A 72,089-nucleotide genomic window follows, 5' to 3' on the forward strand; every position below is an offset into this window, starting at 1 on the left:
GTTTTCTATAAAGATGGACGCATAGAAAACGTTAGACGACTAGAATGCAAGATGACTAGTAGTTCTGTTTCTTGAACTATGTGGACATGGCAATGTCGTAATCATTTGCATAGATACTTACTTTGGGAAGACTAGTATCGGACAGACCTATGAAACTTTACTGTAAGAGATGAAAATCTGTCATAAGTAAATTTCATTAAAATTATTAGACACTAAATCCTCAATACCTGAGTGATTTGAGATTACTTGTTTGAGAACTGCTTACTTTGACGTTGACCAACCGTCGCACCGTAAAAGGAGGCTATAAAGGCAACGCTTAGGTAATCACCTATCAAACGAAGTCTAATCTCAAGATCGCAAGATAGGGATTTTCCTCCCATAAATCGGGATGAGATGCTTAAAAGTTGTACAAGGCCACTCGAAGAGCTAGAAACTGTAAAATGCATGGCCGTGCTCCGATGAATCTTAGGCTATGATTATCTGTATATTTGATCAGTTGAACTCTGAAATCGAGAAACACCTCTAGACATAATAAGGATGACAACTCTTACCTTATGTTCAAGAGCAAGCATCGAGCGACAAAGGAATTAGGAAATGCACACTTGTCCCTAAGGACAAGTGGGAGACTGAAGGAAATAATGTCCTTGGTCCAAGTATGCATTAAATGATAAGTCTAATAAATGCGGTTCAGTATTAATTAACAAGTTAATAATTCAGTGAGATCAAGTGAGCTGAATGCCTAGCTAGAGGCCGCTTCAGTTCAAGTGGAATTAATTATATTAATCCACAGCTTACTCTTGACTGAACCTGTAGGGTCACACAAATAGTACGTAAACGGATCAAGTATTTAATGGCATTAAATACTCCATCTATGGATATTCGGAATCGACGGATCTTGGTTCCAGTGGGAGCTGAGATCGTCAAAGGCAAGAAATGAATACTCCGGAAACGATGATATTGCCGGAAACGGAAATATGGATCGTATCGGAAATATAAATATTATCCAAGTCGTAGATGTTGCCGGAAACGGAAAACATGGTACGTATCGGAAAATATTATCGGAAATGGAAATATTGCCGGAATCGGAAATATTGTCGGAAATGGAAATATTGTCAGAATCGAAAATATTATCGGAATCGAAAAATAATTCCGGAAACGGAAATATTAAATATTTGTTCGAAACGGAAATTAATTCCGGAATCGGAAATATTAAATATTGTTCGTATCGAAAATGAATTTCGGATTCGGGAATTTAATCGGAAAGCGTATCGTACGAATTAGCATCGGACGAGGCTTGCTAGACGAAGGCCCAACACAAGGCCAGGCCAACGCCCAGCAAGCCACACGCCAAGTGCTCGACCTGGCCCAGCGTAAGGCCGGGCCCAGCCAAGCATTGGCGGGCGCGCACGAAGCTGATGGGCTGCGAGGCCGCATGCGTTGTGCGCTCGGCGTGGGCCGCATGGCCTGCATGCGGGCGTGCATGCGTGTGCGTGTGCTCGTGTTCGTAACGAATCCTAATCCTATCGGAATTCGTGCATTGATTAAATCCTAATCCTAAAAGATTAAATTTATTATTTAGAGTTCTAATAGGATTCTAATTAATAAATCCATATCCTAGTAGGATTATAATTCCTTTCCATAAACTCTATAAATAAGGGCCTAGGGTCACATATTTGAGTGATGATTTTGAAGTATTCAAAGGTAAGATTTTTAAGCAAAAATCAGCCAAACACTTGCAACCCAAATAACCGAAAATCCTAGTAACCTTAAGGGCGATTCTAGTTGGTCAAGCTTAAGGCGGATCCGGACGTGCTGTGGACTATCTACGGAGGGACGACACTTGGAGTCCTAAAGACTTGTTCTTGTTCGGTTCGGGCGCAGCTAGGGAGGGCACGCTACAAAGTGTATGCATCTGAATTATGCTAAATGATTATGTGTAAATAATATGTTTCCTGGCCTTATGGTTTTTCCGCATGATTTATGTTTATTCATATGTATCATAACCTAACACCCCAGATAGGGGAGTCGCTTAAGTCTCTGGTGGGGATTGGAATTCCTTGAACTTTTTGAACTAATTTTTGGGGTAGAAGAGTAAGTAGCTTGGGAATATCCCACTCTTTAGAATGTAGGATAAAATCAGATACAACAAGGTTCATATCCACACTATTAATATTTTTGTTTAGAAAAGACAAGAAATTAGTTTGGATTGCCCAATTATCAAGCCAGAAGTTGATAGAATTACCATTCCCAACTTTCCATCTGATTCCCTTTCTAAGGATTTCTCGTTGCTTTAAGATGTCATGCCAAATCTGGGAATGCTGATGACTTGGTTTACACTCAAAAAAAGAAGTGTTGGAAAGATATTTCCTTCGGATAATTAATACCCAAAGACTGTTGTTATTTTGGAGAATCTTCCAACCTAGCTTAGCCAGGAAAGCCCTATTCAGAGGCCTTGTTCTCCGAAGCCCTAGACCACCCAAACATTTAGGTGAGCAGATAGTGGCCCAAGAAATGAGAGGAGTAGAGTTTGACTGGAATGTTTGCTTCCAGAAGAAATTTCTATGAGCGGAGTCAAGTTGGTGGCACGTCTTTTGAGGTAACAAGAAAGACGAGCAAACATAAGCTGGGAGAGCTTCAAGATTGCTCTGGATTAAAATAGCTCACCCTGATTTGGAGAGGTAATTTGCATGCTAGGCGTTAATTCTACTTTCATTTTTCTGTAGAATAGTGGCAAAATCTAGTTTAGTCGGTTTGTAAGCTGAGAAATAGATTCCGAGATATCTCCCCAACGACATGGATTTTGTCATAGAGAAAATATTTGCTAAATTATCCTTTCTATGATTAGGAACTAGCTTTGAGCAAACAATAGCTGATTTGTGAAAATTAACGAGTTGGCCAGAAAGTGAGCAAAACTCGTTAATAGTATTCCTTAGAGTTTGGCAAGCTGAGTTTGTGGCTTTACAAAAAAGGAGACTATCATCAGCAAACATGAGGCAAGGGATTTTTGGCGTGCCAGGAGCAACTTTGATACCTACTGCATTTTCCGGATTCGAGGTTTTTAGGTTAAGCATAAAAATAAAGACTTCCATACACAAAATGAAGAGATAAGGTGAGAGAGGGTCTCCCTGACGTATTCCCTGTGATGGACAGAAATGGTCTGTAGTAGCACCATTAATTTTCAATGAGTAGGACACCGTTGTTACGCACGCTTTGACCCATTGACTCCATTGAGAGGGAAAACCGAAAGCCTCTAAGGTTGCCCAAAGAAAATCCCATTTGACCCTATCATAGGCTTTTTCCATATCAAGTTTAAGTGCACACCAACCTATTTTAGATTTGGATTTTTGGAACGTATTAAGAATTTCTTGCACAATGAGGAGATTATCATGAATAGATCTATCTGGAATAAAAGCATTCTGGAACGGGCTTATATGGTTTTGAAGAATCGGGCTTAGTCTAGTCACAAGAAGTTTTGCGATAGCTTTGTAAATAGTGTTGCACAGACTGATGGGCCTAAAATGATTAGGATTTTCCGGGTTATCATTTTTGAGGATAAGAGCAATAATTGTATGATTAAGAAATCTCGGAATTTTCCCATGAAAAAAAAACCCTCGTATAGCCGAAGTAACTTCTTTTCCCACAACTGGCCAGTAAGCTTGAAAAAATTTGGGGCCAAAGCCATCAGATCCTGGTGACTTATCAGGATTCATATCGAAAAAAACATCTTTTATCTCATCATCTGAGTAACACTAGTGGAAAAAACCCCTGTTGTAGCCCCCTTGTTGAGGGGGGCATATATAAGTGAGCCTCAATAACCCCTTAGTCAACGCGGGTCAAAAGTTTAAGCATGTGGTTGGGGCGGGCTTTTGTTAGGTTCGCTTCTACAGATCCTGTTGAAGGGGGCTTTAGTTTGCCCGCCTCAATAGGTAGTATTCAAAAAAGGCGGGCTTCTTGTTGTTCGCTTCAATAGATATTCAAAAAATTTAAATCAATTAAAACACACCTCTCTCACCGCCAAACACGCACTGGGCAATTTATTCGAACAAAGCAAGAACAGTCGCCGCTCCTCACCGCGCGGCTCCACCACCACCACCACCACCATCACCTTCCTCGCCTTCTCTTCCATAACGGTCGCCGCCGACCGTCGTCTTCCCTATCTCGGTTGACTCTGTTTCACACAGTGCCGCAATATATCAAGGTTAGGTTATAATTGATTCTTGTTTTGCTTGGTCTTAAAATTCAGTTTCTCTTCAATTAGTTGAGCATAATGAGTTGATTATGCAGAGAATTTAGGCTAATGTTTCAATATTGGATGAATTTACAAATTAGGGTTTGATATTTGTGGTTTTTCTAGTTCAGTTACAAAATAGATGTTAGGTTAAATTTTTCTAGTTCAGTTACAAAATAGAAGTTAGTGATATGGGTTTTGTGTCTAAATGATGAAGGTCTCTTTTATGGTGATGGTTTATGTAAGCTATGTGAGTAGCTCGATCCAAAGTATGCAGATGAAATGAAGTGTTTGAACTTTTAAGTGGAGCGAATCGATATGAATCTGTTGAAAATATGTCTGCATAAAATATACTCATGTGTTCATTGTAATATTGATAGTTTATTAATGATTTAAACTAATCGTTGATATTGGATTGTAGCTTTATAGGCTCTAAAATTACCATAGCTTGATGTATTCACTATAGTATATTGTGATGTTTTTTGTACACGCTTATCTACAATATTCTGATGTATGACAGTGGAGACTGTTGTTGCTGCTGCTTTGATTTTCAAGTTCTTTTAGTTCCATTTTTATTATGCTACAATATTGCTCTTGCTATTGTTGAGTTCCTATTCTGGGGTTTTGTGAGATCGGAAACTGTCCATAGACAGCTGCCTGTGGGGCTTTGACAGGTTCAACAAGGACTAAAATAGGTGCAACAATAAACTTTGTCACCTTCTACTTGGTTGCATTGCCTGTACTAGTTGTTATGGCATTTTCGGTCAAGGTTGGATTTATCGGTCTGTGGTTTGGGCTCGCAGCAGCTCAACCAGCTGGTGTACCTGATGCAACCAGCTGGTGTACCTGATATAGCCTGCTACAGTATCTGATAATAACGCAGATTGTAAACACTTCTTTATTGCAAGTATTATGTTAACGGTGTGAAAAAAACTAGTCTGCCCCCCTAGAGATTTTTTTAGTCTTTTTTTGTTTCTTGGTTAAAAATTTAATCAAGCCAGGTCGTCGAGCACCTGTCAAAATTTGAAAATGTATGCACAGTCCGCAGCAAACCTCCGTGCCTCTTCCTAGTTCTACTTACAAGGCTTTTGACTATGGCTGAGTATGAGTAGTGCCAGGTGCTTGTAGCTTAACTCTTGCATAGTTGCATGCATAGGGGCTCATTCAGTTATCCATCCTGTTGCATGGAAACAAACTGTGGTTTGATATTTAACTTAAGAAAGGACTTTAATAACCAAATTAGGAGATTCTATAGCTATGTTATTTTATGTGGAGCTTTTTCCTTTCTGTTACTTTTCAACTAAATCTAATAGCATTTGCTTACTTCTAATTTTCAAGGGAGATGAAGCATCATTGCAAAAAGCGCTGCATTTGGTGTACAACCTCAATCAGGACTGTGTAGATGTTCTGTTTTATGCTTCTTGGTGCCAGTTCTCGAGGAACTTCAGACCAAGCTATTCAACCCTGTCTTCCTTATATCCATCTATTCCTCATTTTGCAATAGAAGAATCAGCCATCAGACCAAGGTTTGGACTTAAAACCAAATCTTAGTTTTTTTTAACTCACCAGTTCTACGCACTGATCTGCACAGCTCAGATCAGAACTGTGCAGATCAATGCACAGAACTGATCAGAACTGACCAGTTCTGTGCACAGTTCTGATCAGTTTTGTCCACTGATCTGCACAGTTCTGATCTGGGCAGTGCAGATCAGTGCACAGAACAGAACTGATCAGTGCACTGAGAAGCTAAAACAGTACTTCATGCATGTAAATTACACCTTCAAACATGTAAATTACACCATACTGTAAGCAAAGTATCAAATTGTAAACAAAGTCATCTTCAAAACGGTTTTTATGTACTTATCCATCATCAACCACCAGAAAGCAAACATCAGAAACTAAGCTAGTATAGTTCTTGTGTCAAAATTAAGATTGCATCATTAGAGAACAAAGATCTTATGCCAAGCTAGTATAGTTCTTGTGTCAAAATTAAGAATTTGTGGCTTGATTTATCTAATTCTGTGTAAAACCTTGTGTTATTAGAAATGAGTCGTCGTTGGATGTACGGTGACCATACTACGGTGGAATACTTGAGTGGGGTTGAGGAGTTCCTTAGATGTGCTTTAGCACACCAACGGAATACGAAAGCCGCAAAGATCTATTGTCCTTGCCGTGATTGTAACAATGTAAGGCGGTTAGCTGATATTGATGAAATTGAGGATCAATGTATTTGAAAGTAGTTTTCAATGCTGAAATTGAAAAGGAGAAGAAGGGTGATCCTAACATTACCAAGTGGTTTTTGATCCCATACCATCAAGAGTAAGTGTTAGAGATTGATCGATATTTGGTAAATAGCTATGTTATTGTTATTTTCATGCATAAGGTTGCAATAACATTTATATATAATGCAGAAATCATTGGATTTTGTACGTGTTAGACCTACGTAGAGGTTGTGCGTATATTTTCGACTCTGCGATAGGTTCCAACCGAGAAAATAGTGCATGGGGAATCTTGTGTTTGTAAGTTACTTTCAATTCTTTTTAAGTTATTTCTTTTCGTGCCGAATCAGATTCATGAAGTTTTACTCAACTTCCAGGGCATACCAAGTGTACAAGTTTAATGATGGGATTTGTCCGAATAGAGCGACTATGCAGGGGTTGAAAGGCTTCCATGTAAAGGTATATCATGCTTACTAATTAGCTTTACTTTTTTTTTTTGGGTAACTACTTGGATATATAATTTATGATTTATCTCCAAATCAGTGTGCTCAACAAGTCGGCGCCCGCGAGTGTGGCTATTACGTTATGAAGTTCATGCATGAAATAGTCACGTTACACCATAACACTGATGAGCGGTTAGACAATGTTCGTTCTTTTACCATATGTTAGTTGAACTACTAATACTAGTACTTTTACGTAGTAGAATTCTTAATTTACAAGTAGCATTACTTATCATGTTACTTATTTCAGGCTTACACTCCAAGAAATGCGCCTTATACCGATGAGGAAATAGATGTGGTTCGTGAGCAATGGGCTAAGTTTTTTACAACCGAGTATTTATTTACTTAGGTTGTTTAGACACAAAGATGGAAGCGTTTATATCTTCATGGATTTGGTAAAGTTCTTTAATTTTTCCATAATTACAAGTCTGCTGGATTTGCTAATTTATTGCTTTGAATACTAATCTGCTGGTCTTGCTGCTGTTGCATGTGAATTCTGATCTGGTGGTCTTTAGAATTTCACTTCCATCTGTGTGTTTCTCCTCTGTTTGCTTCTGTTTAGAGCTAAAATGACATTTCCGCTCCCAACTTTGAACTAAAGAACCTAAGGACTCATTTGATTCTTATTACATGTCTAATATACATAGTTTTAACTTTCTAAAACTCATTCGAATCTATTTATGCACATTTAAGGCTCATTAGGTCGTTATAGGTCATGTTTAGAGCTAAAATGACATTTCCGCTCCCAACTTTGAACTAAAGAACCTAAGGACTCATTTGATTCTTATTACATGACTAATATACATAGTTTTAACTTTCTAAAACTCATTCGAATCTATTTATGCACATTTAAGGCTCATTAGGTCGTTATAGGTCATGTTTAGAGCTAAAATGACATTTCCGCTCCCAACTTTGAACTAAAAAACCTAAGGACTCATTTGATTCTTATTACATGATTAATATGCATAGTTTTAACTTTCTAAGACTCATTCGAATCTATTTATGCACATTTAAGGCTCATTAGGTCGTTATAGGTCATGTTTAGAGCTAAAATGACATTTCCGCTCCCAACTTTGAACTAAAAAACCTAAGGACTCATTTGATTCTTATTACATGTCTAATATGCATAGTTAGAACTTTCTAAAACTCATTCGAATCTATTTATGCACATTTAAGGCTCATTAGGTCGTTATAGGTCATGTTTAGAGCTAAAATGACATTTCCGCTCCCAACTTTGAACTAAAGAACCTAAGGACTCATTTGATTCTTATTACATGACTAATATACATAGTTTTAACTTTCTAAAACTCATTCGAATCTATTTATGCACATTTAAGGCTCATTAGGTCGTTATAGGTCATGTTTAGAGCTAAAATGACATTTCCGCTCCCAACTTTGAACTAAAAAACCTAAGGACTCATTTGATTCTTATTACATGATTAATATGCATAGTTTTAACTTTCTAAAACTCATTCGAATCTATTTATGCAAATTTAAGGCTCATTAGGTCGTTATAGGTCATGTTTAGAGCTAAAATGACATTTCCGCTCCCAACTTTGAACTAAAGAACCTAAGGACTCATTTGATTCTTATTACATTACTAATATACATAGCTTTAACTTTCTAAAACTCATTCGAATCTATTTATGCACATTTAAGGCTCATTAGGTCGTTATAGGTCATGTTTAGAGCTAAAATGACATTTCCGCTCCCAACTTTGAACTAAAGAACCTAAGGACTCATTTGATTCTTATTACATGACTAATATACATAGTTTTAACTTTCTAAAACTCATTCGAATCTATTTATGCACATTTAAGGCTCATTAGGTCGTTATAGGTCATGTTTAGAGCTAAAATGACATTTCCGCTCCCAACTTTGAACTAAAGAACCTAAGGACTCATTTGATTCTTATTACATGACTAATATACATAGTTTTAACTTTCTAAAACTCATTCGAATCTATTTATGCACATTTAAGGCTCATGAGGTCGTTATAGGTCATGTTTAGAGCTAAAATGACATTTCCGCTCCCAACTTTGAACTAAAAAACCTAAGGACTCATTTGATTCTTATTACATGACTAATATACATAGTTTTAACTTTCTAAAACTCATTCGAATCTATTTATGCACATTTAAGGCTCATTAGGTCGTTATAGGTCATGTTTAGAGCTAAAATGACATTTCCGCTCCCAACTTTGAACTAAAGAACCTAAGGACTCATTTGATTCTTATTACATTACTAATATACATAGCTTTAACTTTCTAAAACTCATTCTAATCTACGTATGCACATTTAAGGCTCATTGGGTCGTTATAGGTCAACAACGTACTTAATTATCTCTATAGTCTGCAACTATATCTTTTAATTTTATGCTTCAATGGAATGTAAAGACAATATCGTGAGTGTAAACTTTGGTACTCATATATATTTTCCTTCCATGCAACTTGCAGGCTAGGGATCGAGTCGATTGGAAGAAAGTCAACACGATCTTACTTAAGGTTTGTAATGCATGATCTAAAGGGACCTAAGTGGCTGGATTAGAGACATTTGTTAGATTAGCTCTCTAGCCTTTTGTCTTTAGTTGTTAATATTAGTTGTAATTTGTTAGACTAGCTAGGTGTTTAAAAATTGTAAACATACGTACTATATATACGCTTTGCTCTGTTGGGTTAATATAAATGAAGTTAATGTAATGATTTATTTATCAAAGATAAGCAGATTCATACCTTTGCTATTTTGGTGTTGATTGGGTACAGGTTTCAATACTCAATGGAGTATATATCTAGTTGTGGTTAATGCCGCCTATTTTATATTTTAAAAGAATTTGGAAAAAAAAAAATTAATGTTGTTGAAGGGGGCTTTTAATGTACGCCTCAACAACATATGAACTTTTGGCGCAAAAATAAGGACCTGTTGAGGGGGGCATTTAAGAAGTGAGCCTCAACAGAGGAGGCTGTTGAGGCGGGCTTCTTAAATGCCCCCCTCAACAGGTCCTTATTTTCGCGCTTTCTGTAGAGGTTTTTGAGGCGGGCTTTTGAAAGCCCCCCACAACAGATCACCTGTTGAGGCGAACAAAGCCCGCCTCAACAGATCACTGAGCTGTTGAAGCTACGTCTATCGCAGCGGGCCTTGTTCGCCTCAATAAACCCAAAATGCCCCCCTCAACAGGTATTTTTTCCACTAGTGTAAGGGAAGACCAGATTTTGTTGTTCCTGGGTAGACACCAAAGAGGGAAGGAAGGAGAGATCGATTGATCTATATGTGGCAAAGGAAGTTTTGAATCGTTGTTTGAATGAGCTTACTAACATATCTGAGACTGCTTTTGGATCAGACTCCCACAGACCAACATCATTCTGGAGCCGGAAAATTGTATTTCTTGCTATAATAGATTTTGTTCTTTGGTGAAAAAAGCTGGAATTTCTATCCCCCTGCGTAAGCCATTGTTTTCTGTAGAATTTCTTCCAACTACTTTGACCAAACAGTAAAAGTTTTTCGCGTTGTTTGATCATTCTTTGGATGTGAGCTTTGTAAATTTGGTTGTAAGTAGGCTACTCTCTAGTTCCTTTATTTTATCGTTATTCACTTGTAATTTGAGTTTATTATTTCCAAACTTCTTTTTCGACCAGTCTCGAAGCGAATTTTTAACTGCCACCAATTTTTCTTTGATTCTATAGAAACGAGATCCTTCTTCCCTTGATTTCCAAAGTTTGTTGACAATAGAGTGAGAATCACTATCTAAAGTCCAAAGGTTTTGGAAACGAAAGAGTTTATTTTGATGGAGGTTTGGAGATTTGGTTTCGAAGAAAACTGGGGCATGATCGGAGATGGAGAAAATTCCATATGAAATGGCAGCTTGGGGGTATAGATTTGCGAATTGAGGGTCAATAATGGCCCTGTCCAGGCGCTGCAGAAGGAATTCGTCTTTGTTTGATTTCCAAGAATAAGCTTTTTGAATGAAATTTACATCAATTGCGTTAAAACGTAATAAAAAGTCGGGAAAACGTTGACATTGTCTTTGAGAGACGGGATTTCCTCCAATTTTATCACTTGGAGAAAGGAGTTCATTAAAATCCCCTATTAGGAGCCACGGGATTGATATATTATCGTAGAATGTTTTTAACGAATCCCAAAAGACCTCTTTTTCACTTTCTTGTGCCGGACATGCAAGATATTCCTGAAACAAGAGAAGTGAGATTTGTTGGTTTGTGATAGACGGTTAAATGCGCACATCTCTCGGTGAGTGTAGAGTTTGTAATTTTGATATTATCCTCATACCATAAAATCCAAATGCCACCCGAGTGGTTTACGGGATCAATAATCAGTTTGTGCTGAAATTTTAAGGATTTAATAACGTTTCTGCTGTTTTGGTTGTTTGTCATTGTTTCTAGGACGAATAGAATATCCGGTTTAAATCTGTGTTTAATAAGGAGGAGTTCCGCGACTGCTTGATCGCGCTTTCCCCCTTGAATATTCCAAGAACAAATTCTCATTTAAACATAAGGGTAATTATAAATTGTACAAATAGTACCCTATAGGGTAAATCATTTAAATTATGTATCAGATGATACAAAAATCCAAATCCAATAAAGCCAAAAATCTTAGGCCAAATGTGAGCGGATATTGATATCCGGTTCTGATAAGAACTACTGTTCTTAGGCAAGTCTTTAGCGGATATTGAAATCCGGTTCCAGAAACGAATTAAAGTTTTACAGCCAATAAATGTCCCATTGTTCGATCTTAAGATCAGAGTACATAGACCAGTTTTCCAACTATGCAAAGTACTAAAACAAATTTCTGAACTTAAATAGATATTCAAAAAAATAAAACTCTGTTTAGAAATGGATAAAAGGCAGTTGTAGTAGCACCAAATGGAGGGGAATTAACCAGATAACATGCAAGCTTGACTGTGATCCAAAGAGAGGCATAGAAAGGTCCCTGAATACATCAATACATAAGCCAAAAACACAAGTAAGAAACAATACATAGTTCTTAAACTGATACGGGTGCAAATGAACACCATGAGCCAAGTTAAGAAAATACAAATGTTATAAAGACAAGGACAATCACCCCCATTATCCATTGAGGGTCTAGGGGAAGCACCCTCAGTCCCAAAAGAAACGCACGAGAAGGGAACATCATCGGGTGGGGACTTAAGTACGGAATGTCTCACAAGAACGAGCTTCAACTTTGTAACTAGCATCCCAAAAACTGGGTTCCTAGTTAGGCAAAGAAGAAACAAACGGAGAGCTGTTCCATGTACATAAGTATGAGTAATACTAGGGACAAAGAACCAACACATATCAGAGTTTGTAAACTCATCATAAACCAGAGGCAAGGTGTAACTAGAAAAGAAAGGACCATTCTCATTAAACTTCCTGCACTGGGCCAGATTACAATAACTGAAATCAGAATGCGAAAAGTAAACAAATGAAGCCATATTACAAGTCCTAGAACTAGAATTCGAAAAGCAAGAAAACATACAATTACAAAGCATACTTAAAGTAGCCTTCATGATCAGGTTAAACATGAAACACCGACAATGATCCATGTCCAAATAATTTCAGAGGTAAGTATAGGCAGGGGAAAAAGTCTTGATTGAAGATAGAATATGCATGACAGCTCACAAAAAACCAGTGCAGACTAATCATAACTTAAGTAGATGGGGAGGTAGGCGGAGAGATGCTGATGGAGTCTCTCTTCCTTCGTTTCTGCATATCCAAAGGTTTCTCAAACATGTCGGAGTTGAAATATTCCATATGATCATTAATATTTTCCATCTCCTCATCTATCATGCTAAGAGTGGCATCAAATATATCCGCGTGAGAGTTTTTAGCAGATGGAGAGGGGATAACATCTTCAATATCGTTAACCATTTCAGCAAGACAATTACTAATAACTGGCGGGTTCAGAGTCACCGTGTCACCAGTTGACACTTTGAATTCATCAAGATTCTGGAAGGGGTTAGTAACTGGGAGAGGTTTACCAGCTACTACCACAGTCTTAGGAGCATTTTGTTTCGAAGAGACAGGAGGCACAAAAGGGTGGAATCTAGCCCTATTTCCTTTAACCATGACACGAGGTTTAGCTCTTCTCTTAGGGACAACAGTGCACCATTCAACAACAGCACTAGAATCAGGAGTGGTGGGGGCTGACAGAGAAGTGGAGTCCATCTTAGCCACCACTAATCCGAAACAAGGGGGAGGTTTCTTAGGGCAAGCATTCATAGTGTGTTTTGGGTCACCACAAACCGGACAAACCTCCCATACACCCTCATAAGAAAGAAAGAACTCTTGCTTCCCATACCCAAAGTTAAGTTGGATGGAACGAGGAACTGGTTTAGAGATATCAAGGTTGAGACAAACACGAGCGAGCCGACCTTTTTCAATATTTTCACGAGTATAATGGTCAAGTTTGATAGGTTGGCCCACTGAACTTACTATTTGCGTAAGGTATTGCCAAGACCAATACTCTGTAGGCAAAAATGGGATTTTAACCCATTGATCAACACGAGTAATACGGTAGGATTGGGCCTGGAAACCAGCAAACCAGGGAAGAAGCACAAAGTTTAGGCCTTGCACAAACCAAGGCCTATCATTCCAGACAACAAGTTTGTTATCAGGGTTTGAGAATTGAAAGAGGAACCACCCATTACCCAGATACCTAAACTTAACATGACCACCATAAGCAGACCACTCTTTAGACAGCCTAGCAATGACAGCAGCCTGGGGTACATACTCACCCCAAGCCTTACCATAAAAGCAAGTGGACTCCATAATTTGAACTTCAGAACTTACTAATTCAGGGGCAGGAAGAGAGATTACAGCGAATAAGTCACTGTGAACCTCTGGAGCAGAAGAGTGTGGAGTGTTCTGAGATGGGGTAGGGGGAGCATTAACAAAACAGTGACTTCCCATTGGTTCGAGTCCTGGAGTAGGGGTATTACCTGAATGATCAGAATGATCAGAATGTTGAGGTTCAGAGGGAATTGTAGCAATGTTCTTCGAGAGTACTGAGGCATAGTTGGTTTCAGAGGGATTGACAGACATTAAAGAGCAGAAGGGAAGGTAAGACACTAAGAAATGGCAATATAATTCAGAGTTTTGGCAAGTGAGAGTGCTAGGGGTGATGGAGAGAGGGATGAAGTGAACAAAAATGAACAACCAGGAATTGTATTTATAGTACAAGCAAACCAACAACTCAGCCAGATCACAGGTGGGGGTAAAATTGGTAAACACAACAAAATTCGAACAAGATAAACAAAATGTGAAAGACCCATTTATGTTAATCCAGCAAGTCATAACATGGCAGTAAAGGGGTATACTCGAATTAATTAAATTACTCAGGCATGCAAGAAGATTAAGGGGCGTAATTAACATCCAAGATCTCGAAACTTGGAGGCCAAGGTCACAAAAAATCCCAGAAAAACACAAGTCATGATTACTCAAGGTAGCTTGTAGCAAACGGTTCATATTCCAAAGGAGCAAGATTTTAACAAGGAAGCAGATAAAAAGCAAACGACAAAAGCATAGAAAAAATCGACCAATTAAAAACGAGATTAAAGACTTCCCTGAGGTAATTAACGGTGCATTTCGCCTAACCCAACACGCTAAATCCTCAGCTCGTACTCTTCGAGGCCACCGCCTTTCCGAATTGGCCCAGAAAATCTCGAAATCTTTGCGATTAAAAATAAAACCCCGGAAAATTAAAGGCTCAACATTAATATTATCGAAACCCCCAAAAATCTCCTTAATAGAAATAATCGTAGCCGAAAAATTTAGATCTAAGGGTTGATAACATTTTGCAGTAGATATAGATTGGGAACAACAAATTAAATAGGGTGTAGGGTAATAATTAGTGTCGAAAATACGCAAAGTGTAGCCATTTTTGAAGAGTTGAAGAGATCTATCAAGATCTTGAAGAAACAAAAGGGGCAAATGAAGGAGAAGATGGAAGGCAGAAAAGGGGAGGCTAGGTTTTTTTAGAAAACTCTTAGGTATCTCATAGTTTTTTTGCTCGATCTCTCTCTGTAATATCCCATATTTTTGCGTAATAATATTTTAACGAAATTGAGATTTGAAAATTATTTATTACCATTTATAAATTTATTACTGCTTTCATTCTTCTTTTAATGTACAAGTTATATTTTAGCTTCCCATTTTATTTTACATAATTAATTTTCACGGTTTGTAAGAATTCTTGATCAACTTATTTTAAGCTTCAGAAGAAAGACAAAGAGAAATAATTTTTTTTTTTTAAAAAACAAGAAGAGAGAAATGTGAAGTGTCTAGCTTTATTGTCATTACTCAATACCCAACATCTTCATCAATTGCCAATCAATACTATGGCTCTTAAATTTCATTTGTTACATACAACCCTTCAATTGCCAAATAATTACTTTCTTAATCGTTTCTTAACCCTTCATCTCCTATTAAAGGAGTATATATACCCATCTCATCCTCCTCATTTTCTTCATCTATATTTGTCCCTCAACCTACTATCCCATAAACCAAGACTACATGGGTGCGATCAACGACGTTTCTAGTTTTGGATACTACGTATTTCGGGTTCTACACTTCGTGAGGTAATTATCGATGTCCATCGCCTCTAAAATCCCGACAAGGAGTTCGTTTATATACAATGTACTGCACTGTATGTAATATATATACACTTTGTGTTGAAAAGAGTTGATCATATTATTTTTGTTACTAGCTAGTACTGTTGTTTCTTATTATTATTATTAATGTCAGGAAGTTATATATCCAGGTAATATAGCTAATCATTATGGACCATCTTATGGTTGGATAATTGTGATAATTGCTTCAAATAAATTAGTCGTAGGATGAGCTTGGAATATTGAGTCAGTGTTGCGCAAACTTTGGACTAATATGGGTAAATCATATTACCTTATTGTGTGCCTAATTTCTTTGACTATTGAGAATTCGGTAACATGGCTTGTTCTTAATGAGTAATAATTTGGTTAATTAAATGTGTAACTATTTGTCTTGGACTAAGTTAAGCTATTAAAAACGTAAAGTGGAACAATTTAAGAAGGGAAATGAAACCCGAAAATGGTGATGAACAGGTTGTCCTACTATATGTTGTTCTATTGAGTACATGTGTAGCTGCTCAATAGGATTCTAGTAGGTTTCGTATTTCTCTATCAACTCTCTATCATAAGTCTTCCTCCTAATCATGAAGTATTAGTGAGGGGTGTGCACACTAGGGACATTCTGTCATCTGGATTACTTGGCCATCATTTAACGGTGACGCGCGACCCTTTCTTAGTAGGTGGTTACTTTGGGACTAGTCCCGGCCTACTAGCGTTCTCTTTCCCTCTCTTAAATAAAATATAAATTGTTGTTTGTCATTTGATTAACGGGTTTATTTAATTTGGTTACTATGTTTTATTTATGTTTAAATCTAATAGTTTTTAAAATTAAATTAATTATTTTACGGGATGGAGTCATAATTACTCAGTTTTTCTGATTTTTGGGAGTTTGTCTCTCTTTCTCTTTTCTTATGTAATTTGCAGGTTGAGTATGGGACACGACTCGAGTGAGGGCGAACGTTAGAATAATCACTTAGTCGAACAACTTTTTAAGTTTATTATTTTCGTTGAACTTTTTCTTAGTTTTGGTTGTAATAAATTTCACTAAATTTAGACCACTTAGTTAATAATAATAATCACGAGTTAATTATATTTATTGGTATACCGCATTCATTTTCGAGAGAAAATGGATGCTATGTAATACTCCCAAGGTTTGGACGGTCGTTTTATCTATATTGGGAGGTCCAAATATTTGGGGTGTTACACTCTCTCTCTAGACTTTCTCTCTTTTAGGCTCATCTGATGTTCTCATATACTTATATGGCTACAAAGAAAAATAGATAGAATAGTAAATACAAAGTACATACTTCGTATAATGATTTTCTTTAGATCCCAATGAATATATCACTAGAGTCACTAGTGGAAAAAGGCTTATTTGCATCCCCGCATTTGCCACGCCATTCTAAACATGTGACGCAAATGACAATTTTTAGCATAAAATTTAGTCATTTGCGTCGCAGCTTTGTTAAACTGCGACGCAAATGACTCTAGGATGCCCCCCAGAGTCATTTGCGTCGCAGATTAGTAAAACTGCGACGCAATTAACTCAATCAAGTGCGTCGCAGATTTACTAATCTGCGACGCAAATGACTCTGGGGGGCATCCTAGAGTCATTTGCGTCGCAGTTTAGTAATTCTGCGACGCAAATGATGTTTTGTATTTTTTCTAAAATGCGATATTCCACAGCGCGCGACCTAAATTGAAACCCAATTGCAAAAGCTTCACCCCTCACTGCTTCAATTCCTTCCTCCAACTTCCTCGGCCTTCCTCGTCCTCCGCCGTCAACCTCGTCCTCCGCCGTCAACCTCCGTCTTCCTCGACCTGCTGTTCGTCTTCCTGCCGCGTCAACCTCCTCTTCGCACAGCTCATTGTCCTCCAACTTCCTGCTCGTCGCCGCCCCCTGATCGTCGTTCAACCCCCGGCCTCTTCACAGGTCACTGTCGCCGCTGCTTGCTAACGCCGTCGGCTGCCACGCCGCTGGCCCTCCTCTCTTCAATTGCTCCATCGATTAATTAGGTACATTTAAATTTTATTTTGTGGATATTATTTAATTGAATTTTAATTGTGCATTTTAATTATAATTGTGGATATTATGTTTGAATTTTAATGGTACATTTTAGTTGAATTTTAAGATTGAATTTTAATTGTGGATATTATTTAATTGAATTTTAATTGTGCACATTTAAGATTTAGGTTTTGTTGAATTTTAATTGTAGTTTTTGGTGAATTGTAATAGTTGGTTTTGTTGAAATTATTTGTTTATTACAATTAGGTTTTGTTGAATTAAGGTTATGAAATGAATTTTTGGGTTTGTTTAGGTTTATGAGATGGTTTGTGTAGGTTATGAAATGATGTTTTGGGTTTGCTACAAAATTCGGGTTTGTGAATTTGTGATGTGAAATGAATTGTACTATGGGAACTTGTTATTAGTTATGGTAGGTTTTGTTGGAAGCCATGGATTTATAATGATATGAATAGCCTAGTTTATATTCTAACCTTTGACAAAATTTGGTCATATTGTTTTATCTTTAGTGGTTGAAAATGGATCGGAGTTGGATGTATGGTAGTAAACGATTTTCTACAAGGTTCTTACAAGGGATTCAAGAGTTCATTAAGGTTGCCTTGAAACATCAATCAGAACATGAATCAAGTTTAATTCTGTGTCCTTGTTGTGATTGCAATAATTCAAGGGGGTATCGGGATATTGATGATATTGTTGATCACATAGTTCGTCGCGGTTTTAAGGGTAACTACACGACGTGGACATGGCATGGTGAGAGCATAGATCATGGGGCAAGTTCTAGTATGCCGAGCTCGAGTCAGCATAATCATTGTGATAATGGTGATGATAATGAAATTGAGGATGATATTGGTGTTGAAAGTGAGGAAGAAGAGGAGAAAGATAGGATAGATGATATGATGCATGATGTGGAAGACCATCATTTCGTTGAGCGTCCCCATATGTATGATAGTATAATCAAAGCTTCCGCAACACCATTATATCCTGGTTCTACACAAACTGTACTTGGTGCCGTCATCGAATATTTCAACTTAAAGGTGGAAAACGGTTGGACCAACAAGAGTTTTTCACAGTTTTTGGAGGCCACGTCTGGTAATCTTCCTGAAGGAAACAAACTTCCAAGGTCTAACTATGAGGCCCAGAAGCTTATGTGTCCTTTGGGTATGGATTATGAGAAGATACACGCGTGTCCAAATGATTGCGTGTTGTATCGAAAGCAGTATGCAAATCTGCATGAGTGTCCAAGATGCGGATTGTCCCGTTACAAGATCGTGGAGAATGATGCAACATCAACTAAGAAGAAACCTTCTCCGGCTAAGGTGCTTTGGTATCTTCCAATTATACCAAGATTTAAGCGCCTTTTCTCAGAAGAGAAAACTGCAAAACTCTTGAGGTGGCATGCCGAGGGGAGGAAGAAAGATGGGTTAATGAGGCATCCTGCTGATTCTCCACAATGGAGGAACATTGATCGAAAGTACAAGGTCTTTAGGGAAGAAGTTCGGAATCTCAGGCTTGGTCTTTGCACGGATGGAATGAACCCATTTGGGACACTTAGTACCCAATATAGCACTTGGTCGGTTCTTCTCACCATATACAATTTGCCTCCTTGGTTATGCATGAAGCGTAGATACATCATGTTGTCGCTCTTAATCTCTGGGCCTAAACAACCCGGAAATGACATAGATGTGTATCTAGAGCCACTCATTGAAGATTTGAAATTGTTGTGGGATGAAGGGGTGTTGATGTTTGATGCATACACCAAAACCAATTTCACTTTACGTGCCATGATTTTTTGTACGATAAATGATTTCCCGGCTTATGGAAATTTGTCACGGTATTCTGTAAAGGGAAAGAAGGCATGTCCAGTTTGTCATGATGATTTGGTCTCGAGGCGCCTAAAATTTTGTGGGAAAGATGTGTACATGGATTACCGGATGTATCTTCCTGAAGATCATCCATTTCGAAAAGAGAAGGAAGCTTTTAATGGAGAATTGGAGATGAGAGAAGCTCCTGCCCCCTTATGTGCGTGTGAGGTTTATGAACGGGTTAAAGACATTGAGACAGAGTTTGGTAAGCCTTATAAAGGTCAGCCAAGTGGTGGTTACAAGAAGAGGTCTATCTTTTGGGATCTCCCATATTGGAGAGATTTGGAAGTTAGGCATTGTTTGGATGTAATGCATATTGAGAAAAATGTTTGTGATGCCATTGTTGGGACATTGTTGAATATGCAAGGGAAAACGAAGGATGGGCCTAAAGTTAGACAAGATATGGCTGCTATGGGTCGCTCCGAGTTGGCACCTCAAGAAAGGGGAAAACGCTGGTACCTTCCCCCAGCTTGTTTCACCTTGTCTAAAAAGGAGAAAGTTAGCTTTTGTGAGTCTTTGCATGGCTTAAAGGTCCCTGCCGGTTACTCTTCAAATTTTCGTAGACTTGTGTCCATGTCTGACTTGAAATTAGTTGGAATGAAATCTCATGATTATCACGTGTTGATGCAACAATTGCTGCCGGTTGCAATTCGAGGGATATTGCCGCCACAAGTGAGGTATACCATTACAAGATTGTGTTTCTTTTTCAACACAATTTGTAGCAAGGTGATCAATCCAACAATACTGGATGATTTGCAGGCTGATGTACTTGAGACCATGTGTCGGTTTGAAAAGTATTTTCCGCCATCATTCTTTGACATGATGCCTCATTTGATTATTCATCTTGTTCGTGAAATTAAGCTTTGTGGGCCAGTTTGTATGAGGTACATGTATCCCTTTGAACGGGAAATGGGTACCTTGAAAAATAGAGTGATGAATCCGGCCAAACCTGAAGCTAGTATTGTCCAACGAACCGTCGCGGAGGAAGTTGCTGCATGGGTTTCTCAATATATGGCACGTTTGAAAGAAGTCGGAGTACCAAAGTCTAGACATGATGGGAGACTTGGGGGTCAAGGTACAATTGGCAAGAAAAGGATATCAATCAGTTCTGAAATGATGTGTAAGGTTGAGCTGTTTGTGGTGCAAAGTCTTAGTGAAGTCCATCCATACGTGGCTGAGCACATGAACTTTCTTAGAGAGCAATATCCTTCAAAAAATGGTCCTCAACTGATAAAAGAGCATAATCGTTCATTCCTCACATGGTTCAAGCGTCGAGTGATGGATCAATTTTCCGACACGCCTAATGAGGTATCTGACATGGTGAGATGGTTGGCATATGGTCCTAAATGTCAAGTCATATCTTATGAGGGGTACGACATCAATGGCTATTCTTTTTACACGAAGCGACAAGATGACAAAACGACGATGCAAAATAGTGGTGTTACGGCAATATGTTTGTCTTCAGAGTATGCTAGTGTAAAAGATAGAACACTTGTAGATAAGACGAACTCTTACTATGGAGTCATTGAAGAAATATTAGAGTTGGAATATAAGTATTTTAAGATTCCTCTATTCCGGTGCAAGTGGGTTGATATTAGTCGCGGTGTCAAAAAGGATGAACATGGGTACCTGACCCACAGGGACCGACCCACAGGGAAATGGGCAACGGATTACAAGAATCACATTGGCGAGATAAGTCGCGCAAAGGTTTCAATATTGATCAGAACCTGGGAAGATGTTTCACAAGGAATAAAAGACACTTTGTGGGAAGACGTCAAGGTAACCGGTTTTATTTTGGAAATTCAGTTGTACATATCTACGTGTCTTTTTCATGTGCTAAAAGACTTTCTTGTTCCTTTTCTTTTTCTTTCATTTAGAGAGAATTTCATATCACAGATGAAACTAAGAAAGAAGTTGTCTTAAAGAGTTGTGATAAGCGTTGGAGGGAATTCAAATCAAGATTGGCGACTGGTTGGATTCGGGGTACAAGGAAAAGGCCAAAAGATGAAAAGATGCCATATGATTTGTATAGTTATATAACTAAGGATATATGGAAGGAATTTGTGAAGATACGTACCTCCGAAGAAGCTGAGGTATAAAAATTATTCTTATTTAAAGTCTTGTTATAATCTAAGTTTTATTTTGTTGTAATAATTTCTTTTACCCCCCTAAAATTAGGAAATAAGTGAGAAAGCAAGACAAAGTCAATCTTTCAACATATATCCTCATCATATGGGACAGAAATCATATGCTGAAATGACAAGTGAATGGCAGAGAAAAGGGTACATTCCCTCAGTTTCTTCGTCATCTGAAGGTTCCTCTGCGTCTACAATTTCTTCAAGTTTGCCGAGTAGGACATGTTTATGGCTTCTTGCAAGATCGAAACCAGATGAGAAAGGAAATCCTTACTTGCCGGATGAGGGCACACAAAAGGTCAAAGAAAATATTGTAAGTTCATTTAACAATTTTGCGTAATGTTGTGATTCCTCTAATTTCATATATGTTCTTAAATATGAAACCAAGTGTTGAACTTTTCTCAAAACCATTTGATTTCATGTAGGATGAATGGAAAAGGAAACAAGATGAAGGGGAATTTGTTCCCAAAAGTGCACGAGATGATGTCTTATCTCGTGCACTTGGTAAGACTAAAGAAGGGAGACCACTAACATTTGGTGGTGGAGTAGGCATCAAAGCTGTGTGGGGGACCGGAGAGCGGCGTAGCTTTCGACGGTATGGAGATGCGGAGATGGAGGAAATGGAAGCAAGAGTGACCAAAAGGGTCAAAGATGAGACAATACAAGAGATGAACTCCAAGATGGATGCCATGGTCATGGAGAAATTTATCACATTTGCTAAAGAACTTGGTGTCCAAATACCAAGCCATATGAGGATAGACGCAAATGTTCATAGTAGTTGTCGTTCCGGGGGTTTAGATCCATTTGCCGACATTACGGTATGATAATTTGTGTTTTTCAAGTACTTTGTTTCTAGTTAATTCTATTGAACTTTTCTAACATGTTACATTGTATTTGCGTTATTGTTCAAAATAAATAATAAGGAACCTGTCCCGTGCCATCTATACCTGAACATAGGCTCGGAGAAAGTCTTTGTTGCCTATGGTACCATATGTCCAGAGTTGCTCCTTGATCACCACAACGACGTCACGTCCGATAACGTGAAAGTGAGCGTTGATGATTTTGAGCCCGCGTACAAAGAAGCTCCCGTCCCCGTGCCTTCTCAATATATTAAGAAACTTGCTCAAGCTCATGGTACCTTCACTCAGTGGCCAAAACATTTGGTGTCGCTTACGAATGAGGAGGTAACTAACATATGCATGATAATTTGAAGTAGAACTATTATACCATGTATGCTCACTAATATGTATATCGTTATTTGAAAATCATACCTCAGGTAAACAAGCCTACAAGTAAAGAGCCTAAAGGGAAAGGGAACAAAGGGAAAGAGATAGTGGTTGGGGGAAGTGGAACAAAAGCGTCCAACACTAAATCAAAAACCTATTTCCTTGAAAATTATAAAGTGCAAAATTTGAGTGGTAAGTGCAATGTGATGAAAACTATGATGTTGGGATTAAAAGAAGGGGAGCACGTTAAGGTACATTGCACTAAAAGGACATTCAATATGGAAAAGGACTTTGAAATTAGTGTCACCGTTGAAGACACCGATCAACTTCTCTCGGGAGCATGGCTCAATATATCAATAATACAAGTTTTTGCTACGTGAGTTACCTAAATTCATATTTTGCCCCTAAATTTGATTTTTATGATTGTCTTAACGTTCTTACACTCTATATTATAGGGCTTTGAGTGAGTTGTGTTTTCACGATGATTGTCACCCCAATAGTATTGGATTCATGTGCCCGGAGATGATCTCGGCCACCATGTTAAAGTCCGATGCAGATCGAATTCTATTGTACATCACGAGGTCCATGAGTGCACTTAGTTCTAAGACATTCATCTTATGTCCATACTACGAAAAGTATGAAAATTACTTTGAACTTCGTTTTTAATTGATTGTTATAAATTTAACTTTTTTTTTTCTAACTACATACGTTTATTGTTTGTATGTAGGAGTCACTGGATGCTTTTAGTTCTTTGCTTGTCTAAACGTGAGGTCTACATATTTGATTCTCAACAGAAGAAGAGAAATTTGATGATTAAGGAGCCACTAAACAAGTAAGTAAAGTATGCATATGAAAATGCCATTTTTGCCAAAATTTTTGCCTTAGGTTCTTTAGTTCAAAGTTGGGTTCGAAAACATCATTTTTGCCTAAAAATGACCTAGGACGACCCAAATAGCCTTAAATGTGAAATAATAGATTGTAAAGGGACTTAGAAAGTTATAACTATGCATATGAGACGTGTAATAAGTTTGAAAACATTCCTTAGGTTCTTTGGTTCAAAGTTGGGTTCGAAAACATCATTTTTGCCTAAAAATGACCTAGGACGACCCAAATAGCCTTAAATGTGAAATAATAGATTGTAAAGGGACTTAGAAAGTTATAACTATGCATATGAGACGTGTAATAAGTTTGAAAACATTCCTTAGGTTCTTTGGTTCAAAGTTGGGTTCGAAAACATCATTTTTGCCTAAAAATGACCTAGGACGACCCAAATAGCCTTAAATGTGAAATAATAGATTGTAAAGGGCCTTAGAAAGTTATAACTATGCATATGAGACGTGTAATAAGTTTGAAAACATTCCTTAGGTTCTTTGGTTCAAAGTTGGGTTCGAAAACATCATTTTTGCCTAAAAATGACCTAGGACGACCCAATTAGCCTTAAATGTGAAATAATAGATTGTAAAGGGACTTAGAAAGTTATAACTATGCATATGAGACGTGTAATAAGTTTGAAAACATTCCTTAGGTTCTTTGGTTCAAAGTTGGGTTCGAAAACATCATTTTTGCCTAAAAATGACCTAGGACGACCCAAATAGCCTTAAATGTGAAATAATAGATTGTAAAGGGCCTTAGAAAGTTATAACTATGCATATGAGACGTGTAATAAGTTTGAAAACATTCCTTAGGTTCTTTGGTTCAAAGTTGGGTTCGAAAACATCATTTTTGCCTAAAAATGACCTAGGACGACCCAATTAGCCTTAAATGTGAAATAATAGATTGTAAAGGGACTTAGAAAGTTATAACTATGCATATGAGACGTGTAATAAGTTTGAAAACATTCCTTAGGTTCTTTGGTTCAAAGTTGGGTTCGAAAACATCATTTTTGCCTAAAAATGACCTAGGACGACCCAAATAGCCTTAAATGTGAAATAATAGATTGTAAAGGGCCTTAGAAAGTTATAACTATGCATATGAGACGTGTAATAAGTTTGAAAACATTCCTTAGGTTCTTTGGTTCAAAGTTGGGTTCGAAAACATCATTTTTGCCTAAAAATGACCTAGAACGACCCAATTAGCCTTAAATGTGACTACTACGTATATAATTGTATTTACATGTGTAAATAAAGTATATAATTGCACTTACATGTAAAATATTCTTTGCATTTACATGTGTAAACAAAGTATATATAATTGCATATTTTATCGAATGTGTAGTGCTTTTCGGAGTTACAAGAGACTAGGTGGACAATCTAAGGGAACTAAATTAACATGGATTCCAGCACAGGTATATATATATAATTAGTTTATTATTTACCTAAGAAATAAGTTTTTCAAAATTATAACATACAATGTGATAGAAATTTTACTTGTGTTATTTATTTTAATGCATTTAGTGTGCTCAACAACCGGGATCACTAGATTGTGGCTACTACGTCATGCGTTTTATGTACGACATAATAATGAATCATGGTAATAGTCAAGATCTTACTAAGGTATGTTCTCATAAACTACGTACTTTATATAATAAATTGAAGTACACAAAACTATTATATTGATCAATCGTTGATAAATTGAATTATTTACACTTTTTTAGGATTTTTCAAGAACATTGCCCTATTCACCGGAGGAGATTAATGAGGTGAAAGATTTTTGGGCAGATTACTTCATGAACAATGTCGAATTTTTAGCTTAATTTGTAATATGAAATTGATCTCTAGCTAGCTACGTACCTTTGTTGTAATAATTTTATGTTTGTTGTAACATGTTGGTTGATCGATCTATGACGAATTTAATTGCCTTTTATTGGGAACGTTAATTACGTTGTAAACTTTAGTGACAGGTATTAATTATAAATGTATTCCCGGTATTGGGAATGAAGCGTCTAATTTCAAAGACGATCATGTCGGAATTTCCAACTAAAATATTAAAAAACGAATATTTTTTTAAAAAAAATAAGTCATTTGCAACGCACGTTAGCTCAATGTGCGAGGCAAATGACTTAATTTTTTGGCGCTAAAATTGTCATTTGCAACGCACATTTAGCTAATGTGCGTTGCAAATGACTTTTCAGCACCATGCCTAAAAAGCTATTTGCGTCGCACATTTAGCTAATGTGCGACGCAAATAACTTTTCAGGCATGGTGCTGAAAAGTCATTTGCAACGCACATTAGCTAAATGTGCGTTGCAAATGAACCTTATTTGCGTCGCACATTTAGCTAATGTGCGTTGCAAATGACTTTTCAGCACCATGCCTGAAAAGTTATTTGCGTCGCACATTAGCTAAATGTGCGACGCAAATAAGGTTCATTTGCGTCGCACAAATGTGCGACGCAAATGACTTTTAGTCATTTGCGTCGAGAGCTTTTGCCACGCACGATGTGCGACGCAAATGTGCTTAAAAGTGCGATGCAAATGACCCTTTTTCCACTAGTGAGTTTTCTCATTATTAAACTAACCATTTTATAAGTTTGATTTTTCTATGAGTGTAATATTTTAAATCTTAAGAAAATACTTATAATCCAGTTTGATAAGGGAACCGATTTTAACTTTTCTTTATACGCATAATTTATAAAAACACCTATGTATAGATGATGATATAATAAGACAAAGATGTATAAAATTGACAAACTCGTGCATCGCACGGACATTAATACCAGTACGTATCTTATATTGTGCACGCATAGCCAATGGCGGACCCAGCTAAGGGCCGGGGGGGTACGTGTCACCGCCGGAAGAAAAAAAAAAAAAACTGGAATTTTATATGTGACACCCTAAATAAATGTTATATATTAAATCTGCTTAAATGAAATGGAAAGCGCAGCTTGCCTCAATGGTTAATGTAGGAGGTTTAATTATGCTAGGGTGTCACTTTGTCCCGGGTTCGATAACCAAATTGATTAGTTTTGCACATTTTTTTCCTCTTCAACTTTTTTTTGAATAATTGTTTTCCCTCTTAAACTTAATTGCCGTTTTTTGGTTCTTTCAATTAGTTTTTTCTAGTTAGTCAATGATTTTCACTATCAATAAACATCGATTGTAACTTTCTTTACAAATCAAACCATTTTTCTTTCTTCCACCTCATTAAATTGGACTATATATATATATATATATATATATAGAGGGTGAGGTTCCTGTGAGAACCACCTTAAGGTGAGAACCTATCTTAACGTGAGAACCACCTCTATAGCCGTTAGATCAAAATAAATCTAATGGCCCTTATATGCGCATATATGTAAGGTAAATATTAGCCTAACTTAAAGCGACGCTTGCCTAATTTATTACTGCGTCTGTTAGACGCTTCTTTTTAATGTCAAAGAGGTTTGAGGCTATACAGTTATAAATTTTGATTTTCTCCTCAATGGCCGAAAATCTTATTTTTGTTTTACGTTTACGTAGAAACAAGCTTAAGAGTCAATAAAAAATATTGATCTTCTCATCCATATATGCATACTTATCTTAAAGTATATGCACATTTACCACCAAAATATATGCACATTTACCACAAAATATATGCACATTTAAGTAAAAATTTATGAATATATATTTTGCACAAAATATATGCAAATTTAAGTCAAAATATATGCACATTTAACTAAAAACTTATGCACAAATATACACAGTTCATACAGTTGAAATATTATGCACATATAATTCAAAAAACATGCATATTTAGTTTAAAAAACATGTACATAGAAATCTTCGTGCAATGCCTCCATAGTATGGATGTAAACATGTTGGTAAAAGCGTCAGGTTTACTCTGGCAAAAAGTGAGATCAACAAACAACATAAAACTCATCGCATCGCCATAGATTGATTAATGTTGCAATACCCATTACAAAGCATAATCTGGAAGAAGGAAAAACCAACCTAGCTTTACCCATATTAAAATTCAGATGAATTAATTAGGTAAATATAATATGAAGTATTCTACTTCTCTGGTACAATCGCAAATCTCTGACCATGAATTATAGTTCCATTAAATTATACATAGTAGAACCGCAGTACTCTTCTTCGACTCCGTCATGATTTCGTGAATATCCGCCAAAACCAATTGAGTTTTCACTCAATTCTACCAATTATGGAGGCACTCGATTCTACCAATTAGGCAATTATGGAGGCTGATTTATTAAAGACTTTAAAAATCAAGACTATGTATTGTATCATAGATGTAGAAATCAAGGTTTTAATCGTATAGAAGTGGAGCAGAAGGAAATAAAATGATTAATATAGATCGTGATATTATTGAAGGGTCAAGATTAATCTAAATCAATGGTCAAGATTTAGGTTCTCACCATAAGCTAAGTTCTCACCATAAGGTGGTTCTCATGTGAACCTAAATCTATATATATATATATATATATATATATATATATATATATATATATATATATATATATATATATATATATATTTTTTTTTTTTCAAAAAGACCACTTCGATAAGAATAAATATTTTCCTTTAACTATTCTATTACATTAGTCATCTTTATTTTTGTACATTATTTAATAGATTTTTAGTGATATATTTACAAAAAAATATTCTCAATCAATTTGAACATTGTGTTGTCTAGACTCTAAAATCAACTATTCGAATTTAACATTATAAAAAAAATCTAAGAGTTACCCACTTTTTTTTATTATTATTATTTTATACAAAAATTATTATAATACCTTTTTTATATACTACGGAGTAGCAACTATATTTTTTGGACTATATTTTTTTCTTAATTAAAAAAGTCCACTTCGAGAAGAATAAATAATTTCCTTTAACTACGTACTACGGAGTATTCTATCACAGTAGTCATCTTCGTTTTTGTACATTATTTAATAGATTTTTAGTGATACATTTACAAAAAAATTCTAAATCTATATATATAAACTTTGTGTTATCTAAAATCAACTATAAGAATTTAACATCATAAAAAAATCTATAAGTTACCCACTTTTTCTTTTTTTTTTTACAAATATTTATTGTGTCTTTTTATATACTACGGAGTAGCAACTATTCGTGTAGCTTTTGTGTCCCCCGACCTACGATCCTGGGTCCGCCACTGCACATAGCGTGCAAATCTAAGCTTGTATAGTATAATACGAAGTAAATGATACGAAGTACAGATTTCATTGCTTAAAAGAATACGGGGTAATTGTAAAAGTCTTGTAAGTACGGAGTATCTCCTTAAAAGACTTGCACAAGAAGCAAAACCTTTAACACTTTTATGCCAATAATAAGAAAGTTTTATAGGCATATTCACTAACAATTTTTTTTTATAGAAATTACACCATATGTGTTTCAACATTATGTTGCATCGGTTTAAAAACTAATTCCCATGGTACGGTCCACGTAGGATCGGGTAAAAGCTTCGTATATATATTTTTTTCTAAAATTCAACATAAAACCGCTAACGGTATTAGCAGTTCATATATTAGAACCACCGTATTAGAAAAGACAAAAGCGATGACCCGGATGTATTTTATATGAGAGGAAAGTTGTGGTCTCGTGAAAATTTATGGTAATAGGGCAATCTTTTAGGAACGACCTAAATGACAGATGGGGCAAACAAAAAGGGATAAAAGAGAGTAAATTTTACACAAGAAATGTAGTAAATGAAAAAAAGGAAAAGATACAAAAGAAAAAATACAAACTTATCTATGTGATTACAAACATTAAATAAATTAAATAGTGTTAAAATGTAAGGGTATATATATTGAATTGAGTATTTGAAGTTGTGAAATCAACTACGAAGTAATTTATTTCGTAAAATAAAAATGGTGCAATATTTGTGAAATTTACTTAAAAACAAAATGATACAATAATATTAAAACGGAGGAAGTAATATTTTAAGCAATATTTTTTTATTTCTTTCCTATACCTTTTATACGTAGTATATAAATTTCATGCAACTACTTACATCAACTTTATCGTAACTCACTGACAAAAAACTGCGGAATGTAACAATCCGACAGTTTACATGGTTTTTTTATCGTAAAATTAATTAATTTATTTATTACATTTAAAACATAAGTGATTGAATAAATGACATATTGAACCAAAAAAGGGTATTTTTTTTTTATCAAAATTATGATCGTTGATAAGATCTTTCACTCATCAGCTTATTACAATATATCAACATTTTCATAATAGTTGTATGTTATATCAAACTTCATGAACAATTATTAGGTACACCTTGTAACCAAAGTATTTTTATGTCCATTGGTTATCCCTCTCGCATTTTCTGCTCATACGTCATATGTAAGAAGAAAATATGAGAGGATATGATGCAACGTATATGTGGTATACCGTTATGAGTAACAAGTTTGGGAAGATGAATATTCTTAGGCATAGGCTTGTAAACAAGAAGTTGGTACACAATACGGAATGGATGAGCGTTAGGTTGAGATATGATAAATGCATTAACAAAGTGTGTAAATCAAGCAAGGAATTTGGTATCTCCCTTAACAAAAGAATAGTTAAAGGTAAACAATTAGCAAGATAATCGAGGCTTATCCTTAATTGTAAACCAATTCACGCAAAGAAATTGGTATGTTTGATTCATAGGACACCCCCAAAAAATTGTACGCATATTCTAATGGCTATAAGGTAAGTTTAATTGGCATGCACATTATGAATATGTATATATAGACCTTAAGGCATGCACCAACACAATAATAGAGCTAAAATAAAAATAAAGGAAGTGATCAATAATTGATCATAGTACGACCCGTAAACACCTAATTAAGACCGAATTGAATAGCCGCGATCCGGTCAAGCTAGCTAAGTCGTGTAATTCGGGTTTTATAAGTAATCTACATCGATCAAGAATGAGTATGAGACCAAGAGGAGCAGCAGTTGTTGCGGGTAGGCGCCCAGGAAGATCTGGCATTCTTCCGGTTTATGAAGATTTTAAGCCAACTTTTGAATGGAAACATGAACAAGGAGCTTCTATACTGCTTTACCATCTTCCTGGTAAGTGTTCTTACTTCTTTCCTTTTACCTTTTCTTTATCCTAATACTAATAATTCTGCTTCTGCTAATTAAATACGTGGTGTATATTTTATGACATACTAGTACTTCCTATATGCTGGTCAAGGAGGGCATAAATTATGTTAACACGGTACAACTAAAAACCAGAGAAAGTATAATCTACTAGCCTCGATCATATGCACATTACACGTGTAATTTTTTTTAAAGGTAAGATAAAATACCCTATCGGGCTGGAATCTTGCACAAGTCAACCAGACTCGGGTTAGGATGCTAGACACTTTGAGAGTGGGGGAATGGTAAGGGATCCCCTGCCCCCATCTCAAAATGCCCCTAGTGGGGATTGGACTTTTACCTTTTTGATTGTAAGGTGAAATCTTTTCCACTAGGCCAATGCATTGCTTGATTGGCAATACGTGTGAATATAAGAAGCAAATTTGTGTTATTAGAATTTAACCTGAAATATTATATAAAAAAGTCATTTAAAATATTCTCTAAAGAAATATTGACGTATCTATATTTAGCAAACATCAAACCAGTGTTATAATATAATATCAAAGTAAAACACAATATTTTCTCATATGCATGCGATACGTGCGAATATATATAAGGGATTTTGAGTTTAAGTGACGATTGCCTGACCTATTTTATTTTCCTCAATAAACTTGATTAACCATTTTATACGTGTCGTCCTCTTTTCCCAAATGACTTAACATTAACCAACATACGTTACAGAGTACCCTCAAAAACATAAGGAGGAGATAATTAATGAGTAATTGTTTGACATTTTTTCCTTCTCTTAATCCGTATTACTTTCATGTTATTACTTTATTCCTTTTCTGTTATTTCATTAATCGCCAAAAGGTTGGATTATTAAAAGTAATTTTTCCTTCTAAGGTTTCTATTATTATTATTTAATTATTACAATTTAGTTTTATTCAATTGTCATTTAGAATATTATAGTTTAGTTTATAAGGGACATCAAAAGATCATTTACGTTAATGACCTTAGGATTTTTATGAAGAGATTAAAGGAATATCTTAATTAAGCTCACATTAGTCCATTATCCACTCTTTTTTTTTATTAGTTCTATATTACAATAACATTTCATCCACAATAGATTGCCGGATTTTTTTTATATGCGCCCTGCCCCTGAATAAGGTGTATCCTCGTAAATAAAAAATATCACATGCTCATGCTCATGCTCATGTATTTTTGACTAATATATATTTAAATCTTCAAAAGATACCTTAACGTATTAACGTGTGTTTCTATAATATAAGTCAACTTTTAAAAAGTTTGGTGTCCTCCTATATATTATAGCTATAATTTTAATTTGTAATAATATAAAATTTGACCATTATTATTGTAGGTTTTGCCAAAGAACAAATCAGAATAATAGCTGAAAGTAGAGGGATTTTAAGAGTTCGGGGAGAACGTCTGGTGACAAGTAATAAATGGAGTCGTTTCCAAGAAGAGGTTGTGGTTCCAGAAGAATGTAACATGAGTGAGATTGGAGCGAAATTCGAAGGTGGAATTCTTCGAATTACAATGCCAAAAAAGAATCCAATTGAACAACAATCAAACACAACGACGTTACATGAAGAACCTCCAACATCAAGTGATGTAACAACACCTAACGTGGTAAAACAACCAAAGTCTGAACAAGAAGCTAAGTTACAAGATGAAATGGCTTCAAAACCTCAAGCTCAAACAAGAAGTAATTACCCTTACCCACCATTTCCTGTTTTTAGAAAACGCGACAATAAGCCTGAATTACAACAAATAGCAAATGTTATACCACCACCGCCTCTAATAGATTTTAAACCATCACAAAACAATCTAGATAATAAACAAGTTCCTCATCATGCCAAAGAAAAGTTTACAGAAGATCACAATGACATTTTGGATTCTAATAAGAGAGGTGAAAGCAAAGGAACGACACAAACAAGCCGAATTAAACAAAATCAGGACCATGAAATGTATGATGATGCTCTTGGTGAATCAGATAAAACCAGTAAATTTGGTGGTGATCATAATACCAGGTTGATGAAAACTCAGTTTAATGAAGACGGACAACTATTGATGAATATGGGTGCAGCAGTATTAGTCATTGTTGCACTTGGGACATACATATCCTACTCCTTTGGTTTTGGGGATTCATTTTAATTATACGGAGTATTATTTTTACTTTTCATTTCTTATCATGTACGAAGTATAAGTGTGTATAACCATATATTTCATGTTATGTTCGGTGAATATATATTTATGTATAAAATAATGTGATATTGATGATACTATTTAATTATATATTGTGGCATTAATTGCTTCATATTATGTGGTTATTAAGTTGGATTGACTTAAATAGTCTCTTGTAAACTTGTTATCTATCTTGATTATTGTTATTACATCAGGAACACTATAAGAGGGAATGAATTATATGATACTTTGTTTAAACGGTAAAGGAACAACAAACAAAGAAACAAGAAAGATATACTTTAAAGAAACTTATTGGCACCAATCATGAAGTAAAAACCTCAAACTCTTTATATAAGTCCACAACATGTTCGAATCTGCATTAGGTTCAACTAACTAGGATATAATCTAAGATGTTTATGAATTTTGGATTTCACTTTTGTAATAGGCAAAGCATATGCATTAATGTATTATTGATGACCATAGGCCACATATTTATGGGAAAATAGGAAAACCTAGGTAGTCAAATCCAACTAGGATTAGGGAATTTTGGGAGAATCCTAGGATTAAGAAAATCGGCCAGCACTAAGCTTGTGGCCCAAGCTACTTGCCGCACAATTAAGCTTGGCGCACAAGACAAGTGCACAACGTGCATATGCGCTGACGAGCTGGGCTGAGCCTAGCGTTGTGCGCTGCGCGCTTGGGCCTGATGCATTGCGTGCTGGCGCTGGGCCTTGTGCTCGGTGCTAGTGGTGCACTTTGCGAGCAGGCTCGTCGAACGATGGGCCAGCCATGCTTTCTGTCTTGTCGCTCGTCTTGCTTCAGATTTTTTTTCCGATTCCGAAGTCTATTTTCGACTCCAACAATATTTCTGTTTCTGGTAATATTCCCGAATCCGACAATATTTCCTATTCTGGCAATATTTCTATTTACGATAATATTTTCCGATACGAACCATATTTTCGTTTCCGGCAATATCTTCAACTTCGATAATATTTACTCCCTCCGCCCTACATTACTCGTTACACTTACCTTTGCACTATGTGATAAGTAGTTGTTTGGTTAACCATTGTTATTTTATTGAAAAAGTAGATGTAATAGGAGTTAGTGGGGTATTTTTTTAATTAAATGTGAGAGGGTGTGGGGACTAAACTTTTTATAGTTGGAAGAGAGAGACAATGTAATAATTGTGGGGTCATTCCAAATTTAGAAGTGTAACAAGTAATGTGGGGCAGGCGAAAAAGGAAAGTGTAACAAGTAATGTGGGACGGAGATAGTATATTTATGTTATGCACCATATTTCCGTTTCCCGCAATATCTTCATTTCCGGTAAATATTATTTGTTTGCCTTTTTATTGATTTGTTTAGCTCCCACTAAAACCAACGTCCATCATTTCCAAATATCTATAATTAGAGTATTTACTGAATATAATATTCACCTAAATATTTGATCTGTTCACGTATTATTTGTGTGACCCTACGGGTTCAGTCAAGGGTAAGTTGTGGCATTAATAATATTAATTCCACTTGAACTGAAGTGGCCTCGCTAGACATTTCGATCACTTGATCTTACTGAATAATTAACTTGCTTAATTAATACTGAACCACATTGGTTAGACTTCGCCTTAAATGCAAACTTGGACCAAGGGTATTATTTCCTTCGGTCTCCCACTCAAGGCCTCTCGAAGAGTTAAATACTGTGAAATTGCGTGGCCGTGCTCAGATTGGTTGAGGCTTAACCATCTGTAAATTTTTAACAGTTGAACTCAGTAATTCAAAAAAAAAAACACTTATGGACCTAATAAGAATGGCTTGATCTTACCTTATGTTCAGTAAGTAATACTGAGAGAGAAAGGAATGGGAATGCACACTTGTTTAAAAGACAAGTGGGAGATTGAAGGAAATGTGTCCTTTATCCAAGGTGCATTAGTCTAATACCAAGATTTAGATTAGTTATAGAACAATTCATTTAGTAAGATCAAGTGATCGGAACAACTAACTGGAGCAATGTATCCAATTAGTGAATGCTAATCCTTATTAGGCTCAAAGCTTACTCTCGACTAAACCTACAAGGTCACACCAATGACATAAAACAGATCGACGAATTATATGAATCGGAAATTCATTTAATGGATATTCGGGAATTTAGTTAGGAAAATATAAATGTACGGTAAGACGTTGGATCGTAATCATATATAGTATTGAATATTCGTAGGCCGGGCAGGACGAATAATTGTATCGTACGACATTGGATCGTCAAGTACTATACGATAAATAATAGTCGTAAGGCATTAGACGCGAGGTAAAAGGGGAGCAAGCAAAGTGATAGCCCACGAGCCTAAGTGCGCAAGCAATAGGCCCATGGGCTTAGCAGGAAGCACGCGAGCAGCGCAGCAGCGCGGCAAGCCCAAGGCTTTGCGTGCTGTGTGCGCGTGTCTTATGAGGCGAGCAGAGCAACAACAACATACTGGTCTAGGCGCGACCCACTGCACGACCCAACGGCTGTGCACTTGCTCATATGCTTGCGGATGAGCTTGCGTGCAAAGAAGCGGGTCGACGTTGTGCTTCCAAGCCTTGGTCGTTTAGAAAATATAACCCCAAGGGTTTATTTTATAAACCTAATGCAAGTCTTTTTCCATAATACACATCAATCTAACCCTAGAGGAAACTAAAAACCATGATCTTGATCAGTTTGCCTCCAAAGTAATATTTTGCCAAAAGCCAAAAACTTTGAGGAAGTTCTAAGCTAATGGAATTAAGGCGGATCTGAAAGTGTCAGTGGACGTTTGCAGAGGAACTATGACTGGAGTTCTTTTTTTGTGTTCGTGAGACTTGTGGGAATACAAGCTACAAAAGTATATACGTTTAACTAATACTTTTACATGTGATTATGGATTCGGGATTGTTTTCCGCTTTGTTAATTAGATTACCATAAATCCCAACAATGTGTAGACACCTAATTTGTGTCTCCCCTTAGGGCCAATGATGAAGCCATTAGCCTAGCTTCAAGGTTGGTGTAACTACGAGCGGAAGCCCCAATTTCTAAGATACAATGAACTTATGCCAAGTACAATTATTCAAAATCCAATTCCCATGTCCGTTCCCATCCCGGAACTTGGTACAAAGTTCGATTCAAAAATACAAATTCAAAATCCAAACAACAATCTCTCCAAATGGATGTAACGACAAATCTCCAAGGCACGTTTCCAATCAATATGCCATTGAGTAATTCGAAATCGGGCGTCGACCCACAAAACCAAGCATCTCGGGCGCCGACCCGCAAAACCGAGCAAAATCAGTACAAATCAGCAATCCCAAAAACGGCGCAAAAATGTCTCTTTCGCATACGAAAATCAATAAAGATTCCTTCGTCCTTAATCCAAATACAAACAATAAAGGAAAATTGTCCTTGAGGACCATCAACGCGCCTAAAGGACAACCATCAACGTCATTTCTGACAGCAGGCATGGCACCTGGCGCCGCAGGGGCATTGCGCCTGGCGCAGGCCTGTGCCCAGCGCCTTCCAAGCTAGTTGTTTCCGTCCTCTTTTCCTATATAAACCCCCCATTGTTACACGAAAGGGAGGAAAAATTAAAATCAGCACAAACACATACGTCGTAATGCAAAAAATAATTTTCTCAATATACAATTCTCCTAAAAATAAAAATTTCCTAACATCTTCAAGTTCTAAACATCAAAGCAATGGGGGCAACATCTTGGAAGAACCATCCTAGAAAAACTAGGTAATTCGAGGCCCTAATTTTTATATTCGATGCTTTAATCTTTGAATTTAGTTCATAACTTACTTAAACTAGGATTTGTACAAAAGGAGTAATCTTTAAGGGGTTTAATACTTGAATCCTCCTTAAATGATCTTCCCTACTCCATTTCAAGTTCAATGTTTTAATCTTTAATGTTTTTTTTCCAAAATAGGATTAGTTAATGAGGTTTTCACTGTTGAAAACATTGTTCACAACAATCATCTATATCATACAAGTTTTTAAAAAATCCTAGCTTTATTAATGTTCAAGGATTTTTGAAGAAGTGAAATTCCTTCTTCAAAATAGAACACATGAACATCAAAGTGTCATGTTCAACATTCAATTTCAATACTCAAAGTTCAATGATGTTTAAATGAGAGAAAACTCTCTTTAAATTAGAACAAGTTCAAGTCTTGGAGCATATTAAAGATGAGATATTTTAGCGTAAACGTTCTAATTATTTAAGAATATAGCCTCCTAATTTCAATATTGAAGTACTATATTCAAGTTCAAGTTAAACATTCAAGTTCATTATTAATATTCAAGTTCAAAATCGATGATACTTTTTAATGAGCAACTTCATTTTAAAGTTAGATTCTTTCAAAGTTGAATCCATATGAAACCAAGTCATACTTGAACAAGTGTTTTGGATTTCCATCATTGCACCCTTCAATTTCTAGTATTGCAACTTTAATTATTTAATGCCTTAACACACTTATTTAATTGTTTGCTTCAATATTTCACCTTTACAAATTTGCACCTTTATTATTCATTCAATTTGGTTACACCTTGTCCATTCTAGGTGTGTATAACTTTACTTATTGCACCCTTTATTTATATTGTGATGCTTTTTTTTACTTGTTATTGCTTTCATCACCAAACATGCTAAATCAATAATGTATAAAATTCCAATCACGCTTAACAAATATAATTCTTGGACAACCAGACTAGGTTCCTTTAATTTGACTTAAAGCAAAGTGATCACGTACAAATTAACAAACTTGATGTTCTAAAATGCATGCCAAACCCACCTAACCATAGTGTCATGATTAGGATTTTCTCATACAAAAATGATCCTTGTCTTGGATAAGAAAAACTTGCTAAATCTTTCTAAATAAGTGTGTCTTTCCCTTACCCGGATCTCTATTCGGTTTCAAGTCCCATGCCTTATCGCGAGTTCCAAAACGAACCCTTAAATTTTTTTGGTGGAAACTCCATCGAAATTCAACGTTCTAAGCCTTAGGGGCATTTTTACGCATTTTGCAGGATTGAATTTCAATTTTACATTTTTCAAACCGACTAACGTCATTAGTGAAAACCTAGAATTTCTCTCCCCTTGGGGGTTGGATTGTCAAAAATCAAGCCAAACCTAGTGGTCGTGCTTCTTGATAAATTGGCCAAGTTTGAGTTTTTTGTGGTTCCTAAACGAGATCCATCAAGTGCTCAAAACTTACATTACAAAATCCAAATATACAAATGTACAATGTACGAGAAAATTGTCCCCTACAATATGGAGACTCTGCTGGGGAATCCTAAACGAACATTTTGAGCACAAACAATTTCTGTACAAACTGCCACCGTTAGTCCGAAGCGCCTGGCACAGACAGTAGTGCTTGGCGCACATTCCAGTGCCCCTGGCACTGTATCCTGCGTCTAAACCAGTAGCTTACAGTGGCACAATGCACAATTCTATTTAAGTATTCTAATTGGGAGTTAGTTCAAACGTTTTCCTTCGAAAGATCGACTTCCAAACTTTGAAAACGAGCACCGAAATGATTGATAACATTTTCCTTCGAAATTTTTGGTTTATTCAATTGTGTTTAGGCATAGCATGCATTCTTCAAATTTCAGAAATCAAAGTTTTCTACCTTCGCTTCATACGGATGTGTTCTTGTAGATGCCTACATCTGTCCCTAGGCCCGAAGCGGTGTGTTTGATGATGACACCAAACACTGCTTGACTAAGCTTTCCTAAGCATGCGACGAACAATCCGTGACTGACTTACAAACCCAAAACCATATTTCCATTTTTAGAAACTGATATTTATAGTAACTGCTATGCCTAACTACTGCCCAGAATGGTAACCGTATAAGATAAATATTCAAGTGATTAAGTTGCACTACAATTGATCCTTGGATAAAGCATAAGAGTTGCATCCCAACCAATATTCTTAAGAGATAAAACCGTGAGTGAGATTCGGATAAAATCGGATAAGTCTGGAAAAGTGGAAGTAAACCACCCAAGGTTAGAAAATTCTAGCGCTTGGCACACATGCACTACAATATTTCCAACTCACCAAACACAGCGCCAGAATATTCCGGCGCTACAATTTGGTTCTCACCCAATCACTCAAAGATAAAGTTTTAATCCAGCTGTTAAAATACAAAGCTGGCACTGCCTTGCTGAGCGCTAGGAAATAACAGCGATCCTGATCAGAGCGCTGCAGGTTGCTTTTCAGAAAACTCTCATTTCATCAAACTTATCTTATTCTAGCCTGTTACACTATAAATAGGGCCTCTGAAATCCTGGAAATAACACACAATCCCAACCTAAAAACCCTAACTTGAGTATTGACCGAAGCTTCTCTCTCTGTCCCGCATTCTCATCCGTCTGCCGTATTAACACACTGTTAAGCAGACGCTGCTCGCACGATTGCCCAGTTCAGTCCAAACGCTGCTGAAGTTCTGACCCGATCTCTAGCCTAAACACACAAAACTCTGGAAGAATCCCATCCCACAGTCAGTCAGTTACCGGAAGGTTTGAAAGTTAAAAGATAAGCTAGTAAAGTCAAGTGGTTTGTGTTCCCGAGAACCGCACAGTATAGCCTACGCTATACTGTAACCTGAAATCTACATTTTTTACAGCTATCATCACCATATAAATCTGCTCACTTAATCTGTTTATTTAATCACGCCTAATAAGATAATCTCTGGACAAATTGATTATTGCTAAGCTCCTTAAATCCATCTAAATCACCGTTCTGACAGCTGTTTAGTAGATATATGTGCATTAAAAACAACTCATATTAGTAATGTAGCATAACGCATGTCCCTTTCGTCGTCGCATTGAACTAGTAAGGACCGCCGCGAGGGCTAATGCTGGGCACTCCCCGTATTAGTAAACGTCCCCCGAAATCTCAATCTCTACTACGCTGGATGTACGTTGAGCGATCTCCACATCAGGGATCACAAGGGAACCTATGGACTTAATGAGTCAAATATGTTTGTATTCCAGGCATATCACGATAACCGGTTTTTTTCAATTTTCTTCAATGTTGTTGTAAAGATGAATGGGGACTCCTACAGACTAGTAAAAAAGAGGCTAATGCCTACAATTAGTCCCTGTTTTACTTAATCTGCTTACCACATCTAGAGCGAAAAAGTCGTGCGGGCCGTATACTCTTTTAGAGGTGCCCCGTCGTGTTTTTTCGACCGCCTCACAGTAGCGACTCCACTGGGGAGAATATTGAAGTAATTTGTGCAAGTAGTGCGTCGGTGAGGAAGCCGTATAGCAAAGAATGATCGCGACATAACCGCATACCTAATCCCGGCTTCCTTGGAATGTTTCATCTCGGAAGCTCAGACTAAGGACACCTATCAGCCCGTGGGTGCACGCGCTTCGGATGTTGATCACTCGGCACGTTCGCAATGTAACACATCCACCAAAATCAAACCGCTTATCTCCTAGGTCCATTCACGGTATATGCCACTCCAACAAGTACCAGATAGGCCTTGATAAAATTCATTATGAACCTGGCTACTCTGAGAAGGGCCTGTTAGGGAATTGGCGATAGGGTTGGTACACTTTGACACCCAAACCCATTATACCTTAGAGACTAGCATAAACTAAATGCGCATTATACTTGAAGTCATGCTCGCTCTTAGTTTCTTGTAGATATTTAATGTCCTTTGTGAAACTAATCAACCATACACTTAGTTTAAGGTCAACAACGCTGTCAAAATTCAAAAAATCCTTCAAAACATGGAGATAAATACATAAAGCTACGAATCGAAATAGAGTTCCGCAGCCAGGGTGAAAGCGCCAGAATAAACCACCGCTACCCTAGACAGCGCTAGAATTTTCCAGCGCGCATCTCAGTTGCGCCAGAAAATTTTAACGCATGTATCGAGGAAGTAAATAAGCCAATATTGCCAGTGCCAGAAAAAAACACACGATGTCCATGTAAGCGTCAGAAATTTCAGGCGCTCTGCTGCTGTACGCTACTTTATTACAGGGGACGCCCGGCTAATTCCTCGTATCGAAGCCTGTAAGATAGAGTTTAAAAGTTAAGATTCGAACCTTTGTGCAACTAATTCAAAAGATCGAAATACACATTTGCCTTAAGCATTACGTAGATCTGGCTAAAAATACCCATTACGAAACGCATATTCAAAATTGCGCCAAAGGTATTCTCATGGAATTGAGCCTAATCAAGTCAAAATACTAATCCGGATCAGATTTTACCAATCAAACCCAAAGGCCAGTACGCGCGAATTATACCCTTCGCGTCGAAATGCTGAACGTTTGAATGCACGAACGCTTAAACTAAGGGCTCAGATTAGTGAAATTAGAGCTACGGAAAAATTGACTAAAAGGCCAACTGCACAAACGAATCATGAAAAGAGCCTGCAAGCTCTAGAAATAAAATAGCGCATCACTTGCATGGGCTAGAAATTTTTCAACGCTGCAGATCCCAGTGCTGAAATTTCTGGCGCCCACTGATTCAATCCTCGACAACTTTCACGTACTCTTGGCTTAAAATAAAAGCGATTCGTAAAGTAATTATTGGCTCACCAATAACACATATGACTGGCATAACACCATTCAAGCTTAAATCTCGACGGTCACCCAAGCTAAGTCTTCAGAAAATCACTTTTACAGAAAATCGAGCAATTCTAAGTCTATGTCAAAATTCTGTCAAAAAGTAAAATAAAATCCGTCATCCTAAATAGGTGTCTTATAACATAGAGCCATCCGCGTCAATTGACACTAAATCAACATGTCTCAAGTTTCCCGCTCTAATTACCGCCCTATTGCAAAAATATTCCACCAAGTCAATGACAACCGCCCAGTAACGACTCCCAACAGAGGATCAATTACTAATAATGGCCTCGAGCCACGACCCCTCAAGGCCAATCGCCTCAGAAAGTGCAACCAAACTCAGGACAAGAATCCTTCCTGACACACGAAATGACGAATGCCTAGATCATCATCCTCTTGGGCTACTATTCAGACTAGAAAAAATCATCACTAAGGGAGAAGCTGCGATAATGACCCTAGCATTGCAGGACGAAGAATTTGATCCCACCAAGTAAATTGTACCTTCCACAAACCGCACAGAACAATTTGGCCGCGGCTGGCGCATGACCTTCAAATGGACTAACGCCCATGGGGTAAAATTTAAAGTATCCACAGGAGAAGGCCCAATGTTCGACGAGTCCGAGTCCGGATCTGAATCTAGTGGTAGCGGGAAGTCATCTTTGGAACTGGCTCAGTTGAAATCGCGGTAATCTACACACATCCGCACTCGTCCGTCTTTCTTGGATACTAGAACAACATTAACTACCCAATCTGGATAATTGTATACTTTAATGAATCCTGGGTATAGCTGTTTCGTGACTTCTCCTTTGATTTTTAAATCTATTTCGGGTTTGGGTTTTCCAGCGGTATTATGCTCGGCGATTTCTCAATCTATTCCGGGCATGTCTTTGTAAGACCATGCAAAGACGCCCGTAAATTCTTTAAGGGTGGAGATCATATCAGTTTTATCAGTCGAAGATAAGGTTAAGCCAATTTTTATCAGTTTAGGATCTTCCTCAGTTCCAATGTTTACTGATTCGGTGTCCTCAACTATGGGAGTTTTATATTCTTGCTCATTTATATCATCGATTAGTTCGTCGTACTCATCTTCAGTTTCGTTATTTCCAAGGCATTCGTTTTGACTCTTCATACCTTTAAGGGGCGTATACTCAGAAATTGTATTTATTTTATTAAAATCGTTAATCATTACATTGAAAAGATCTTCCGGGGTGGAAGTTTCCGGATCTATGCTAGATTTGAAGGTATCTACATATTAATCACTATCTTGAAGTACGAAGTCTCCTTCTTTAATGTTGAGAGGTTTAGCGTTTTTGTTAAATGGCCTCGTTAAACGTTTTTGATACACTTGCACGTGATGCAAGACCCTTAGTCTTCGTTCGTCGAGTAAAACGAGTTTGTCATATCTAGCTTGTACCTAATCTGTTTTGGGTAGCTTTCTTTCCAGGACTATGCGAAGATTAAGGATTTCCAGCTCGACGGGTTGAACAACTTCCATTTCGTATACTAGGGAGTATGGTGTTACCCAAATAGAAGTTCGGATGGAGGTCCGTTATCCTCATAGAACGAAGTGTAACTTGTTAGGCCAATCTTTGTAATTTTCGGCCACTTTTTCGATTATAACTTTGAGATTTTTGTTAGCTGATTCGACTGCTCCGTTTATCTAGGGTCTGTATGGAGATGATTTATAATGTTTAACTCGATATTTTTCGAGTAAGTCTTGGACTTCGGTCCTAAAGTGGGAACCTTGGTCACTTATGAGTTTGTGTGGAACTCCATATCTGCAGAATATATTTCTTTCTATGAATCTCTCCACATGCTTGGATGTTATTTGGGTAAACGAGCATGCTTCCACCCATTTGGTGAAGTGGTCAATTGCGACTAGGACGTATTCGTGTCCTCCGACACCTGTTGCTATGATTTTGCCAATTATGTCGGTACCCAGGTAGGCAATGGCCAGGGGGAAGTAAAGGTGTATAATTCTGGAGGAGGTAAGTGATTTAGGTTGCTGAATATTTGGCATTAGGGGCATGTCTTGACGAAATGGTAACAATCTGTTTCCACGGTGGTCCATTAAATAGCCCGAGCGCGATATTTTTCTAGCTAGCATCCTGCCGTTCATATGCGGGTCGAATACGCCATTATGGTATTCTTCCATCAGTCTTTTAGCTTGGTCTTGGTGGACGCATAGAATTTTGACTTTTTGTTAGGCGCATATTTGTATAACTCTCCCAAGCATTAATCATATTGGGAATCTAAGAGTCGTAGAGAGTGTTTGGCTCGTGGCGACGTGCCTGGTGGGAACTCCCTGTTTGTTTTATAGCGAAGAATGTCCGTGTACCAAGGTTCTTCTACCGTTGGTTCAGGGTCATCGTAAATCGCTTAATAGTAGGCTAGTTCTTATCTCCATTCGACTCAAAGGTTCATTCCATCCGGGATGTTAAGCATGGAAGCTAGTTTAGCTAGTGCATCCGCGAATTGATTATTGTCTCTTGGTAGGTATGTGAATTCAACTTCCTTGAGTTTCTCGGCTATTTGGTCTAGATGAGTCTGATACATTGAGAGACTTGTGCTTCGCACTTTCCATTTCCTTGATATGTGGTTTATGATCAAGGATGAATCGTCAAAGACTCGAAGGTGTTTGACTCCAAGGCTTGCTGCGGATTCCAACCCGACTATTCAGGCTTCGTATTCTGCAGCATTGTTGGTGGCCTCGAAGTCGAGTTTGACGGAAATTGGAAAATGTGCACCTTCCGGGCTGACGAGGAGTACTCCAATACCACATCCTTTCTGATTGGATGCGCCGTCGAAGTATAGTGTCCAATAGTCATGCTCTACCATCAGAAGTTCCTCATCCGGAAGGAGGTACGCTTCTATGGCGGTGATCTCGTTCGTGGAGTGCTCTGCAAGAAAATCGGCTACTGGTTTGCCTTTGATAGCTTTTTCAGGTAAGAATTTCAAATCGAATTATGAGAGCAGCACCAACCATTGTGACAGGCGACCGTTTAGGGAGGGTTTTTCGAGTATGAATTTTATTGGGTTTAGTTAAGATACAATGTGAATGGTATGTGCTAGCAAGTAGTGCTTAAGTTTCTTGGATGCCCAGACTAGGGCAAGGCAAGTTTTTTCAAGTTCAGTGTACCGCGTTCCGTATTGGATGAACTGTTTGCTCAAGTAGTAGATGGCTCGTTCTGATCCTTCTATATTCTGCGAGAGCATTGCACCTGCAGCTGTGTCATTAACTGTTAGATACAAGCGTATAGGAATGTCTGGCCTCGGTGGGGATAGTACAGGAGGGCTACTCAGATATTCTTTGATTTTATCAAAAGCCTTCTGGCACTGTTCATCCCACTCGGCTTTATTCTCTTTCTTGAGTTTTCTGAAGATGGTTTCGCATGTCATAGTAAGTTTATAAAAGAACCTACTAATGTATTTCAAATTTCCAAGGAAGCCCCGAATCTGTTTTTCAGACTTTGGTGGGGGTATTTCGGTTATTGCTTTGATCTTGGATGGATCAAATTTCAATGCCCGTGTGCTAACTACATGTCCGAGAAACTTCCCTGAAGTTACTCCGAAAATGCACTTTGGCGAGTTCAGTCTCATATTATACTTCAAAATCCTGGTATTGAGTACTCAAAATAGCATTTTGACTTTAGGAAAACAATTTTCAAAAATCCTAAAGTTCCGCAAATCGTAGTTTAAGGATTTACCACCTTGCACTATTAGTTAATGCAAATCAGCTCTTAAATTAAATCTCTGCAAATACCACTTTGTAGTATTACTTACTACAAAGAAGAGCTGAAACTAAGCTCTAGTATACCACTTTATAACACCTAATAATTCCTTGCTTTTCATAAAACATTTTTCAACTTAAAACAAAGGAATTACCAAGATATTACCGTCACCATGATAACGGCTAAGGCTATTTACCAGAATTACGCAGCGGAAATAACTAAGTTTCAAAACATATTAAATAGCTAATGATCATTAAAACAACTTGGAACCAACGAGGCCCAAACCAAAGTAATAAATCGTTTCGAAAATAGTAATATTAGTAACGATAGTCATGACTAAAAATAAAAGTAGAGTTTATAAAGTACGGAAGAGAAATAAACTCTCAAACACGATTCCCATGATAACTTCTCCCGCAAGTTATCTCTACAAACCTGTTTTATTAGAATCTACTCCCCAACAACGCAAATGCAATGACGGATCATCATAGGGTCATTAAGGCGAAGGCCATGACCAAAAGACATGAAGCACGAAGTCAGCAAAAGCTGAGTACGAACAAGCTAGAATAATATTCTATCCTAACATGCTTCACTCAACGAATTAATAATCCACATGCAAAAGCCATTTAATAGACAAGTAAACATGGAGACAAGACTCAACACTTGACACGACTCTTGACTCACGGTTTAATTAAGAAGTAGCTTCGAACGGGTAAAATAAAGTATCCTCAAAAGGAAAGAAAAGGGTGATGGGAGCCAACCATACACCAAATAATAATAAGTCGGACTCCTACCGACAGTCGGGTCATACCGACGGAATTCCAGTGCATAACAGCATAAAAAGAAGAATGAAACAACGTCTTGTATCATTCAAGGAGTACAAGTTTTCCGGCAAGACTTCCCCCATTGTTCATACTCAAGGTTAAGCTCATTCGGGTTGCACTTTACGGTAATTAGTATGTTATGTTCAAGACTCAACCCAAAGACATAACTCGCAAATAATTCAACAATTACACCAACACATAATTCAACAACGACACTTCATTTTAATCCTTTAGGACTTGTGATCAAACATAGGACTCAAGTGAAATTACTCCCATTGTTCCTTCTCAAAAACACTGTTTGAGATAACCCGACATTGCCTATTAACAAGCTGGGTGTGCCCTTAGCACGAATAGTCCTTAGTTCAATTCACATAAACTCTATAAACGTATTCTACACTTGCGGTAGAATAAACAATGCACTGCGGCAATATACAATAGGCTCACTGTATGCTAGACATCCCATACTATAGCATAATCATAATAACTTGCATGCGCAACACTCATACATGCATACCAATTGGAACAACATGCTTGGCATAATTAAAACGATTATAAAAGTCCATAACATGATAGTTCAACAGAATCTATAAAGCATAATTCAATTTATAACATGCTCGTTCACATAGATTCAATAACAATTCTCACATGCTTGTTCACACATCAAACATGAATTCCCAACACATAAGTTCACATGAATCACATTCAATATACTTCATAAAGTCCTCAAGGGATGGGTGGTCACCCTAGTCTTGAACGTACCTGGAATACCTAAGTACAGGGGCCACTGTGCGAATCACGACTCACTAGAAATCAACTCCTATAAACACAAAGGAGAAACTTAATTATTAATCATGTTTACTAAATTTCCAGAAACTATTTAAGAAACTAAAACCCTTGGTTTAATTAGAAATTAATCGTTATTCGTTAGTTTAATAGTCTCAAGTAGTCAACTTAAGTCCTATCATAAAAACATTGACTTTTCGGCTTTAAAATCATTAAAATCAACACTTTAAAGCTTAATAATAAATCTGAAAATTTAAGTTGATTCCCATAATTTAAATCGTCATTAAATTATGTGAATCAATCGCTTGAACAATCGGAATTGAAATCCTACCAATAGGTCACTAATAAAATCATGTTTTGACCTTAAAAATTGACACTTTAATTAACCCTTAAATTTGAAAATTTTAATTCTTTTGAAACAAAACCAATCTCATCAATTCGAATGCCAAATATTAAAACACGGTGTTCATAACCGTTTCAATCAATTTAAATAACCCAAATAATTAAATAATCGCAATTAAATAATTAAAACAATTTAAAACTGAAAATTGAAAAGTTTGAAAGTATACAATTTGATTATCAACAATCAACAACACACACACGCAACAATTGATGTGTTGCGTGTGTGGGCAGCGACGATTAGACAACACACGAGCACGGCCGCACCGCACAAGCAGCGCACAACACAGCAGCAACAGCAGCGCTGCGGGTGGGCGAGTAGGCGAGCGAGAGAGGGGCGCTGGGCGAGAGAGGGGCGCGACGCAGCAGCAGCAACAGCAGCAGCGACGTGCGTTGGGCTGCGAAGGCGAGAGAGATGCAGCGAGGGTGTGAGTGTGCGCGTGAGGCGCGAGGGTTGCGCAAGAGAGCAGCGAGGGTGTGCGGGCTGGCACATGGCTGGGCACACGAGCACAAGGCACTCGTGCTCGGTTGCTTACGGCCGAAGCTAGGGCACGAGAGGAGAGAGAGTGAGCCGCAAGGAGGAGAAAAGGGAGAGAGAAAATTCAGAAAATAAGGTTGGGTTCTCATGAAGGGAAGGGGTATTTATAGGTTCTCATCCCTTCATGGGCTAGGTTTTAGGGTTTAAGGTTGGGCTTGCTTACGAGCTTGTTTAATATTAATTCCTTGCAAGCCTTGTTGGGTTTGATCATGGAATTTAACTGGGCTTTAGATTAAATTAAATTCGTTTTCAAAATACGACCCAACAAATCCTGATTAAATAAATTCGTTGAATTTATTTAATAAAAATAAGGTTTTCGTAAATAATTAATAACTAAATTAATTAAAATAAAATACATTTAATTCTCATTAAATGCAATTAAATTCATAAAAATCCTTATAAATATAATAAAATATATTTATAAATTACATGAAATTCTTGAAAAGAATATCTCTGATCACAATGCAATATTGATGATATGATTGTCAGAAGAAACAACCCTTTCAAATTCTTGAATGTCATGGTTGATCATGAAAAATACGAGGTATTACATATATATACGTAATTTTGAGTTTAACTTGAGTTTTGGCTTAATTTCGAGTAGGAATTTGTGTGAAATTTCATGCTCAAATTGAATCGGGGTTTATTGATTTTGCCTCAATTTCTTGCAATTGTTTGTTTGTATGTGATGCTTATAACATGTATAAGTGCCTAGGCATGTTATTTTTTCAAGTATCTTTAATTTGAGTGATTTTGAGCTTGCTCAAAATTAGCCCCCAAGTGTGCCTACGAATTGGTATTGGGACACAATGTAGGTGTTCTTGGTGTATTTCTTGCGGTTTACATGGTCTATGAATGATAGAAAATGCATGAATTTTAGAATGTTATTTGGTTGCATTGTTGGGTTTAAGGTATGATGCCTTACAATTTTCGTGTTTTTTTGCGAAATTTAGTATGTCATGTGATCCTACGTCCTCCTCTGAGGAAGGGGATGCTTCAGACTACGTGGTGTGTTGTAGACGCCTACATTTGTCCTTAATCCCGATAAAGTGTGTTTGATGATGAAACCAAACACCGCTTGACTAAGCTTTCCTAAATATGCCAACAAACGATCCATGACTGACCGATGATCCCGTAAACCGTATTTCCATTTTTAGAAGCTACTCTTTATAGTAACTGCCATGCCTGAACGCTGCCCAGAATGGCAATTGTGTAATATAAAATATCCGAGTGTTTAACTCGCATTACGATTGATCATTGGATAAAGGATAAGAGTTGCATCCCAACTCATATTCTAAAGGGTAGAAACCGTGATGAGATTCGGGTAAAAACCGATAAGACTGGAAATGTGGAGTAAAACACCAGCGCTAGAAAATTTTAGCGTTGGCAACCTAAGCACCATAATTTTCCAGCGCACAAATCCAAAGAGTCATTATATTCCAGTGCTGCAATTTGTTTCTCACACAATCACACAAAGATGGAGTTAATCCAGCTATCACCAAAACAAATCTGGCACTGAGAGTGTAAAAACAACGCTCCTGATCCAAGCGCTGGAAATTTCTAGCGCTGCACATATCTCATTTGAAAAACTGACATTTCTTAAATTTTTCTTACTCTGTCCTATTTTACTATAAATAGGGCCTCCGAAATTCAAAAAATAATACACATTCTTAACCCTAAACCCTAAGCTTGAGTATTGACCGAAGCTTTTCTCTGTCCCGTATTCGTGTGTCTGCCGCATTTAACACTCTGTTAAGCAGACCCTGCTCGCACGCTCACCTGAATTAGTCTGAATACTGCCGAAGTGCTGCTGAAATCCCAACCCAATTCCTAAGCCTAAAACATACAAAAACTCTAGAAGAATCCCGTCCCGCAGTCAGTCAGTCATCGGAAAGTTCTAAAGCCAAACGAAAAGCTAGTAAAGTCAAGTGGTAGGTGTTTCTGAGAACCGCAGTTAAGCCTACGCTTTACTGTAACCTGAATCTATATTTTACAGCTTTCATCACCATATAAATCTGTTCACTTTAATTTGTTATATTGCTCACACCTAAATTAGATAATACTTGGATAAACCGGTTTATTGCTAAGCACCTTGAATCAACCAAAATCAGCGTTTTGATATCTGTTTAGTAATATCTGTGCATTAAAATAAATTCAGAGTAGTAATGTAGCATAACGTATGTCCCATCGTCGTCACAATTAAACTAGTAAGGACCGCGTCGCGTGGGCTAATGATGGGCAATCCCCATATTAGTAAACATCCCCCGAATTCTCAATCTCTGCTCCGCTGGATGTACGTTGAGGGATCTTCATGAAGGAAATATGTCCTTCACCCAAGGTGCATTAAGTCTAATACCAAGGTTCAGATTAACTGCGAACAATTTATTCAGTAAGATCAAGTGATCGGAACAGCTAGCTGGAGTAATGCTTCCGATCAGTGAATTCTAATCTATATTAGGCTCACAACTTAATCTTGACTGAACCTATAAGGTCATACCAATGACATGTAAGAGATCATCGGATTAAATGAATCGGAAATTCATTTAATAGCTTTTCGGGAATTAGTTCGGAAAAACGTATTATACGATACGACCTTGTATCGGAATTGTATATCGTACCGCGAATATTCGTAAGCTGGGCGAAACGAATAATCGTATCATACATTGGTGATTCGTCATGTACGATACGATAAATAATAGCCATAAGGCGTTCGTCGCGAATACGAGCCGCATCGGAGCTGCCGGCCCGTCGAGCCAAGCGCGCAAACGCGCAAGGCCCAACGAGCCAGCGAGCTCGCAGCGCAGCAAGCAAACCAGCCCGCAAGGGCCACGACAGCGCGCACAAAGCACATAAACATAACAGCAAGCAAGCAAAGGCCCACGGCCCATCGCTGCTCGGCTGCGCTGTGGGCTTCGGCCTGCGGTGTGTGTTGTGCGTGCGGTGTGTGATCTGTGGCCGGTCAAGGCCTTATGTCTTGGCCGGTTACAGTTAAATATAATTTAGGTTATATTTTCACACACATACAATCAGTTTTTCCCTAACCTAAACCTAATTCCAAATTACGTAGTTCAGTTTTGCTCTCTACTCAAAACTGTTCTTCCCGAAAAGCAAACACTCTTGTACGTTGTCTAAGCTATAATAATCAAGACGGATCTGAACGTGTCGGTGAACCAAATAGAGGAACAACAGTTGGAGTTCTTTGTTCATGTTCGTTGATACTATACTCGGGAAAACACGCTTCAAATGTAAGTATGCTTAATATGTGCTTTATACATGTTTCCCGGCTTTGGGGATGTTCCGCACATGTTATGTATGTTTAACTGTATTCCCCTACAGTGGTATCATGAGCCTTATGTATTCAAAGAATTTTTTTAATATGATTTATTGTTCTTGCTGTTGTCGAATTTTTTGGATTTTTTATTGAATTTTTCGAATTAATATGGATTATTGGATGACTCGTATAATAAGTTCTGAATTCAAAAAGTTTCGTACTTTCGACTTTTCTGAGCCTAATCTGATTGAAAACAATTTTCTAAGATCAACTCATGAGAACGAAAATGCAAAAACAGGCCTCGAAATATGTGTTTTTGGGCGTTTTTGTTAATTTTCGAATTAAAATTAACAAATTCGGAAAGTTTTTCAATTAATTAGTCGACCAAACTACTCGGAATTTATTAAAATTTTGACAAAATTCTGTTGGGTACATTTTAAAATTATGGTAAAAATTTAGGCCATTTTTGTTAAGTATAAACCCTAATTTTTCTTTCCCCAAATTCGTAAATTTTAGATCGCTAATTCATTTTTTAAATAATTTAGATCTGGAAATTTGGTTAATTGGGAAAGGGAATATAATTTCATGTAAAGTGGAAGATTTTTAAAATTATTGGATTAAAACTTTGATTAGATTCGTTAATTTTAATCAACACTTAAACCAAATTGATAAAAATCTGAAATTTAAATGTTTAGAACAATTTAAAGTTTTAGATTCGATTATCAAAAGTTCAAATTTTGTTGTTGACATTGTTCTTTCTTAAAATTTTAATAAAGTTAGCCTAGATTCAATAAATTTAACAAAATCGGATTGTTGTTAAAAATTAATTAAATCGTAAAGTGTTATTTTTCGAAAATAAAAATCGTTAATTTTGTGAAAAATAACTAAATGCAAATATGTTCGTGAAATTAATATTTTTTTAATTAGTTGGTCCGTTTGCACGAACCAAAGGTACGAACACGAGGGGTGTGTGGACGTGTGGCTTGTCGTAGCCACGCGGGCTGCCTCCCCACTGCCTCCCCACAACAACGCGGGCAGCAGCAAGCGAGCTTCGTGCCGCGCGCGCTGGGGCGAGTGAGCGAGCAAGGCAGGCAAGCCTTGGCTTGCGAGCTGCGAGCAAGCAAGGGGCAAGGCTGCCTTGCCTTGCACGCAGCGTCGAGCATCACAACAACGAGCAGCAGTGCCACGAGCAGCGCAAGGCTGCGGCATTTGTGCGCGGGGCTTGCGGGGGCATGGGCGCAGTGCTTGTGTGCCTCGCAGGCCACACAGCACGAGGCATTGCTGGGCTGGGCGCAAGCCTAGCCCGCAATGCAATTTTTTGGCATTTTTTTATCGTTGGGCTTTAAAATTTGTATTTGCATGAAAATGGCTAACGGGATAATTAATTAATTATTTTATTTAACTTGGGTCGGGCCGTGAGTTTAATTTAATATTTAAATATTTAATTATCCGGAATAATTATTGGTTTGAGTGGGAGCCGCTTAATGAAATTAAAAGGAAATAATTATTTTAATTATTTTCGTAGGTCGCTTTATTTTAATTAAATTAAATTTTAATTAGAATAAATTCTAAGGATTAATAATTGGGAAATTGATTAATCTTTTAGGACGCGTTTATGTGAACGTGAATTTTAAATAATTCACGTAAATACTTGCATAATTAATTGGGCCATTCGTTTTAGCATATGAATTGGTGAATGCATAGAATATATATTTTATGTAATGCAGGTACTCCAAGTGACTAGTATGGCCAATCTAGGATAGTTAAATACGGTCTGCGAACCGTTTTATCTTTGAATGTAAAGTTTTAAATATGGTCTGCGAACCATTGAAATTTTGATGTAATTTTATTATTTCAAGTATTTCTAGTTTAGAACTTTAAGTTAGCATTGAATGAAGATTCAAGACGATGCCAAGCTAACAAGATGGTGAAGAAGATTGGATGCTTCAATACAAGAGTTTTGGGCTATACTAGTTCACCAATTTTATTTATGCTTTTATATATTGAATGAATGTGTATTATGCATGAATGCGTTGTTTGTATGCTCGATTAGATTTAGTTCACTAAATAATCGAACCAACATAGAAACAACTAGGTCCAAATTAATATTGAGTTCAAAAGTTGTCTTCCAAATCAAGCACTTACAAAAATCTAAGGATCTAACGTAGTAGGTTTACGCCAAAGCGAGGTGCTATATTAGTTGACTTAGATGGTAAGGCGTCCCAAAGGAGCACGTTGATTGTGGTTTCAACTCAAACAACAATGGCATTATGTTGTGGCAATGGGATAAATTATGGTATCAATTTATTAACCAAGAGTAATTTGGAGATTACTAGCAATAGGTTTTGCTTACCTAGAATCTTAAAATACTTAAGACATGCCAAAGCTGCTTAAGGATTTAGGACTTTTAGGGTCTTGGAATTGTTTCATTCGTTTTGGACCATGTTTTTGCTTTTGCATGAATGAAATGTTTAATAGCTTAATGATTACATGCTAGCATTTATTTTAAAGTTATTAAGTTATGAATGGTTATTTATTGCAAATTCTTTTCAAATGTAGTAATCAAATGGCCGCAAACATAACAACAATCAAATCATCGGAAATTCTGGATGTCGAGTTAAACTTGACTAACTTTCTTGAATGGGAAAGGAAACTTATCGAAGTTTTAAAAGTTAACGACATGCGCTATGTCATTGAACAAATTTTTCCTAGCTATTTTGCGCGGGGCATGACTCCAGAAAGGTACATAAATTAGGCACTTCACAAGTACCTTGTCTTGGAGTTTATCCTAAATTCTATTCCCGAAAATTGGAGAGGGAAGTTCATTACATTTGAGCCTCATGCTCTCCTAAGTCGACTTAGGGATAGATCTCATGTGGGGTATCAACCCAAGGGCCAAACTGGTGGCAACAGGGTTGATGAATTGGCTAATTCAATGAGCAATCTCAAACTCATTACCCCACACAGGTCGTGTCTAGAGAACGAACTTCTAGAGGCACAAAAGCGCATTTACTCAACTAAGATGGACAGAAACACACCAATTCGGTCTCATGTGAATATGATGTCTGGATTATTTTTCACAATTGAGAGACTTGGTGGTTCCATCAAAGAGCCAATAGCTATTGCACTATTGTTGAATCTCTTCATAGGAATAATGAGGGGTTTAAGATGCACTATCTCTTTAATCAGAAAGAGAGCACATTCTGTGAACTTGTGGAATTGCTCTAGAAATTCGAGAGAATCCTTAAGTTCAAGAAAGACCCTTTGAATGTGAAGTGCACCAAATTCAAGAAAGTGTGCAAGGGGAAGAAAAGCCAGGCTGCATCTTCATCCACTCCCGGAGGGCAACTGGTGCCTTCCAAGAGCAAGATGAGGAAGAGCGCTTCTCCTTCAACGTCGCAATGCTTCAAATGTAATGAAATTTGTCATTACAAACGAAATTTCCCTAAACTAAAGGAAGAGAAGAAGGACGGAAACGTTGCTTCTCCTTCAGGTATGTATGTTATACATTGTAATCTTACTAATTCTACTTCTTGGGTATTAGATACTGGTTGTGGCTCACACTTATGTTCCAATTCGCATGGACTAAGGAGAAGTAGAAGGCTTGATAAAGGCGAGATGGATCTACGTGTGGGAAATGGAGCACGGATTTCTTCATTAGCCGTAGGATCTTATTTTATTTCTTTGCCTAGTGGTTTTGTTTTGGAACTAAAAAACAGTTACTATGTTCCTAATATCACCAGAAACATTATTTCCGTTTCACATTTGTATTCTAAAGGTTTTAGTTTTCAATTTAAAGACAATAGTTGTTCTTTTGCTTTGAATGGAATGTTTTATGGTTCAGCACAACAAGAAAATGGTCTATATGTGCTAGATACGAGCAAACACATTTATAACATAAATACCAAAAAGGCTAAAACTGGTGATTCGAATCTCACATTTCTGTGGCATTGTCGATTAGGCCATATAAACACAAAGCGCATGGAATTACTTCAACGGAAAGGAGTTCTAGAATCATTCGACTTAGAGAAGATTGATCAATGCGAATCTTGTTTACTTGGAAAAATGACAAAGCAACCTTTCTCAAAGGTGGGAGAAAGAGCAAGCGAACTACTAGGGCTAATACATACGGACGTATGTGGGCCTATGAGTATGAAAGCTAGAGGTGATTTCAGCTATTTCATAACATTAACGGACGATTTCGGTAGATATGATTATATTTACTTAATGAAACACAAGTCTGAATCGTTTGAGAAATTCCGAGAATTTCAAAATGAAGTAGAGAATCAACATGGCAAGAAAATCAAAGCTGTAAGATCAGATCGAGGAGGTGAATATCTTAGCCATGAGTTTGATGACCATCTAAAAGAATGCGGTATGCTTTCTAAATTGACTGCTCCGGGGACACCTTAATGGAATGGAGTGTCGGAACGGAGAAACGGGACCTTACTCGATATGGTCAGGTCAATGATGGGTCAAGTCGAACTTCCTTTACAATTTTGGGGACATGCGTTGCAAACAACAACACTCACACTGAATCGTGCTTCGTCAAAAGCTGTTGAAAAGACTTCATACGAATTATGGACTGGGAAACTTCCAAAGTTGTCTTTTCTAAAGATTTGGGGTTGCGAAGCATATGTCAAGCGATTAATTTCGGACAAGATCGAACCAAAATCTGACAAATGTTTCTTCGTTGGGCATCCAAAAGAAACAAAGGGGTATTACTTCTACAAAAAGCCAGACAACAAAGTATTCGTTGCTCGTAACGGTGTCTTTTTGGAAACAAATCATATTTCCAAATTGACAAGTGGGAGAATAATAGACCTCGAAGAGATTCGAAACGAAAAACGAACCAAGAACTCTTTAAAAGCAGTTCAAGGTGAAGAACCTCCAAGGCCTTTAGAAGAGCCAGTGGGAGTAGTTCCTCAAAACGTTGTTTCCACTCGTAAGTCAAATAGAACTTAGGTTCAGCCGGACAGATGGACAGGCGTCCTGTTGACTGAAAACTTAGACGTTCTCATATTAGATAGTGATGAACCTATGACTTACAAGCAAGCTATGACGAGCCCAAGCTCCACTAAATGGTTAGAGGCCATGAAATCCGAGATAGACTCCATGTCTGAAAATCAAGTTTGTGATTTGGTAGATTTTCCGGATGGGTTTACACCTATCGGATGCAAATGGTTCTTCAAATTGAAGAAAGACAAATATGGAATTGTATACATATACAAGGCTAGATTGGTAGCAAAAGGTTACAGGCAAGTTCACGGCGTTGACTACGATGAAACCTTTTCTCCAGTCGCGATGCTTAAGTCTATTCGGATAATCCTTGCGATTGCCGCATTTCATGATTATGAAATATGGCAAATGGATGTCAAAACTGCCTTCTTGAATGGTGTTCTTGAAGAGACTGTGTTTATGACACAGTCGAAGGGTTTTGTCGATCAAAAGAACCAAGGAAAGGTATGCAAGCTTAAGAAATCCATTTATGGATTAAAGTAGGCATCAAGGAGTTGGAATAAACGATTTGATGAAGCAGTCAATAAGTTTGGCTTCATCAAGAATCAGGACGAATCTTGTGTACACAAGAAGGTCAGTGGGAGTAAAATTGCATTCCCAGTCTTGTATGTAGACGACATACTACTTATTGGAAACGACATTCTTATGTTGGAATCTGTAAAGACTTGGCTTGGAAAGTGTTTCTCAAATAAGGACTTAGGAGAGGCACAGTACATATTAGGCATCAACATCTAAGAGGATGATTGGACTAAGCCAGAGCACATACATTAACAAAGTGCTAGCTAGGTTCAATATGATGGAAGCCAAGAGAGGCAATCTACCCATAACACATGGCACATATCTAAGCAAGACTCAGTGTCCCAAGACACGTGATGAGCGTAGAAATATGAGTGGAAATCCATACGCTTCGGCTATTGGATCCATCGTGTATGCTATGATTTGTACAAGGCCGGATGTTTCGTTCGCACTCAGTGCAACGAGCAGGTACCAGTCAGAACCAGGTGAGGCGCATTGGACTGCTGCCAAGGATATCCTAAAGTACTTGAAAAGGACTAAGGATCAGTTTCTGGTCTATGGTGGTACAGATGAGTTGATTGTTAAGGGCTATACGAAGGCTAGCTTTCAAACCGACAGAGATGATTTCAGATCACAATCTGGGTTTGTGTTCTACCTTAATGGCGGAGCAGTAAGCTGGAAAAGTGCTAAGTAAAGCACTGTTGCGGATTCTACAAATGAAGCCGAGTACATTGCTGCCTCAGAAGCAGCAAAGGAAGCTGTTTCGATTCGGAAGTTCATCGAAGAACTTGGGGTTGTCCCCTCCATTAAAGGACCAATGGCTTTGTATTGCGACAATAACGGAGCCATTTCCTAGGAAAAGGAGCCTAGGAGCCACCAGAAGTCCAAGCACGTACTGCGGCGATTTCATATACTTCGAGAAACCGTTGAAAGGAAAGAAATCAAGATTTGCAAGGTTGGAACTGACGACAACGTCGCGGATCCATGGACTAAACCGTTGCCACAAGAGAAGCACAACGCACATGTAAAAAGCATGGGAATCAAGCATATTGGAGAATGGCTTTGGTTTTCTAAGTTTTGTTTTAGAACATCTGTTGGATCTGTGTTTAAAACAATTGGTTTAACCATTTCATATATATGAAATTTAATATTTCATATTCATTTAGTTTGGTTTAGTATTAAATGATAAGTCCATGTGATTCAAAAGATTCAAATGGGATGTCAAGATGGATTCTTCGACAAAGAAACACCCATAAGTGAACTTGAACATTGAAGTCACAAAGGATCCCTAATCCAGGTCATTGAAAGGTGGACGGCCAATGACTAATGAAGATTAGATTGCAAGTAGATTTGTAGTTCGGTTTCTTGAACTAGGTTGACTGGATGTCAGAATCTTTTGCATAGATACTTATTGGATCTTGTATCGGATTGACCATGAGAACACTTTAAGAGATTAAAGTCATGTCATAAGTATTTCTCATTAATGGTGATTAGAACCATTCCTCAGAACATGAGTGATTATGTCTGCTCGTTTGAGAATTAGTTCGCTCTAATGCTAGCTAAACGTCGCACCGTAAAAGGAGGCTATAAAAGCAGTTATTGGGCATAATATAAATCAAAGTGAGTGTTCATAGATTGCAAGAATGGATTGTCCTCCTATCTTTGATAGGATATGGTGTTGTTGTGTAATAAGGCCTCTCGTGGAGTTAGATACTGTGAAAATGCATGGCCGTGCTCAGAATGGTTAAGGGTTAACCTTCTGTAAAAGTTTAAACAGTTGAGCTCAGTAATCCGAGAAACACTTCTGGGCCTAATAAGGATGGCTTGGATTTTACCTTATGTTCAGCAAGTAACACTAAGCGACAAAGGAATGTGAATGCACACTTGTCTGAATGACAAGTCGGAGACTGAAGGAAATATGTCCTTCACCCAAGGTGCATTAAGTCTAATACCAAGGTTCAGATTAATTGCGAACAATTAATTTAGTAAGATCAAGTGATTGGAACAGCTAGCTGGAGCAATGCTTCCGATCAGTGAGTTCTAATCTATATTAGGCTCACAGCTTACTCTTGACTGAACCTATAAGCTCACACCAATTTAATATCTTTTCGAGAATTAGTTCGGAAAAACGTATTATACGATACGACCTTGTATCAGAATCGTATATCGTATCGCGAATATTTGTAAGCTGGGAAAAATGAATAATCGTATCGTACGACGGTGATTCGTCATGTACGATACGATAAATAATAGCCGTAAGGCGTTCGTCGCGAATACGAGCCGCATCGGAGCTGTCGGCCCGTCGAGCCAAGCGCGCATGCGGGCAAGGCCCAACGAGCTAGGGAGCTCGCAACGTAGCAAGCAAACCAGCTCGCAAGGGCCACGGCAGCGCGCACAAAGCACAACAACACAACAGCGAGCAAGCAAAGGCCCATGGCCCATCGCTGCTCGCCTGCGCTATGGGCTTCGGCCTGCGGTGTGTGCTGTGTGCATGGCCTGTGCGTGCGGTGTGTGATGTGTGGCCGGTCAAGGCCTTGTTTCTTGGCCGGTTACACTTAAATTTAATTCAGGTTATATTTTCACACATACTATCAGTTTTTCCCTAACCTAAACCTAATTCCAAATTACGTAGTTCAGTTTTGCTCTCTACTCAAAACCGTTCTTCTCGAAAAGCAAACACTCTTGTACGTTGTCTAAGCTACAATAATCAAGACGGATATGAACATGTCGGTGAACCAAATAGAGGAATGACAATTGGAGTTCTTTGTTCGTGTTCGTTGATACTATACTCTGGAAAACACGCTTCAAATGTAAGTATGCTTAATTTGTGCTTTATACATGTTTCCTGGTTTTGGGGATGTTTCGCGCATGTTATGTATGTTTAACTCTATTCCGCTATACTCCACACCAGGGATCACAAGGGAACCTATGGTCGTTGTGAGTCAAATACGTTTACACTCCAGGCATAACCCGATAACCGGGTTTTGTTAGTTTTCTTAAACTGATTGGTGACTCCTATAGACTAGTAAAAGAGGCTAACGCCCACAGTTAGTTTCTATTTACTTAATATGCTTGCCACATCCAGAGGGGAAAAGTCGTACGGGCCGTACACTCTTTTAGAGGCGCCCCGTCGTGTTTTTCGACCCCCTCACAGTGGCGACTCCACTAGGGACATTATTGAAATAATATGTGCAAGTAGTGTGTCGGTGAGGAAGCCTTATAGTAGAAATCGAACGCTACGCCATAATTATTTCCTTATTAAGTTGGGACGACCTGAATATTCAATGTGACGAATGATCGCGACAGAACCTCATAATCAAATCTCGTCTTCCTTGCCATGTTTCATCTCGGAAGTCCAGACTAAGGACACCTATCAACCTGGGGTGCACGCGCTTTAGATGTTATCCAGTTGATGCATTTGCAATGTAGCACATCCACCAAAACTGAACCGCTTATCTCCTAGGTCCAATCACGGCATATGCCACTCCAACACTAACCGGATAGGCCTTGATAAAATTCGTTAAGAACCTGGCTACTCTGACAACGGCCTGTTGGGGGATTGGCGATAGGTTTGGTACCCTTTGACACCCAGGGGTATTGAACTTTAGAGACTAGCATAAACTAAATGCGTATCGTACTTGAAATCATGCTTGTTGTTAGTTTGATGTAGATTTTTATGTGCTACGTGAAACTAATCAACCAGATGCTAAGTTTAAGGTCAAGAATGCTTTCGAAAATCCAAAAATATGCTCTAAACGTTGAAATAATATTAAAGCTGCGAATCAGAGTTAAAATTCCGCAACCAGGAGCCCATCGCTAGAATAAAACAGCGCTGCCCTGGCCTACGCTAGAAAATTCCAGCGTGCAGACTCTATGTGCCAAAAAATTCTATCGCTTGCGACGAGGAAAAGAAAAAGTCACAATGGCCAGCGCCTAAAATTGTCACGCTTACCAGGTCAGCGCTGGAAAATTTCAGCGATGCCATCCCGCGCGCTGTTATTTTCCAGCGCACGCCTACTTTTGCCTCACATTTAAGTTGTAACACCTCGTATTTTCTGAATTCATAAATATATTTTAATGTATTTATAAAGTATTTTTACGAATTATACAATTTAAATTGCATTTAATATGGATTTAAATGTATTTTTAATAAAATAAAATATTTATTTTTTCTATTTAATTTCGAAATAAGATTAAATGAATTTATTATTTTATTGTTTAAGTCTGGAAATTTATTGGGTCGTATTCAAAAACAATTTAAATTCGATTCCGAGCCCAATCCAATTCAATTGGTGAACCCAACAAGGTTTTAAAGCTTTCAATTCTAATTTAAACCCAATTACAAAGCCCAATGCAAAACCGTAAGCCTAAGCCCACTAGGGATTAGGATCGTATAAATATAGCCTTTTGCATTGATGATCCCCTGACAAATTTCATTAACTTTCTCTCTCCTCTTTTGTTCTCCTCTATTTCGGCTCTCTCTTTGCTCGCCCCTCACCCGCGCACAACCGAGCAGTTGCTCGTTGTGCCTTGCCTCGCTCGTTGCCTCGCACACCCCTCGTGCGTTGATGCCTTGTGTCGTGCCTTCAAGCACTCCCTCGCCTCTCGCACTCCCTCGCCTCTCGCTTCCCCTTTATCGCACAACACAACCTTATGCATGTTGTTGTGCTGCTTGTTGTTGTTGTGTCGTTGTTGCTTCCCCTCTACACCCACACACACGCACACTCTCTCTTTCTCTTGCTCGCGCCTGATGCCGAGTCGAGCACCGAAGCACCCTCACCGTTCCTTGCTGTTGTTGCTTGTTCGACGCCACACACACACACACAACACACGACCCTTTTGTGTGTTGTGCGTGTATTGTGTTCCGTATACTCCAGATATTTTTAGCCCTTTTTTCGCCAAATAACATTCAATTCGTGATTGTACCGTGCTATAGGTAGGATTGTTATAATTCGCTTCTTCCTTGCCTATTCTATTTCAATTCCGTATTTTAAAATTATATTATTATTATTGTTTTTGATTAATTAAACTGCTGGGAACGGTTATGAACACCGTATTGTGATGTTTTACGTGTTTGAATTCATGAGGATGATTTTAATTAAAAGAGTTATTATTTTCATATTTGATTATTTATTAAAGCTTGGATTTTTAATGTCTAAATGTGAATAATTAAGATTAGGGTTTTCATCTTGGTATAATAGATGATTGATTTACATAATTCAAATTCGTTTTCAATTATGGAAATCAAATCTAATTTTCAGATTTAATTCAAAGCTTTAAAGTGTTGATTTTAATGATTTTAAAGGCGAAATATTAATATTTTCGTACTAGGACTTTAATAGTTCAATTGAGACTATAATTTTAATTATGAGCAACGAATTTCAAATTAAATGAAAGGTTTTAAAACTATTAAAAGTTGATGGAAATTTAGTAAGCATGGATAATAACTAAGTTTTATTATTTTAATTATAGTAGCTGATTTCTAGCCTTGATTGTGATTCGCAAAGTGGCCCCCGTACTTAGATACTCGAGGTACGTACATGCCTAGGGTGACCACCGTTTACATGAGGATTATGTGACGATTATTCTTTGTGAATCATGTGTTTTGAAGTATTGTTGAATTCATGTTTGATGTGGTGAACAAGCATGTTATGGTTTATTGTTCAATTATGAAGCCTATGTGAACAGTCATGTTGTGATCATTTATAATCGCTGAATTATGTCAAGCATGTTTTTCAAGTTTATATGCATGTATGAGTGTTTCACGTGCAAGGATTATGTTTATGCTATTGTACGGGATGTCTAGCATACTTTAACCCAAGTAGTTGCGCCGCAGTGCATTGTTTATTCTACCGCCGTGTAGAATATGTTTGGGAAGTTTATGTGAGTTGAACAAAGGACTATTCGTGCCTTGTGCACACCCCGCTTGTTAACTGGTAATGTTGGGTTATCTCAATAGTATATTGAGAAGGAACAATGGGAGTAATATCACTTGAGTCCTATGTTTGATGACATGTCCAAAAGGATTAAAATGAAGTGTCAAGGTTTGGTTGCTTGTATTTTATTACTTGTTGTTGTGTCTTGAGTTCACCTTGTGCATAAAATATTAATTAACGTAAAGTTCAACCAGAACGAGCTTCAAAACTCTTGGAACGTATATACCTTGAGTATAAACAATGGGGGGAGTCTAGCCGGAAAACTTGTATTCCTTAAATGATACAAGACTTTCATTCTTTATTTTAAGCGTGGGAATTCCGTCGGTATGGTCTGATATTTATTATTTTTTCCTTTTATGGATGTTTTCTTTTACCCGGTCGAAGCTAATTCTTATTTAATATGTGAGTCAAGAGTCGTGTCAAATGTCGAGTCTTATCTCCATGATTACCTGTTTGTTAAATGGCTTTTGCATGTGGATTATTATATTGTTGAGTGAAGCATGTTAGACTAGGATTTCATTCTACCTTGTTCGTACTCAGCTTTCTCTGACTTCGTGCTTCATGTCTTTCGGTCATGGCCTTTGCCTTAATGACCCTATGATGATCCATCATTGCACTTGCGTTGTTGCGGAGTAGATTTTGAACAACAGGTTTGTAGAGATAATTTGCGGGAGAATTTATCATGGGATTGAGTTTGAGAGATTATTTTCTCTTCCGCATTTATAAACTCTATATTTATTTTCTAGTCATGACTTCAGTATTTACTTAAACTTTAGTTAATGGATTTCTAAAACTATTAAATGTTTTGGTTTGGGCCTTACTGGTTCCAAGTTGTACGATGTCCATTAACTATTTATGATGATTTGAAAGTTAGTTGAATTCCGCTGCGTAATTCTGGTAAATAACCTTAGCCGTTATCACGGTGGTGGTAATATCTTGGTAATTCCTTTGTTTTAAGTTGGAAAATGTTTTATAAAAACAAGGAATTATTAGGGTGTTACAAAGTGGTATTTGCAGAGCTCTAGTTTAAGAGCTGCTTTGCATTAAATAATAATGCAAGGTGGTAATTCCTTAAACTACGATTTAAAAACTACTTAATAGTAATTCATACTATTTGAGTAGGATTTGCGGAATTTTAGGATGTTTGAAGTTTTATTCTTTTCCTAAAAGTTAAAATGTTATTTTTGAGTACTCAATATTTTGAAAAGTCAAATACCAATTAATTTAAGTTATTTGAAAATTTTATTGATTTAATTATATTTTGGTCCGAATTTATTAAATTCGAAGTATTTTTGAATTTTCTTTAAATTTTTCGAATTTGCTGTAAATTTCAAAAAAAATAAAAAAATAATAAGTTTTTTATCCCAATTATTTATTTATTTATCTATTTAATTATATTTCGGAAAATTCGAATAAATTAAATAAAATATTCGAATATTTATTTTAATTTTCGATTTTAATTTTTATAATTTCGTTTAAATTTAAAGTTATTTATTAAATTAATTTCGAAAATTATTATTTATTTCTAAGTGAGAAAGGCTAGATTAAGAAGAGCATTTAATTTAAGTATGCATCTAATTAAGTGTTATGTGATTAAGTATTGATTATGTGATCTTGTATTTAAAGTTTGATCATGTTTTATTTTGCTTAATGTGATTAATTGCATCATAATCCATGATTAAGCATATATTTGTGCATTGAATGGGTTAAAGCTTAATTATTTTGGGGGAATTGAACTATTTTGTTTCGGAACGCGTTAGTAAGACTCTTAACTTGTTTATTTTCAGGATTTAAGATGTTGCTTTCAAAGTTCTCAACCTAGGACACCTATAGAAGTTGGACTGTGAGACTCCACACATTTATGCAAAGAAAATTGAGTTTGCTTGTAACTACTATGCTACGGTCCAGAATTTGCCTCATCTAAGGAATAAGGATGTTATGTCTGAGATGATTATTCATTGCTTGCCTCATAAGAATCCATACATAGAGCTTAAGAATTGATTCCATGATATGCATTCCGATAATGGTACTCCTAATTACTTTAAGTATGGAACTCCTGATGGTAGATGGAGGTATGACATGGAGGTCATGACCACTATATTAGATCTTGCAGAGCAATGTTTTGAGGATGGTAAAATGGTAGAAAATATCAATCACATGGAGGGTGATAGTGATGTGGAGAATCCTATGAATGAGGATAATAATGAAGTTGTGGATGAGTGTAGTGATGACGATGTTGTTGAAATTGAGAATCCTAATCCTATCATTCCTGAACCCACTATTGAGATTTCTAGTGATACTGAGGATGAGTCTTGTAGACACCTAATTTGTGTCTCCCCTCTGGGATGATGACGATACCATTATCCTTACTAGGTGATTGGAATAACTCCAGGCGGAAATCCCAATTGCTAAGAATATTTCCAAATTCAAAATCCAAAATCCAATTCCCGAGGTCGTCCCCCTCCTGGAACTCGGTACAAAATACAACTTTCAAAATCCAATTTCAAAATCCAAGTACAATCTCATCTAGTAGACCATCCCATTGGTTTTACTAGGCCTTTTCCACTCAAAATCACATAAGGCAAGTCAAATTTGGGCGCCGACCCACAAAACCGAGCATGCCGGGCCCCGTCCCGTAAAACCAGAATTCAAAACCCGAGAAAGGCTTGTTTTTAGACGCTAAATAATGCCTTAACCTCCAAGCAAACACAAAACGCCAAGCCTAGTACTATTCGTACAAAGGTACAACACTACAAGACGAAACAAGGACGGAGCCCGCGTCCTTGTTTTGGCGGCATTCACGCCACGTCACCAGCGCCTAGCGCTGCCTCGGCGTGCTGCGCTGGTGTGTGCTGGTGTCTTGCACCCATCCCTCCTATAAATACCCCTCATTTTCAGCATCAAAAGAGGAGGAAAAAACAGAATACAACGTCGTAATACCGACATTACACCTCAAAATACAAATAAAAAACCCTTCAAAACACATACAAAATCTCTAATTCAAAAGCAATTGGGAGCTCTTGCCTAAACCTAAATAGGTAAATCCGAATCCCACTCTAATCAATTATGTTGTTTTGATTTCAAAATGATTAGCAAGTTGGCATTTTTATCATTAAAAATGCCACTTGCAACAATCATACATGTTTTTCAAAAATCAAAACTTTTCAAAATACAAAAATGCAGACTTTCAAGATTCATGGATGTTCAAAGTTGTTTACAATCACTTCTTTGAACTAGAATCACTTTCAAGCATGGAGTAATCAAAGATGACACCTTTTAATCCTTAAAGGTTTAGTCTTTTGAGATTCAAAACTCCATTTTACAATATACAAGTTCAAGTTTTCAAATTTCAAGATCCCACCATGTTTAGGGTTGTTCATGGCTACTTCTCTAAACTAGGATCCTTTCAAGTTCAAGCATTTTCAAGTTCAATTCCTCAATATTCAAGCTTTCAAATTCAATAATTCAATATTCAAGTTTTCAATTTCAAGTTCAATATGCAAAATCTAGGATATTTGGGTTGAGCAACCTCTCCCAAGTTGAGATTTTTGGCTTTGAATTCGTGTCGGGCGCACTTATTTTTAAGGAGCCGCTTGGCGTTCGAATCTCATGTGCCCAAGTACAAGTTTCAATTATGCACCTTTCAATATTGCAATTTCAATATCGCACATTTCAATACCGCCATTTCAATACCGCAATTTCAATACCGCACTTTTGAATATCGCACTTTCAATTCCGCAATTTCAATTCCGCACCTTTACTTGCCTAGTCCATTTCTAGGCAATGTGGACCTACTCTCTAGTCCATCTCTAGGGGTCTTGTATTCACTAATTCCGCACTTTATTTAGTATTGTGATGTTGCTTTATTTGCTTTATTGCTTTCATCACCGCACATGCTAAATACAATAAAATACAAGCTTACATCACGCTTAACAAAGATAATTATTGGACAAACCGGCCTTAGGTTCCTTTAAATCAATCTTTAAAGCAAAGTGACCACCATACAATTAGAGATTCTATTTTCTCTAATCTAGGGTATATTTTAGAAAAAATGTTGTGCCAACGTACTTGAATATTTCTAAAGCTCGCGGAATAAGCATTTCGTTCCCGTGCCCGGGTCTCACCCATCCGTTTCGAGGATTCAAAGCCTTATCCAAAATAGAGTCAATTGCGTTCTTTCCAAACGAGACTTTAAACAATGTTTGGTGGCGACTCCTTCGAGGTGCAAAAATACAATGGTTTTCTAAAGAACCGCCCCCTTGTAGGGAATTGCAATAAAAAGCAAAAAAATAACCCCCTACAATTCTGGCGACTCCACTGGGGACCTTACTAGTTTCAATTTCGAAAATGCGAGCAGATTTCGAACAGCAAGCCACTGATCTGCTTAAGTACTGGATGTCAGCACTGGCGCCAGGCGCTGCCCCTGCGCCCAACGCCACTGCCTGCATCCAGGACAGTGGCTCACAGTGGCTTGTTGCCCACTTTTGCTCAACTTTTCGTGTTGGGAGTTAGTCTATTTTTGAATCTGGAAGGATGCTCCCAAACCTCGTCAACGAGTGCCGAAAAACGAGCTTTACAAATACAAATTCAAGTACGATTTCAATTTCAATTTATAGGCATTTCATGCATTTTTCGAAAACCATATTGATAAAAATGAATTTCTACCTTTGCCCAAACGGATGTGTTCTACATTAGGGCTAGCCCCGGGGGTAACGAAATGGTGACTCTCCATACGGTTCCCGACCAAAGTGTGTGACCATTTCCGCGCCTACAGAAACTTGGCATTTACTTGACATTCCCGATGTCAAGTATGGAGGTCGTCTGCCGACACACACTTCCCTTAGGCGAACGTGAAAGTTGTCGCCGGATCTGTCTTTTAGTCGAGTACCTTTTGACACCCTAAGCCGACCACTTGCATCATACAAAACTTAGACCGACCTTAGGTTGAGAACTTTTCATGTCGCATTCATATTCATGACTTGTGTGACAACGTGCTACTTGTGCATTGTGTGGGCGTCTTTGCACGCGTGAATGGCTAACCTCGAGTTCTAGCTTGCCAAAACCCATTAGCCTCCAACTAGGAAACCAAACCCCTAGGAGCATCATTCAAACCTCATGCATCTAAATCGCCGATTTTAGGGTCTTTAGGAGTGTCACTCCATTTGATTCAAAACCCTTAAACACGCCTCACGCACAAATTCCAAATTCAATCCAACGGCGTCATAATGCCGGATTTTCGAGTCCAAATTCCAAGTTACAAATTCCAAATTCAATCCAACGGCGTCATAATGCCGTAGAAGTTCCAAATTCCAAATTCAATCCAACGGCGTCATAATGCCGGATTTTCGAGTCCAAATTACAAGTTTCGAAGTTCAAGATTCAATCCAACGGCGTCATAATGCCGGATTTTCAAATCCAAACCTCAAGTTTCCAAGTCAAAGTTCAAATCCAACGGCGTCATAATGCCGGATTTTCTAGTCCAAATTTCGAGTTTCAAGTTCAAATTCAAATTTTCTAGTCCAAAACCTCAATTTTCAAAGTTCAAATCCAACGGCGTCATAATGCCGGATTTTCTAGTCCAAATTTTGAGTTTCAAGTTCAAATTCAAATTTTCTAGTCCAAAACCTCAATTTTCAAAGTTCAAATCCAACGGCGTCATAATGCCGGATTTTCTAATCCAAATTTCGAGTTTCAAGTTCAAATTCAATTTTCAAGTCCAAATCCAACGGCGCCATAATGCCGGATTTTCTAGTTCCAATTTCGAGTTTTAAGTTCCAAATTCAAGGCTCTATCCAACGGCGTCATAATGCCGGATTTTCTAGTCAAATTTCAAAGTTCAAAACTCAAATCCAACGGCGTCATAATGCCGGATTTTCTAGTCAAGTTTCAAGTTCAAAACTCAAATCCAATGGCGTAATGCCAAATTTTTCTATATCAAACATTCAAGTCTTCAAACCTCAAATTCAAGTTGTCAATACCAATCTCAAAGTCTCAAGTTCAAATGTCAAAACTCATGGCCGACGTAATGCCAATTTTTCGAATCAATCCTTTAATCTTCAAGTCCTATACTCAAAGTATCTAGTTCCAAATCTATGCCGTCGTAATGCCGACTTTCTATTTTATATTTCAAACTTCAAGTTCGAAGTCCTCAATTCAATTTCAAGTCCTATACTTCAAGATTCCAAGTCTACGGCGGCATAAGGATGGACTTTCAAATTTCCAAATTCAATCCCTCAACTCTATGGCGGTATGATGCCAGAGTTTTCAAAATACAAAGCCTCATATCCTATATACAAAAGTGCGTCTTTTCCATTTCAAAGTTCAAACTTCGAGTCAAATTCAAATTTCAAATTCACCTTCAAGTTACGAAAACTCTTTCTTTCTATTGCTCCCCAGTACAAAATTTAAAATACTTCCAACGGGTTGAAAATCCCCTGAAATAATACAAGTCCAATCTTCCAATGGGTTGAAAATCCCCTGAAATAATACAAATTCAAATTCCATATTCTATCTCCGGGTTGAAAATCCCATGAAATAATACAAACCCCATTCCAAATACTTCCAACGGGTTGAAAGTCCCCAGAAATAGTACAAGTCCAATTTTCCAATCGGGTTGAAACTCCCCTAAAATAATACAAGTTCCCATTCTCCAACGGGTTGAAATCCCCCTAAAATATTGACGGGTTGAAATTCCCTTGAAATAATACAAAATCAATTCCCTTTCAATCGGGTTGAAATTCCCTTCAAATACTCCAAGTCCAACGGGTTGAAATCCCCCTAAAATATTGACGGGTTGAAATTCCCTTGAAATAATACAAAATTCAATTTCCTAGTACAAGTCCAATTTCCAAGATGCTCGAACAGGTTGAAATTCCCTTTAAAATAGTCCAATTTCCAATAGGTCGAAATATTCATTTTTCGATATTCCAAGTTCTAGTACAAAGAGTCAACTTCCACAAAAGAATGAAGGCTCCTCTCAAACATTTCCAACGGGTTACAAATCCCGAATACAAGTACAAAAATCCAAAATCCCGAATCTTCAGAGTGGCACTTAGAGTCAAGTCTAGGTCTCATTTATTGCATGCATATCATATCATGTGTCGGGAAGTCCAAGTTCTAAAATCGTTTGGTGTGTTCTAAATAGGAGTCCAAGGATCCTGTGGGTTCGCCGAAGAGGAGAGAGGTTGAAAAGAAATCCATCAGCCCTAGCCTCCCTCATAGTCGGCATCGAACGAGCAGTCAACTCACCTTCTACAAATCAAGCTTCAAGTCCCTCAAGATATCTGCTCCAAATGGCAAAATGTTCAAGATTACTGTGGGCGAAGGATCTATGATGAGCGAGTCCGAGTCAGAGGATGAGTCTGGATTTGAGTCTAGCAATGAGTCTAAGAGTCTAGGGTTAGAGTCTTGCATCAATCAAGAGCCTCTAAAGGCCGAGCTTCAAGTCAAAACTGTCGATGTAATGATTGCCAATTTCAATAACACTTCAATTTCCTCTTACTCTTCGAGTCCTAATTCAAAACACAATCCTAATCCAAACAACTTTGCTTCACAAGAAACTGACTTTGAATTTCTAAAAGCTATCGAAAATCATGAAAACAGGACGCCCATAATTGAGGAAACAGAAAAAAATCAACCTTTCTAACAGCAGTGATTCAAAACTAGTTCAGATTGGTTTAACTCTATCTCAAGCAGAGCGGGATGATCTTATCAAGCTACTTTCAGAGTACATAGACGACGTCTTCGCATGGTCCTATCATGATATGCCAGGGTTTGATCCAAGCATTGGTCAGCATACAATTCCCCTCATTCTAGGTTCAAAGCCAATCAAGCAGAAACTCCGTCGCATGAAACCAGATGTTTCCCTCAAAATTCAAGAAGAAGTCTCTAAGCAGCTAGAGGCCCGATTTATTCAAGAGTCCAAGTATCCAGATCTTTCAAGGTATTGGGTTCCAAGCAAGCGGCCCAATTCATACAAGAAAACAATATGTGCAGATACAGTGTTCCTCACAAGTTCATCAGTGATTAGGGAACCCATTTCCAAGGAGAATGTGAAGACCCATTCAACAAGTACAAAGATTCAAAATTCAAGTTCTATTATCTCTAACCGAGCAAGGTTGTGCCAAGCAAGGCATCTACAATTCCAAAGTACAAAATTCAAGTTCTATAATCTCTAACCAAGCAAGGTTGTGCCAAGCGAGGCATCTACAATTCCAAAGTACAAAATTCAAGTTACAAACTCCAAGGTTCAAGTTCTAAAAACATCTACAAGCTTCAATAGTTCAAACTTCAAAAGGGGATACCGTACAATCTTCAATACAACAATCCCAATGGACCCATGCTCCGAGAGATTCAACATCACCGCTCTTCACCTTATCGCCCACAAACTAATGGGGCAGTCGAAGTAGCCAACAAGAATGTCAAGACCATCATCATGAAAATGACACCAATTACAAGGGCTGGCCCTAGAAGCTGCATTTCGCATTGTGGGGATATCGAACTTCAATTCGCACTTCAACTGGTGCAACTCCGTTCTCATTAGTCTATGGAATGGAAGCAGTACAACCTATCGGGCTAGAGATACCTTCTCTAAGGATAGTCCTCGAAAGCAAGATATGACGAGCTAGTCATGCTCGATGAGCGTCGGCTTCAAGCCGCTCACCATGTACAAGTCTATCAGCGCCGAGTGGCCAGACATTTGAACAAAAGGGTCAGAACCCGAAACATCAAAGAAGGCGAGCTTGTCCTGAAAGCCCTTCGCAAAAGCACCATGGACCCAAGGGGAAAATTCAAACCCAACTGGGCAGGCCAATACATTGTCAAGAAGATCCTCTCCGGGGAGGCAGTTGAACTAACAGACATTGACGGAACAGAATTCAGATCTCTGACCAACCTCGATCAACTCAAGAAGTTCTATGTCTAAGTTCCATTTTCAAGTTCAAGAATCCAATTCAAAGTCCTGTAAGGTAGTCAGAACTACGTCCGGCCTGATTCCCTAACGTGACACGTAGGCAACCTCATTTCGAGGCCCGGCCACCTTAATACAAAAAAATTCAAAATTTCCTCAATTAAGGGCATCCTAAAAATCAAATAAAATTTCAAAACTCAAATGTTGTTGTCTTTATTCCAAATGTGCCAATTCAAAGCAAAGCATGTTCAAGCGGAATTTAAGACAATAACTTTTTATTTGGGCCCTAAGGCCTTCAAAGCTAATTCAAATACAAAGAAAGGATCAAGTGAAGCAAAGTTCAAAAGCCTTTTCACTTCCTAAACACATCTTCTAAACACATCTTCCAAACACATTCCAAACACAATTCATTCCAATACAATTTCAAACAAATTTAGCCTACAAAGATCTAGGGTCGGGCGACTATGCTCTCGAGTCTTGGCACCTTAGTACTATCCCCTGGCTCCTCCCGCAATCAATCATCAATCTTTCCCTTGCCCAAGCGGCGGGAGAAGGAACTTGCAAGCCATCCAAGACGGGAGGACGACGAACCTCCTTTGGATTC

General features: G+C 37.6%; 2 protein-coding genes across 2 annotated transcripts; both read left to right on the plus strand.

Moving 5' to 3' along the window:
- Positions 1 to 22,874: 22,874 nt before the first annotated feature.
- On the plus strand, positions 22,875 to 25,514 carry LOC130459775 (ubiquitin-like-specific protease 1). The gene is made up of 6 exons (XM_056827324.1): positions 22,875 to 23,183; positions 23,263 to 23,442; positions 23,535 to 23,639; positions 25,022 to 25,091; positions 25,201 to 25,299; positions 25,401 to 25,514. Exons 1-6 carry the CDS (start codon positions 23,014 to 23,016, stop codon positions 25,497 to 25,499), a joined length of 723 nt encoding a protein of 240 aa, XP_056683302.1. The 5' UTR covers positions 22,875 to 23,013; the 3' UTR covers positions 25,500 to 25,514.
- A 4,891-nt stretch (positions 25,515 to 30,405) lies between these two features.
- On the plus strand, positions 30,406 to 33,117 carry LOC110774798 (protein RESTRICTED TEV MOVEMENT 2). The gene is made up of 2 exons (XM_021979384.2): positions 30,406 to 30,770; positions 32,158 to 33,117. Exons 1-2 carry the CDS (start codon positions 30,626 to 30,628, stop codon positions 32,952 to 32,954), a joined length of 942 nt encoding a protein of 313 aa, XP_021835076.1. The 5' UTR covers positions 30,406 to 30,625; the 3' UTR covers positions 32,955 to 33,117.
- The last annotated feature ends 38,972 nt before the right edge of the window (positions 33,118 to 72,089 follow it).

Source organism: Spinacia oleracea, chromosome 4 (genome assembly GCF_020520425.1).
Source record: "Spinacia oleracea cultivar Varoflay chromosome 4, BTI_SOV_V1, whole genome shotgun sequence".
NCBI lineage: Eukaryota > Viridiplantae > Streptophyta > Magnoliopsida > Caryophyllales > Amaranthaceae > Spinacia > Spinacia oleracea.

Excerpts from the sequence above, each read along its gene's own strand:
- LOC110774798 (XM_021979384.2), top strand. The coding sequence starts at position 30,626 with ATGAGTATGAGACCAAGAGGAGCAGCAGTTGTTGCGGGTAGGCGCCCA. Across the intron at positions 30,771-32,157 it reads ACTGCTTTACCATCTTCCTG|GTTTTGCCAAAGAACAAATC; the intron begins GTAAGTGTTCTT and ends TTATTATTGTAG.
- LOC130459775 (XM_056827324.1), top strand. The coding sequence starts at position 23,014 with ATGAAAACTATGATGTTGGGATTAAAAGAAGGGGAGCACGTTAAGGTA. Across the intron at positions 23,640-25,021 it reads ATTAAGGAGCCACTAAACAA|TGCTTTTCGGAGTTACAAGA; the intron begins GTAAGTAAAGTA and ends TCGAATGTGTAG. Across the intron at positions 25,300-25,400 it reads ATAGTCAAGATCTTACTAAG|GATTTTTCAAGAACATTGCC; the intron begins GTATGTTCTCAT and ends ACACTTTTTTAG.